Source organism: Clinocottus analis, unplaced genomic scaffold (genome assembly GCF_023055335.1).
Source record: "Clinocottus analis isolate CAN_PGR_092001 unplaced genomic scaffold, fCliAna1.0.p SCAF_25, whole genome shotgun sequence".
NCBI classification, from domain to species: Eukaryota; Metazoa; Chordata; class Actinopteri; order Perciformes; family Cottidae; genus Clinocottus; species Clinocottus analis.
The window spans coordinates 519,518-589,895 of NW_027175987.1; the positions used below are offsets into that span (position 1 = coordinate 519,518).

At 48.6% G+C, this 70,378-nt stretch overlaps 3 protein-coding genes across 7 annotated transcripts in view; 1 reads left to right on the top strand and 2 right to left on the bottom strand.

The window, feature by feature from the left end:
- Window positions 1-9,176: 9,176 nt before the first annotated feature.
- On the bottom strand, window positions 9,177-32,244 carry midn (midnolin). Its single transcript, XM_068591571.1, has 8 exons — window positions 31,852-32,244; window positions 29,629-29,857; window positions 28,122-28,209; window positions 27,932-27,994; window positions 18,531-19,085; window positions 17,103-17,316; window positions 16,557-16,880; window positions 9,177-9,496 (listed from the first exon to the last, which is right to left on the bottom strand). Exons 1-8 carry the CDS (start codon window positions 31,925-31,927, stop codon window positions 9,234-9,236), a joined length of 1,812 nt encoding a protein of 603 aa, XP_068447672.1. The 5' UTR covers window positions 31,928-32,244; the 3' UTR covers window positions 9,177-9,233.
- Window positions 32,245-53,428: 21,184 nt separating this feature from the next.
- On the bottom strand, window positions 53,429-58,454 carry atp5f1d (ATP synthase F1 subunit delta). Of its 3 annotated transcripts, none has more exons than XR_011078312.1 (5): window positions 58,216-58,454; window positions 57,368-57,521; window positions 56,662-56,750; window positions 53,717-53,893; window positions 53,429-53,562 (listed from the first exon to the last, which is right to left on the bottom strand). XR_011078312.1 is itself a non-coding variant. In XM_068591409.1 (5 exons), exons 1-4 carry the CDS (start codon window positions 58,330-58,332, stop codon window positions 53,771-53,773), a joined length of 483 nt encoding a protein of 160 aa, XP_068447510.1. In that variant the 5' UTR covers window positions 58,333-58,454; the 3' UTR covers window positions 53,429-53,562; window positions 53,763-53,770. The 3 variants fall into 3 exon arrangements, 2 of the variants coding, with proteins under 2 accessions (XP_068447510.1, XP_068447509.1); XM_068591409.1 differs by having other exon boundaries at window positions 53,763-53,893; XM_068591408.1 differs by having other exon boundaries at window positions 53,429-53,893.
- A 701-nt stretch (window positions 58,455-59,155) lies between these two features.
- Window positions 59,156-70,378, top strand: part of cbarpb (CACN subunit beta associated regulatory protein b) — a 17,685-nt gene continuing 6,462 nt past the window's right edge. Inside the window, exons 1-9 of one of the 3 annotated variants that reach the window (XM_068591451.1) lie at window positions 59,156-59,360; window positions 61,714-61,786; window positions 63,936-64,084; window positions 65,559-65,620; window positions 66,935-67,097; window positions 68,165-68,336; window positions 68,546-68,683; window positions 69,143-69,401; window positions 70,044-70,233. In XM_068591451.1, the coding sequence (XP_068447552.1) occupies window positions 61,739-61,786; window positions 63,936-64,084; window positions 65,559-65,620; window positions 66,935-67,097; window positions 68,165-68,336; window positions 68,546-68,683; window positions 69,143-69,401; window positions 70,044-70,233 (1,181 nt within the window). In that variant the 5' untranslated portion in view covers window positions 59,156-59,360; window positions 61,714-61,738. Of the gene's footprint in view, window positions 59,361-60,652; window positions 60,935-61,713; window positions 61,787-63,935; window positions 64,085-65,558; window positions 65,621-66,934; window positions 67,098-68,164; window positions 68,337-68,545; window positions 68,684-69,142; window positions 69,402-70,043; window positions 70,234-70,378 lie in introns of those variants that run through there. The other 2 variants (XM_068591453.1, XM_068591452.1) reach the window with 2 other exon arrangements.

Below are 70,378 nucleotides of genomic sequence, written 5' to 3' on the forward strand. Positions count from 1 at the left end.
GGATGGGTTGGAGGCTCGCCGAATGTGCGGGGTCCGGATGGAGGTAAAGAAATGTGCATCCTCTTGTCTCCGTCCTGCCCTCTCACGCCCTTCCTACCTGTTGGAGGGCGTCCAAACCGCCGCTGTGCGCGAGGAGCCCGGTCAGCGGCAACGCGCCACTTTCTCGCAATTAACTCCGGCCTAATGAGGCAACAAGCCCCGGGGGGGGGTCTCTCTCCTGTACAGGTGCGGCCTCTGGAGACCTCCGGCTGTGCCGTGTTAACATAGAGGAGGTCCGGTTTGCTGATGTCGGACCCTCCGGGCCGGTCGGGCCTTCAGCAGCCCTGCAGGGTCGCCGCGTGCCGCCACAGCAGGCTGCACGGTGTAATTATACATCGGACAGGTGGATGCTTGGCGTTGTCGAGGGCTCTTTTGTGCCTGAGAGGCCGTCAAGGGGAGATGAACGGAGAAAAAAAATAACACAGCATGTATGTTACTATATCGGCCACTTCTTCGTGTATTCAGTCACTTTGGCGCAAAAGCCGCGGGGGTTGTAAAACACACGAGCGGCGAACTCCCGAAGACGGTGAATTGTGCGATATGGCAGCTCTGTAAATCAGAGCGAGGCGGAGGGAGGGAGGAAGGGGAGGTATTCGTGCGTGAGACCGGGAGAGAGATGCAGAAAAGAGTGAGAGAAAAGAGAGAACCGCGATGAACGCGGTGGAGGAGGCTCAGCCAATTTCACCCCCACAGCTGCTAAAGGTCACAGGAGCAACTGTTGAAAGGTACCTGATCTTCTTCTCAGCGGAAAGAGAGAACGAGAGGGAGAGAGAGAGAGAGAGAGAGAGAGAGAGAGAGAGAGAGAGAGAGAGAGAGAGAGAGAGAGAGCACCAAGGAAAAAACAAAACAATTTGACAGATGACAGTTGCCAGAAACCTCCTGAGTGCTAAACCTGTGAGTAACACTCAAAGTGCAGAGGCCAGCACAAAGAGGCAGACGAGAGCTTGAGGGTAAAATCATCTTTATCATCACAGTAGTGGTCCCAAATTATTTCTGCATGTTGTTCTGGAGCTTTTGGTCATGTGGCGTGACCTTCCTCAGCAGATGGAGTTTGCGGAGGAAGATCTTTTTGACTGCTTTATCCTGAAATGCTTCAGTTGACAATACAGCTGGATCCTTTCCTCCATTTCCTGTTGGTCAGGATCATATGACACGATATCAAAAAGCTGCCAAAAGCTGCAGTTTCTTTGACCAGGAGTAACGGAAAGTAGCCGCTAGTTCTTAAAGGGCCACGTCAGTCCATGTGAGCCGAGTGGCTACATGAAGGTGGAGTTCAAAACACGGAAATCCTGCACAAGCGCCACCATTTTTAAACTTGTTGCATGAAGCGGCACCAGGAAGTGGCTTCAGGAAGTGGCTTCAGGAAGTGGCATCAGGAAGTGGCATCGACTGGTCTTCTGCTGTTTCCCAAAGTCAAGCCATGCGTGACATCGATGCAGCTTTATTGCTTTCTCCGTGTTGCCTTTCGCACTGTGAGAAAGGTCAACTGCTCCCAGAAACCACCGCCGCATGTCAACCGGCAGCTTCTCATTGGTTCACCCAAAAGCTTGAATAACGACAATCCAGTCTGACGAACCAACTCTTCATCACTTTACAAAGACACAAATAATTGCAACAAATACCAGTAATATTGGAAATACGCCAAACAAGCTGGTGATCCCGACTTGAACGAAGGCAGTGATACAAGGCACAACACACACTGTGCGCTTGTGCTTTGACATTTACAAATCCTCCTCAAAAGTGTGTGTCTTAAAATAAATGGCTGTACGTCTGACGAGCTCCAGGGGCTATTTTTTTTTGTTTGTTGCTAAGCAGCTTGATCCATTTATATATTACAGTACTAATCGCGTGAGCTCGTCGCTTGATGATGGATGAGCTGCGCTTGTTTTCTCTCCTCCCGGTGTTTGACGAGTGAATGCCACATGTCTGGCCGGGTTTACGCATCCTGTTTACCCGCTTTTCAGGATTTATCCTAACCATGACCTCCATCCCCGGGGGGGTCACGGTGGGAGGAGGGGGTCAAGCTCCGAGGTCAGCCCCACACTGACGGGCGCTTATCCTGCAGTGGCCCAGTGATTCAGGGTTTCACAGAGTGTGTGTGTGTGTGTGTGTGTGTGTGTGTGTGTGTGTGTGTGTGTGTGTGTGTGAAGCCTGAATAAGATATCAAAGGTCCTCTTCACAGCCTCGCAGCTGCATAAATATCCATCAGGTAATGTGTGGAACAGAGGGCCATTCTTCTCTTTCAACTGTGCGGGGAATAAACACAAATAGACAAAAGACAACAAGGTCCCCCGCTGGCCGTGCGAGCGGCCCCCGGGTCTTCGCAGAGGAAGAGACGGCGAGGCCGAGCTCTGACGCTCATGTGCTGACCCGAAGAAGACGACAAGAGCCGAGGAGTCGGCCCGTTGTCCTCGTGCGAAAGCGATGAACGCACGTACTTCAGCGAGAGACCTGATCGTGTTGCTTTTGGCTAGCCGTTTCCCACCGTTTCCAGTCTTTGCGCTAAGCTACGCTAGCCGCCTCCGGGGCGCGTCGCTTCCCACTCGGCACACGTGTGTGAGAGCGGCGGCCATCTTCTCCTCCAACGCTCGGCAGGAAGACGTGTCAAAGTATTTTTCCAAGACGTCAAACTATTTATTTAACACCCTGAAGTGTTTAGTTGATTAGCAAATAACACGACAATCACACATATCTGCACCCTGCGATCCCCTGACTTTGAGATGCTCTTTTCCATCTTTACAGTCGTTTCTACTACTTTGGGAAAATGCCTTTTTATTTGTCAGTGATGGTGAACCAATGTATGAAAGTACAAGCACACAACACAAACACACACACACACAAATAAGAACACATGTATGCTGTGAACTTTCATAATCACAAGAGGCTATGCGATACTCGCTTTCGTGTTGGTGCGACATTCTGGGATACCGTTATGCGTGTGTGTCTGTGTGTGTGTGTGTGTGTGTGTGTGTGTGTGTGTGCGTGTGTGAGTATTTTTAAGTGAAGGAAGGATACAGCTGAGCTTGACTTATCTTAGATCACACAACGACGTGTGAAACCCCAACTCTGCGTAACTCCTCTCGATCCCAGAGCCACAGGGTTTCAGTTTGCGGTGGCAGCTGAGCCTCTCTCGCTCTCTCTCTCTCCCTCTCTCTCTCCCTCCCTCTCTCTCCCTCCCTCTCTCTCTGTTCTCTTCTGTCTCTAAAGGCAGTTACATCCACAGACGGCAAGCTTGCAGAAAGCGGCAGATAAAGTGTGGAGGCTGAGGCTGCTGCAGTCAGAAATAGGCAGCGACTTCTCAGAAGAGGCTCTCTCGGTAGTCGCAGTATGACTGGAAAGCCATGACAATTCATCAGCTGCTCTTTTCTGGCTCATATTGTATCCAGTAACATGTGAAGCTGTTCCAGCAAACAGTCAAATACAAAAGGAGCAGAATTGGTACGAGAGCATGACTGTTGGGTGCACCTGCAACATGCACTGTCAATATATGTCAACTTTATCACTTGTGGTTTGTTTTGTTTGCGTCTCAACTAACTGACAAACGAGGGAGAAACCGTCCTCTTGGATCTTTTTTTTACATTTTTTATTTAAACATTCATACTCGTAAGATAAGGCTTTTGCAAGTCTATCATCTTCTTATCCACATATTCCATGAAAGTGTTTAATACTCACACTGATTCGATCCGATCAACACGTTGAAAACACTTCAAGAGGTCACAGAAAGGTCATCCTTCATTACCGCCAACGAAGGCAACATCAGGGATGAAGAGCACCCAACTCAAAGCTCTATTTAGGTTACAAATATAACCTTGGCGCAAAGCTTTGTGTCTGAGTCTCTCTGTTGTCCTTACCAGAGACGTTCCGATGCAATTTTTATCATGTGCGATACCTGAAACTGGTACAATCTGGGACTAGTGTGTTAAAAACAAAAAGTTAAACCCTTGTAAACATGAATAAACACATGATAGATGATGAATGCCATATGTAGCGCCCTGAAATATGTTCTTAATGATTTGTGTCCATTTCTAACACTTGATTACCTGCACACATACTGACCGCGAAAGAGTAGAAAGTATTGCATTGGCCCTTTGGAAGCGAGCGCTGTCTCTTTAAGAGGGAAGCGAGGAAGACGTGCAGACGTGCAGGCTGAAGATAAAACAAAGTATCTCACTGTTCTTTCTCGATCCCGCCTCTTTTCGATTATTAACACTTAACCTTCACATTTCCGTCCGTGTCTGTATTGAGATTCCACTCCTGCGGCGCTTAGCGGTTAAAAGTAATCGCGGCGACCGTGCGGTCCAGAAGCTGCCGTCCAACATCCCGCCGGGTTCAATAGAGAGTTTGGGGTTTGTATATTCAGCTCGTCCCTCTATCTACCCGCGTGGTTTCGGGGGAAAGCGCTCGAGCCGATCAATGGGCCCTCATCGATAAACCCGCCCTTTCATCTGGCTTCCCTTATCAAACTTGGCCGGGGCCCCCGAGTTCACCGCAGGCCGCCGCCACAGAGGAGGCGTGTTTTGCCTGTGTGCAGAAGGCCGCTGTGTGTAGGAGGCTTTCATTACCAGAACTGCAGAAAGAGGAAGGGAAGGCCGAGGCCCGAGGAAAAGTCCTTTTTGTCCGTTATCAGAGTCGAGGTGTAAAACAACACACGGCAATTACCGGCAATTTGAAGCAATAGACCGCGCGCACTGCGTCCAGCTAAGTGGACGGTGGAGTGCAGGCGCCGTGGTCTCGCACGGTCGCAGGCGCGCTCTTTCGCGCTCCACCCTCTCCCCGTTTCTCAAGAGCGGGGGAACCTACAAGTGCCGCAAAAAAAAAAAAAAAAAAAGGAAAGAAGAAACACCGTATTGCTGTAAGTACATGTGTCAGGAAGCGGGGGCTTCACATGAGGCACAGCTCTCGCTCTCTCCCTCGACAATCTGTCACTGCACTTCCATATTCTGTCTCATCTCGAGCTGCACTCACTGAACTGCCCTCCCCTCCTCCTTTCCTCCCTTCCTTTCAACCTCCTTCCACACACACCATCCGGCGGTCTTTTCAGTCACATTTTACAGGTTAAACAAATGTCTAAACTGCCATCTAGTTGGTTGACTAACTGCACCTGAACTTCTGCATTTTCTGTGCAGATGTATGCAGCAATAGCACAACAATATGTTTAATTGGACTCCATCTTTGGCTTTCCTTCGTCTTTTCTTCCTGTCTTTTAAGCCCTCCTAGACCCCGGGGCCGCTCGGCTCACCATGATCCACTTGCAGGCCCGGTCCACCCCTCGGCAAGCCCGAGATGGTTCAGTCCAATCGTCAATTACATTAGCTTTTGATATCGAGCAAGGCATATTTCACCAATTCAATTCCACGCGGCTTTTTTTCTCTCCGCGTGCCACTCGTATCGCGTTACCACACAAAATAGATTCTGGCGTGAACAATGAGCCGGGAGAGCGGCGTCCACCCGATGGCCTCGTAATGAACACTCACGGAGACAACCTGACGTACTCATTTTGTTTTTTTATTTATTTATTACCTAAAAAAAGAAAATGTTCTATCACAAGTCACACTGAAATGTATTGCTTAAGAAAAAAAAATATATTCATATATTTTTTCTTTTTTTTTTCCATTTTTTTTTTCTCCTTCCTCCTTTTTAAATCGGAAACATGTTTTGTTCCCGTTATATTCCACCGAAAAGAAAAGAAAAAAAAAAAGTTTTTTTTCCGGACACGAGCATCAATGCTGCCATGTCCTTCTCCCCCGCTTTAAAAAAAAAAAAAAAAAAAAAAAAAGAGAAATGCACAAAGAAATACATAATTCACAGTTACCATTTTGGTTTCATAAATTAATACAGTCACACATGTGCTACACCGGTCTAGAGCTAGAACATTGTAAATTGTATTCTTGAATCCTGTTATTTTCAATAGTTGGCTACAAGAAAGAACAGGCAACTTAAATGACGTGATCAGAATTCCACCAACATACTGTTTTTTTTCCATTTTTTTTTTATCCTCTCTGTAATGCTTTTGTCATCTTTTTTGTTTAGTTTCATCTTTTTGAGTTTCACACAAGTGAGGCACACACAGAGTATAGTTCATACATATACAAAACAAAATTAAATTAAACTTTTTGGGGGAGGGGCAGGGGGGATGAATTGTCCGTTCATAAATGTTGTATCCAAGGAAACAGGAAGTGCATGTAGTCTGGAGTCCTCAGAGGACGTTTCTTATTCCGGGGGTTGTTTTTCCTCGCCGTCTTAAGTACTGCGGTGTGAACTCCTGACGTGGCGCCGATGTGGAGCCTTCTGCAGCGTGTCGGTGGGAGGACTGAGATACGAGGGACGCGAGGTTTCAGACGACGGGAGACCCACAATGCATGGCGACGCGATGAAGCGATGGGACAAAAAGGCAGTATTTGAGGAACAACGCCAACTTTTTTTTCTTCTTCCAAAATCGCATTTGATTCACTCAAACTCTTTTTTTTTTTTTTTTTTTTTACGCCCTCATTGTAAAAACCTACGACTCCCCCGGTGGCTGCGAATACTGCAGTCCTGCGTATCGACCGATGGAGAAAAGAAAAAAAACAGAGCTTAAAATCTGACACCGACACAGCAAGGGCAACATTTTTAAGGCACAGAAGCCTTGACATAATAGAGACTCCACCAGCTAAAAGCACTAAACGACAGATGCCCAGTGTCCTCAGTGACAAAAAATGGCGCCTTGATGACAACAAGTCCGACAACGATGCACACAGAAAGTTTAAAAAACAAACAAAACAAAAAAACAACACATTCCCGCCCCCATTGTCCCCAAGTGTCTCTTTTTTTTTTTTTTTTTTTTAGTGAAAGGTAAGGCCACTTAAAAAAAAAAAGAAAAAAAAAAAAAAAAAAAAAGATGAGGTTCACCAAAAAAAAGGTAATCTCTCACTGCAAACTCTGGGAGTGCAATTGTGGTCGGGTGGTCGATGGATCAGACGGACAGACGGGAAGAAGAGACGGACCGAGAGGCTTCTCTCCAGTTTGACGGGCGAACAGGAAGTCCGGTGGTACGATGGGAACGTCCGCGAGCCTCGGGTTGGCGCTCGGGGGCCGGGAGGAGGAGGAGGAAAGGGGAGGAAGGGGGAGGCGGCTTAACAGTTCGAAGGGCTGTCTGGGTCCTTGAGTGGAGGAGAGAGAGAGTCTTTGCTCGTCATCGTCTTCCTTGACACACAACAGGAATGTTCAGTGCTGAGCAAGACGCGAGTCCACACTTAACTTCATCTGTTTTGGGGGAGGGGGCGTGGGGGGAAAGGGGGGGTTCTCCGTTGCGTCGTAATACTTTTTAGCAGGACACCGTTGTTCCAACATTGAGAAGAAAAGAAAAATGTACAAAAACCTAACCAACAAAAGCAGCATTGTTTATTTTCTTCACAAATTCATGCATGTTGTTGACCTTCATCCCCGCAGCACCAGTACTTTTTTTTTTCCTCCCCTCCCCTCCCCTCCCCCCCTATCCATCAATAGAAAAAAAGATCAGTGTAATCATCACTTCTGCATGCAAAGAAAAGTGTCACTTTGTCCCATTTTGCGTGTTTTTCTTCTTCTTCTTCTTCTTTTTCTCCCCATGTGTAGCAGCAAAACTGTGAAAGGCCTAACCTGATATGTCAACGGATGTACTGGTGGAGGCACTAGATAGATAAATGATGCTGGATCCCACTTCTTCTTCTTCTCCTCCTCCTCCTCTCCACCTCCTCCTTTTTGCCAATACAAAAATAGTCGTTACGATGAAAACTTGTGGTGAGGGAACTTGGAATTGGACGTTTTCCCCCGTTGGGGACGCCGCGTCGTGACCCGCGTGCGTTCACTGCAGCTGATCTGTGAGCAACGACGGGGGTCAATTGGGAGAAGACGACTGGAGACGTGAACACGGGGGTTTTTCCTAAATTAATTTACACTGAAGTCAAACAGACACACACCCTCATAAACCTGTTGCCAATCGTCACATGTATATGTACACAAAACTAACGCAAACCCTCCGAGTCCGTTCAGGTCCGTCGGACACGAAGGTGGGCTGGATGGAAATTTGGACTTTCCGCGATCGTTTTTTTTTTCTCCGACCGCGGTGTAATTGTTGAGCTCGTGAATGAGTGATTGAATGGATTTGTTGTTTTTTGAAAACAGCAGATAGGAAGAGAAATAAAAAATAGATTTTTTTTTTTTAACCATATACATTTTAAAGATTTTAAAATCCTCTAAAGCACTTTCTGTTAATATTAATTCATTTTGTTTGCTCATTAATCATCCCTATCGATACCCTATGTCACTGAGGTTGATATCAATACTTCCATATTCATTTTTCTTCTTCTTTTTTTTGTGATATTCGATCTCAGGCCCCACCTCCTTGTCCTTGCACACGTTGACCAGCTGTTACAAATCAAGAAAATGTGCAAATCAACAACTACTTTGAACTGTTATATGAAAACCTGAATGCTTTGTGAACAAATGCTACATATTTTTTGTTTGTTTATAAAATATAATATGTTTCAAAATGAAAAAGAAAAAAAAAAAAAAGGTTTAACCACCCCGTAACAGGTTCAAAACCAGACTTCTGGTCGGTTGGTGAGTTTTGAGATCGATAACAATGCCCATTGGAATAATCCATTGTTCGACAGTTCTGCCATTCTTGTGAATAGGAGACACTTTGAGGCCTCTGGGTGCTCCCGTCCTGCCAGTAAGTTCCAGTGTGGATCTCTTCATTGCTGTCCAGAGTGCGCTTTAAAAAAACAAAACAAAAAAAAAACACCACCACCTCCGCCACCCACCACCACAACCACCACCTCCACCCACTGAATCCTGCTCTGCTCAAGTTCAGGTATGGTCTCTGTAATCGCACCGTAGAAAGTCTTGCACGCCGGTGAGTCCGAATCCAAAGCGTCCAAAGAAAGTTTTGCTTTTTCACAAGGTCAACTGCGAAGGGGGGGGAGGGGTGAGGGGATGAAAGAGTCTGACAGGAGGGAGCCGCAAGCTTTGATTTCCTCTGATGCGCAGTTCGATGCCCCCCTCCCCCTCCCTCCTCTCACTCCGTGCCCGATTTCTCCAAATATATCTCTAAGCGAATCCCGAGCGGTGTTTTTTCTTCTTCGTCTTCTTCTTCTTCTCCCCCCTCCCTCCCCCGCACACAATCAAAATCCTCCCCTCCTCCCACCGACGATCTCCGTGGGATCAGACGCTTTTCAGGCCATGACGAACTCGGACTTCAGGTCGGCCTTGACGTCGGGCTTCCACACCGAGTCGTCGAAGTCCAGGTCCATGGAGCCCTCGCTGGACATGCTGCTGTTGCTGTTGCTGCGTCCGGCCTTCCGGTTGGGCAACCACTGGTACGGAGCGCGCTGGTCCCGCCGGGCCTTCCTGCGCAGCCGCTTCTGCTGCATCAGCACCTGCAGGCGCTCCACCTTGCAGCGGGTCGCGCGGTTCTCCGTCTGGCGAACGCGGTCACCTGGGCGGGGGAGAGAGGAAGAGGAGGAGGAGGAGGAGGAAGGTCAGTGCGCGTCGGCAGAATTAACTCCAAACAAAAAACAACACACCGGCATTGAGAAGGTTGTCGATATACGTCTGTGTTTCAGAGTGTGTTTGGCAGCAGATGAAGCAACTCAGCCTTGAGATTTACTCACACACACACACACACACACACACACACACACACACACACACACACTCTCTGCTTAACCCCCTCCCTCCTCCTCTCCCACTGAGCCTCATTAGCCCCCTCGGTGCCATTTCATCCCCTTACCGCCGAGCGGAGGAAAGACCTTTTGTCGACCTGGATCTCCTCGGGAACCAATAGCGAGGCCAGAAACGCACAAACGAGCCCGAGGCGGCGACCGCGCCGCTCGGATCGAGGGGCCCGACGGTTCCCGCGCGCGTAATTGCGGGCGACGTGCCGCGGTGGCTGGACGGGCCGCTAAGTGCGTCACGAGCTGTTGACGCGCCCGCAGGAGCATATTTTCCCCCCCGCAGCGGTCGAGTCGAGCCTAATTCCATTTCTGCGTATATTCGGGGGGACTTGGAAGGAAGGGAAAGGCAACCGCAATCTATTAGCCGGCTCCATTAGTATCCGGGAATTAAATAATTAAATAACGGGCTGGAATGTCAATAAACGGAAGAGCAGCGGCAGCAGCAGCGGCGGCGGCAGCAGCAGCGGCGGCGGCAGCAGCAGCGGCGGCGGCGGCAGCGGCGGCGGCAGCAGCAGCAGCGGCCATCTCTGCCTCTGCTGCACAACCAGAACACCCACAGACACACACACACACACAGTCTGATCCGCATTTGAGTGCATCACGTATTCACACACAAAAAACACGTACACAAATGTGTAGGCCCCGCGCACGTGCGTGCGTGTGTGTGTGAGTGTATGCACACACACACACACACACACACGCGGCAGCAACAGCCGCAGTAGCTTTTAACGTGGATCGATGGCAAATTAAAAAGACCTATTGATTAAACCTTAGCTCTAGTGCAGCCATCCATCTCGGGGCCCAGGACAACGCTATTGGCTTTCAATAGAAAATGCAAGCGAATGGAAATTGTAAGCGGAGAGAGAGAGAGAGAGAGAGAGAGAGAGGGAGAAAGAGGGAGAGAGAGAGAGAGAGAGGGAGAAAGAGGGAGAGAGAGAGATTGGGTTTTCTTCTGCTTTTTTTCTTCTTTATTCTGGCTGTAGCTTCCTCCTCTCAGCTCATTGACCCAACACCCCCCTGTCCTCCCTCTTCTCTCCCTTCTCTCCCTCTAATCCCCCCCTCTTCCCCTCTCCTCCCTCCCTCACTTCCACCCCTTTCACCCCGCAGCTCCACCCTCCTCTCTTGCCCCATCTCTCCCCAGAGACAGCGAGGTGGGGCAGTGTGAAGAAGCAGGAGGCGAGAGAGAGAGAGAGAAGGGTGGGGGGGGGTGGAGGAGGAAGGGTTGGCGTTATGGGTTAAGGAATTCCTCCCCCAGGGGCGAGGGGGATGGAAAGAAAAAAAGGATGGAGGAAGAGGGTGGAGGGTGAAGGATCAGCCGTAGGTGGCAGTTTTCCCGAATCGATTGCTGCCCTCCTCCGCTCCATCGGAATGACTCCCGGACTCTGTGTGGGCTCAATTCACCCTCTTCCCCTCATTTGCTTATCGGATCGAGCGGCGCAGGAGCCCTCTTTTTTTCCGGCTATAAATATTCGCCCGCTGCACCCGGCCGTGCACGCCAAAAGAACTAAACTGCCGACCGGCGGCGGCGGCGACGCTGCCCTTTCCAGAGCAGAAAGGAAGCGAGTCGTGTCACGAGAGAAGAAGAAAAAAAATACTTCTTCACATTCAGCCACACAGACAGAATGGGGTTTTTCCACTTCCTGCCAATGTGTTCTCATGTGTGTGTGTGTGTGTGTGTGTGTGTGTGTGTGTGTGTGTTCAGATGTCGTGTGTGTTGTGCATGAGGGCAGCGTATCATCTCTGGAGAACAGGGGGTATACCAAGAGGAGGAGGAGGACGAGGAAGAGGAAGAGGAGGGGGGTTCTCCTACATTAGAGCTGTTGTTCCGCTGCCTCAGCTCCGTGTGACATCCACATACGCTGCCGCAAGGCTTTGTTCCCTCTCCGGTCCTCCCTCTTCCCCTCGTTCCCCAGCTCTCGCTAGCTACAAGCTAAATACAAACACACAAAAAAAAGCCAACGCACGCCGACGTGCAGCAGCGGTTCGTCTGAGGCAGTTTGCCTCTCGTCTCGGTTTCAATTCTCTCTTCATTTCACCGGAGTCGCCCGCTCGAGCCTCAATTTCCTAACAGTTCCATCTCCTCGGACAACGTGTTTAAGAGCAGGAGCACACACACTCACACAAACACACACACACACACACACAAACAAACACACAGGGCCGTGTGGCGAGGCTGTAGGTCTTGGCAAGATCTCAGAGAATGCGGTGAAACTTGGTGTGTGTGTGTGTGTGTGTGTGTGTGTGTGTGTGTGTGTGGCCATTCATCAGCGTCACTACCGGAGCCCTGGGCGGCTGGGCCGGACACAGCTGGCCGCAAGGATCTCCAGACTATGTTTATGACAGAAGGGCTATTATTAGGGTTGGCTAAGAAGGACAGACTATACACACACACACACACACACAAACACACACACACAAACACACACAGTTACATACAGGCTGGCCCAAAGCCTGGATTTAGAGACTAAGGTTTGATGTGAGCACAATAACCTTGGAGGACCCGGAGAGAGATGGCTAAGAGACATAGGGAATATACAAGAGAGAGAGAGAGCGAGAGAGTGAGAGAGTGAGCGAGAGAGCCTCAAAAACAACCCTGCGTGACACAGAAAAGACATCAGATCTTTTTCCTGGAACCGCGCAGTGGAAGATATCAAACAGAAGACTGGTCAAGGACACAAGTGAGGCAGGAAGGAAGGAAGGAAACGCCAGTCTCCTTTACTCCCCTCCACCTTCATCTTTTTATTCTTCCACTTCCATTCCCAGCAAAACTACCTTTTCCATCCCCAAACTCTCCTCGCTGAAGACGTTAACAGTGAAACTGTACATAGACAGAGCGCTGCAGAGGAAAACAGAGAGAGAGAGAGAGAGAGAGAGAGAGAGAGAGAGAGAGAGAGGAAGAAGGGGCGATCTATGAATAATCGATGCGTCAGTCAGTTTTCCTTGCCTTTGAGCCCAGCAACACAGCAAGGACTGAGATAGGGTGGAGGGGGGGAGTGGAGGGGGAGGAGGAGACGGATAGATGGAGGTAGAGAAGAAGAGAGAGAAAAGGGGGAGGAGGGCTGCAGTGTGCAGGACGCATGAGGAGATTAAAGGAGCTTCTCCTTTTATTGATTGTACAAAGATTGGCCTTCATTTGCAGTTGTCTCAGTGCCGTTGTTTGTTTGTTTGCCTTGATAAGTCTTGTGATCTTGCAGAGGGAACATTGTGTTTGCTCAGCATCAAGGCAACCGGGGCAACAAGGGGGTGGAAGGGGGGGGGGGGGAGGGGGGAGAGTGATAGGAAATAACATTGCAGCAAAGTCGCCCCTTAATCTCCCCCCTCCAAGTCTTACTCTCTCCCCATCTCACGGGTTCACGAGGCGTAAGAGGTCAGGAAAGAATCCGGCGGCGTCTCGATATCGCGATACAAAAAAACAAAAAACAAATCATCGGATCGAATCCCGGTGAAGACAGGAAAGCTGATCGTTTGTTTATGGAAAGAGGGGGAAAAAAATGTCCGTTAAAAAAAAATAAATTATAATAATTAAACCAACTAATCAGACACAAACGGCCAATCAAATCAGAGGTAATATGAGCACTGTGACAGTCAGTGAAAGGGCACCGGCGGCCCTGCAGGGACACGAGCTCTTCAATGACTTTTAGACTTCATTTGCATTCTCTCTCTTTTTCCCTCTCTCTCTACATCTCTCTCTCTCTCTCTCTCTCTCTCTCTCTTTCTCTCTCTCTCTCCTTGTCGACAATGAAAGGGCACCTGATGTGCTCGGCTGGCTTCGCTAGATAGCTCTGCGCTGCGTTCGCTTAGTTCCCCGGGTCCAACGTGTGTCACGCCGAACCCCCCCCCTCCTCCTCTCACACACATGTGTGTGTCTGTCTTTATGTGTGTGTGTGTGTGACGAGTAAAGCCGACCAGTGGCTAATGCGCCGCGCCTCCAACCGAGCAGGTCGAGGCTTAAACACAGGACTCAATGAGGTTTTAAGGCCGTAGGAGCTTCCCCCTCCACCACCTCCACCCCCGTGTGTCTCATTCTCCCGTCACCCGCCCTCCGCCCAGTCCCTAACGTGATCTGACAAACCGAAAGGGGACGTGGGGAGGGCACAAAAAAAAAAAAAAAGGACGTGGAAGGGACACAAGAGACGCTTGGGGTGAGTTTCCAGAGCTAACTTTGCCCCCGCTTCGCCCCCTCTGTGTTGAACTACGGCAGCTGCAGTGGGAGTGGGTCTAAAAGGCAGCCCGATAATCCCGTAGCGCCCCACAAAGGCTCCGCCCGGTTGCCCTGTATGCAGCCCCCTGTCTCTGGCCCCCGCACAATGGGTTGGGCTGGGCAGGGGTCTGAAGGGGGTCCACCCTGCTCAGTGAAGGAATTTAGCTAACAATCAGCCTTCCAGGCCAACGCTAACACCTCCTCCTCCTCTTCCTCCTCCTCCTCCTCTCCTGTTCAAACCCTTAAAGGAGTCACGGGCGGACAAATCCCCAGACTCAGCAAAAAAACGGTGCAACGAAAGCCATGAAACCCAGCAAGTCGAAGACTTAAAGTAGGCGTTTTGGGGGCCGAGTGTGTGTCTGTGTGTGTGTGTGTGTGTGTGTCTGTGCACGCGAGTATTTCCAAACTCTTTATTTGCGCTTGCCTTCTCCCCCTCGCACATGAACTGGTAAAGGGTAAAGGCTCTCAGGAGACGGCCCAGCTATGTGACATTTCCAAGAGTCTGTTTTAACCCGAGTTTCACTGCACACACACACACACACACACACACACACACGCACACGCACACGAGAAGCGTGGGCTGTTCCTGCAGCTGAATGAAGGAAGGTTTCTGTGAGGCGGAGTTAAGCCGCGGTGTTAAGTCCAGTAAGTCTTCCATCAGGTGTCGGCGCTGATAAGGCCGCCTGAGAGCGCTTAGTCACCGGCTTCCTGAGGGACACCGTGTGGAACGAGGGGCCGGGGGGGGGGAAAGTCGGCACGCAGCCGCCGCGTCCCGAGCTGCTGGACATGCGCCGCGAACAGGAAGTCGGACTGGAGGCGGCGAAGTCGAGGATGGTGGGGGGGGGAGGACATGAGACGGGCTTGTTCCACGACCCATTCTTTCATTCATACTTCTCTGGCCGTTGGTCGATCAGTGGGCAGTTGGTGGACTGATGGACAGGATATGAACACCCATCAGATGAATGGAGGCATAGTGTTGTGGTTTTACCATCCCCCCCCCCCCCTCTCTCTCTCTCTCTCCCTCTGTCTCCTTCTCTTCCTCGTCATCCTCTATTTTCACAAAGCAAATTCTTTTCAGAGCAGCATTTCGGAATAAATCTATTAAAAGGCCAAACGGACACAGACGACGTATTGATGCACAACACAGACGTGGAAAGAGAGAGAGGAGGAGGAGGAGAAGAAGAAGAAGAAGAGGGGGGAGATGGATTTTACAGACGAGGCTGTTTTTGGACAGCAAATGGCTGAAGCCCCCTCCTCCTCGGCCGAGTGTAGACGAAGAGAGAGATGACACGAGTGGGAGGCGAAGAGGGGAGGGGGAGGAGGGTGGTTTTAGGTCTTCCCTGAGTTAAGAAAATAAGCCCGTGTTATTCCAACTGTTCACCGGACACTTGTAAAGGCACCCGGGGTGACGCAGAGGAACACTGGACATTCCCCGTTCAGTCAAACTAAAAACGCTGGGCTCTGTTTGGCCCCGAAGGTCATAAAACAAGGGACGACGAAGCCGGGAGGAGGACAACAGAAGCGCATATATATATATATTTATATATTTGCCCCCTTCAAGACAAAAGGACGACGTTAAACACAGATCGGCGGACCCTCCCTTGCCGGACCATTCATTCAACAAACGCTCACCAGCGAGCTCGATTTCCCCCGGCGGGAGATAAGGAGGCTGCAGAGGACAATGCTGTTTCTCTCAGCACAGCCGGTCTAACCTTACAACGCCGGCTGAATGTTATCGCTTCTGGACATCTGTCTGACACTCAACGTCCTGTGTCTCTGCGAGGGGGGGAAGGAGGGTTTTTTTTTTTTTTTAAATAAACGCCCAAAACTCCACCAGACTCCAAATCGGTATCATTCGACCTCGAGCACCTGGATGGAGGGAGACGGGGGTGTGTGTGTGTGTGTGTGTGTGTGTGTGTGTGCCCATACATGCCCCAGCTGCAGCCCTTCTTTAAGGAGGCAGGTTAAATCACCCAAAGCCTAATCTAATCTAAACATAGCGCGGCCCGGCCCAGGCTTGAAGGGGTAAACCTATCTCCCTGGCACACAAAAACAAAGCCATCTCCGCCGCCTGACAGGTGAAGCCTGACTGAACAGGTTTGGAGAAGCTTGTGTTGCGTTAATAAAGAGCCCCCCCCCCCTCCTCCCCATCTCTTCCTCTCCTGCTCTGCCTCAAAACCCAGGAGAGATACAGACATACGACTGTTTTTGTTCTTTAATCCGACTCTTACGTTCCCGCTTTGACAGCATTTAAATAAAAAATAAAAAATAAAAAAAGGAGATGAAAATAGCTGCTCCAACGAGGCAACGGAGCGAAAAAAAATAATCCCAACAGAACCGATAGCTCATCGTGACGCGCAGTGAGAACAAGAGGCAGTCGACACAAAGATGACAATTAATTCTTTGGTAAGTTACAACGCGAGAGCCGATCCCAGTGAAATGACAGGTTCTAGATTGCAGTCATTTCTCACACACACACACACACACACCCTCAACTGTGGAAACATCTGCCTTGAGGGATGCACCATGCCTGGCTGTGTGTGTGTGTGTGTGTGTGTGTGTGCGCTTCTGTGTATGTGTGTTCCTCGCATGAGCGCAGGGTGTGGTGGGGAGTCGCTCACCGGGAGGTTTGCACATGCGGATCTGACTCTGGCACTGCACCAGCGGATGGAGAGTCGGCGGAGGGGCGCTCGGGATGCTGGCGGGCGCCGAGGTAGCTTTGGCGGAGAGGCCCGTCGCGCCGGCGACTTGGGGCGAGGGAGGCGGCGACGGGGACGGGGAGGCCGGCGAGCCGCACTGGGTCTGGTAGCGGAGCTGGGTGAGGGACGGGGGCATGCCCTGGTAGTGGCGCGTGGCGCTCAGGAGGTCGTTGAGGATCTGCAGGATGGTGCCGATGTCGCGTCTGGGACGCCCGGTGCTGTCCTGGCAGTTAGGGTGCAAAGTGCCTGCGAGAGGGAGCAAAAAGCGTCACACAAGATGTCTACCAGTTTCTCCCTGCATGCACATGCCCACGACAGACAATGAGACCAGACAGAGGAGAATGTGTTGAATGTTCAAGGTCTTTTTTTTTTTCCCGCTTTAGAAAAAAAGGAGGCATCCGGGCGGCTGGATATCGCGGCTCGGAAAGCAGCGAAGCATCTTAAAAATGCAGCTCGGTGTCCTCTCACCTGAAAAGGTCCCTGAGAAGACTCCGGGAGCGTGGTTGACGAAGCTCTCAATGATGGCACCGGGTTTGCGGGAGCGTGTTGAGGGACTGCTAGCGCCGCTGGGGCTGCTGGGGCCGCTGGGGCTAGTAGGGCTAGTGGGGCTAGTAGGGCTGGTGGGGCTAGTGGCTCCACTGGGGCTGGTGGCGCCGCTGGGGCTGGTGGTGCTGCAGTTAGCCTGGAGGAAAAACAATAGATAGCATAATGAGTCTTTGGGGCCATGGTGAACGCAGTGTAAAAAACACCTACCACATCCCATACAGCCTTAACGTCGAGATTTATATTCTAAAGTTGTGCAGCCCTACCCTGTAGACACACACACACACACACACACACACACACACACACACACACACACACACACACACACACACACACACACACACACACACACAGAGTATATGATGTAAGCTCTGCCTTGAGGACACGTCTCAGAGTTCTGGAAGAAGTGACCTTTACGTCAGGGTGTGGTAAATACTTTGAGAGACGGCGCAGGAAAGCTGAGCTTTCTGCTGCCACCCTATAGCTGCAGATCAGCCCGGGACATCCCGTTACCTCTGGACTTAGCGGCCCTATTTCTTGACCTCAGCTTAACTCGGCTCACTCAGCTGACACCTGAAAGTGAAATGGAAACCCCGGGCGAAGGCCTCTGGTGTTTGTGTGCGTTACGCATGCGAAAGCCTAAATGAGGAAAAGCCTCTTTCTGTTGTTCCTCGCTCCCAAACCGGCCTGTCGTTCCTGTTATTCTTGTTACGAACCATCCCCCCCCCCCTTTCCACATACGTATGCGCTGACATCTGGTTCCCATAGGTAAGCGGCTCGGGGAGGCGGAGAAAGTATAAACAGCAAAAATCGCTTGGCGAAAAAACAAAAGCCAGCGGGTTGGCGGCCGCCGGCCGTTCTTTGTAGTTATCTCAAGTTAAGTAAACGGCTGTAAAAGGTTAGTGATGAATGGCTGACAACCCGGAGGTTAATGATCAGTCTTCACATGGAATAAAAAAACCCAACCGTGATTCATAAAAACCTCTCTCTGCAGCCCCTCCCCCTCCTGTGCGAGCACAGACGTGGTCATAGGGATGCCCGCCCTGGCTCATGTGTGTGTTGGCTTGTTTGCATGTATTTGGGAAGCACGCTGCGCTCCCGTGATGACTAAGTGCTCTGCGGTTCGGAAGCACACAAAACCTCCTCCAGGACCCGAGTAAACCACGGGATCGCCCTCACGCTGCCGGGATGTCCCACTAATCGATTTAAAAAAGAGGAGGATGACTCAGTTGCGTTCGAGGCTGCGAGGGTCAAACTGACGAAAACCCCTTCGCCGCCGTTGTTCATTCATGAGCACGACCGTGCGCCACATTATCCGGGGCAGAGCGACAACGTATCTTGCAGACTTACTTCAGGGCAGAGGACCGGGGCTACGGGGCTGGCCTGGCCCGCGTCGTGGCTGGGTTGGCTTGTGGAAGGCTGGTGGTAGTGATGGTGGTGATGGTGCTGACTGGCCGGAGAGCGGAAGAGACCTCCGGGGACGTTGGGCGGGTGAGGGGAGTGGGGCGGGGGAGTCGGGGGGCTACAGTGAGCGGAGGGGGAGGAGGGCGTCTGGTGGTACATTGGGGGAAGCGGCTGGTGGTGCGTGGAGGGCAGCGGGAAGGAAGGGGAGCCCGGCGGGGACGGGGAGGAAGGGACCAGGTGAGGCTGGGGCAGGTGGGTGCCGGGGTGGCTGTGTGCATGTTGGTGGTGGGAGTGGGGGTGGGGGACGCGGGCGGGTTGCCCCGCGGGCGGCCCCGCCGCCGCCGCCGCGGTCTCCGCGCTGCCCCGGGTGATGAGGTGTCTGTGCTGGAGCTGGGGACCGCCGGACTGCTGCGCCGCCAACTGGAGCTGGACGAACATCATGTGGTCCCCGACGCGCAGCGCCAGGGTGAGGGGGGAGCGGCCGGACAGGAAGTCACTGACCTGCAGGCGGAGAGAAAGGAAGGGGGGGGATTTAAGAAACCAGGTTAAAAAAAACACACACATACATGACGTACGCAGAGGTATCTCTGCATCCACGTTCTGTACAGAGCCTTTCAAAGAGAGGGGAAAACTCCCCCCGTGCACGTTCACTTCCTCCTTTCGTAAATGAACGGTCTGCGCTGTGGACGGCAGTTGAAATGCACACATGCACACACAAACACACACAAACACACACACACACAACAGAGCTTTGAGCTTCCCCCGTCTCATGGAGACACAGACGCACCACATTAGCCCATCATGTCATCAATCACTCTTCTGTAACACTGGCCTATTTACATCTGCTGGGGGATGAGGAGGACCTATCGGGGGGAAAAACGCACACAAATAAGCGCCCACTCTCTCTCTCTCTCTCACTCTGCTCGCCCCCCTCGCCCCCCTGCTCTGAGTCAGCACTGTCATTCAGCTCGGAGACAAGGGGCCACCCTTCTGTCTGGCCCGGGGCCTGAAAAATCAGTCCCACGTCCAGGAAACACACCCCGCCTGCCTCTCTCCCAGCGCAGAATGGACGATTGTCCGCGGCGGATCTGGAAGGGCTGCCCTTTTTTGGAGCCCTGGCAACGACTGATAGGAGCCGAGTGTGGAGGCCTTTCGCTGCACCACCCCCTCCCCTGCGGCCCGGATGGACACACACACACACACACACACACACACACACACACACACACGATAGCGGAGTTGTCACGACTTGGCTGGAGGAGTCACGCCAAACAACAAAAGTCCTCTTGTCCCCCTCCACCCCTCCGGCATGCCTGCGTCTCCACCGCTGCGCGATTCCTCCACTCTGCTGCTGAAGTCCCGGCATGTGTCGCCGTAGGTTGTGCACGTGAGCGGAGTGGAGCGGGTCTTTCCGCGGAGAGTCACTCGCAGGTCAGATTTAAAAAAAAAAAAAAAGCCTCGTTCGGGTCTTGAAGACTCTGCGATGACGACATCTCAGGTTTTACCCCAAATAGACGCAAATAGAAACAACAAAGTGACGCCTCCGTCCGAGAAGAAACCCCGGACTGCCTGTGTGCTGCCGGTCCCTAGAGAGGCACGGAGGGAGAGGGGAGTGTGTGTGTGTGTGTGTGTGTGTGTGTATGTATATATGTGTGTTTGTGTGCGGACACGAAGACAGAAGCGGCACCGAAGGGGAGGAGCGTGCACAAAGCGGACGGCAGTGAAAGAGTAATGACAAAGCAGAGAAAACAAGTAATAGAGGCTTACAAACAAAGATGGTGAAAGAGAGCAGAGGCCTCACTCCCCCCCTCAAAGACCCTGCAGCCTTTTGGAGTGTGCTCATGAGACATGGAGGGGGACGTAGTTAACCCTGCGAGTCACCGGGCTCGGCCCTCCATCACTTTTTCCTTCTCTTCTGCTTATTTATTTCTCTATCGACCGCCGCCTCTCTGTTGCCAGGGTGACCTTTGCACATCGGTATTGACGCGGAGTGGAAAAAGAGAGGAGGAGCGGCGAGGCAGGTGAAAGGACGAGGAGGAGGAGGGGGGTGGGGATAAGGGGGGGAGGGTTTGGGACGATCTGATGGCTGCATTTCATCGTGTAAATAATCCACAGCTCAAAGCGGTGGAAATAAGCGGAACGTTGATGCCGGATAAAAACAGAAACTTTCCGGAGCGCTCGCTCAGGCTGCCGGCGGCCCGTTGATAGTCTCGTCCACACCCATGATTACGCTGTCGCGCTGAGACAATAAACTCAGCAGGGCGCGGTGTGAAGTGAGGAGGAGGAGGAGGAGGAGGAAGACGGGGCAGGGTGCTACCTGAGATGACTTGAGGAAACTCCCGTGAATAAAAAGGTCACCTGCTCGACGAGATGTGCGTGTGTGTTCGAGACCTCAGGGTGTTTTTTTATGAGGCGGAATCCTAAAAATGGGTGGAGGAGAGAAAGGAGAAGAAAAGGAGGCGGAGGAGACGCCGACTGTGTGTGTCTGTGTGTGTGTGTGTGTGTGTGACTGACAGCTGTCAAGAGAGGGAGTCGACAGTTTGCCAACCCACAACACACACACACAATTACAAGTGTGTAGAGAAAGTCAGAGGCCCCGGAGGGAGACGATGAACCGAGTGTTTAGTTAAAGGGAGGAAGACGTGGAGCGAAGAACAACCCTCGGGAAGCGAGCGCATGTTTGATTATGGTGCCGTTCACACCTCCGATCCTGAATCCACATTTGACTTGTCCCAACCCCTGGGCCGGGGTTTGGACAAATATTTACCAAAATGATATTTCCCGGTCGGGGCCGACATGACCCGGTGCTTCAGGTTCAACGGAAATAAAAAAGAAAAGACCTGCTGTCTGTTTTGGGCTACTAGATGACGCTCGTACCCTTAAAGTGAGAGAGTCAATCATTCGATACCCGTCTTGTGAATGCAAGACGTAGGCGCGCGTCCCGCTAGCTAGCTAACTAACCGCCGCTGCGCCGCTTTTTTTGTGCAATGCGAGAGAAAGCGAGAGGAAAAAGGCCGCCAGTGAGTGACAGCAGGAGAAACAGAGAGGAGGCTTGGTTGCCCTCCTAATGACTACTGTGGATTATTCAAAACCAGCGAGATGAAATTCATGTCCTCCTACGGAGGCCCCCAAACGCCACATGGCAGGCTACAAATTAGCCAGCGAGAGGAGCAAGCTGTCCCACGGCCGTCTGTGGTGGTTTGTTATGGGAAGAGGTGGGGGTTCTCGCTTTTGTTGTGTTTAAGGCTGACTGAGGGAAACCAGCCGTCCATTGTTCCCTTTCTGACGCGGCAGCAGTGGTATGCAAAGAGCAGCGCCGCTCATGCCTGAAGAACAACGCGCGCGCCGCGATTATACTCCTCAGAAAAACGTGACGGGTCCCCGCGGTGACACGCAGGTGATGCTAAAGAGCCGCTCCGCCTAATTGCTCTTCTTTAACCACCGAGCCCCCCCCCCCCCTTTTGCAGCCGGCGCCGTCGACCATTTTGTTTAGGTGGTATGTTGTTCATCGGGGTGGGGCGGCTTTGGTCGCTATGCGGTGATGATGGGGGAGAATATGATAAGGGGGCAGGATGGGTGGAGGAAAAAGAGGGGGGAAGGGTGGCATGAGAGAGGAGAAAGGATGGCGATGGGGGATGCGGGCGATGGGGGTAGGGTGTCAGAGTGGTGGTGGGTGATGAAATATTCAGTGAGAGCGTGCCTCTGGCTCCTTCCCTCTTTTTTTTTTTTTCCTCTTTCGACATCTCTGGCTGACAGTTTTATTTATTGGGGTCCCCGTGGTTCAAGGAACTCATTTGCAGTCGCTCTTCCTTTGCACACTAAGCGAACTAAGGGAGGGAGATAAGGAGTGAGGCAGGAAGAGAGGCTGAGCGGGGAGGGGGGGGGGAGAAGATGGAGAGCGCTGGCAGCACTGAGATGACATTCATGAACAACTGAGCAGCTTTGTGCCAGCGTAAAGAGGATTGGAGGGCGGGACGGGAGGGCGGAGAGAGAGAGAGAGAGAGAGAGAGAGAGAGAGAGAGAGAGAGAGAGAGAGAGAGAGAGAGAGAGAGAGAGAGAGAGAGAGAGAGAGAGAGAGAGAGAGAGAGAGAGAGAGAGAGAGAGAGAGGAGGAAGCCGTTCTGCAGCTCCTCACCTGGGGAACCGCCGGGTCGGGAGTGCGGCTCACGGACCCGTTCATTAACTCGACTATCGGGCTCGATGGTCTGATCGCAGCGGGACGCTATTGACGGACCCGGTGCAGACAAACACCGGCTAAAGATGCAATAAGAGCACCTCAAAAGAGAGAAAGGAGAAAAAAAGAAATCAATGGACTTGCATCATGCCCCAAATCCTAAATGTAACCAAGGAGGGGGGGGGGGGCTCTTGAAAAAGGCCCCATTAAAAGACACAAGGCGTCTGTAATATTGCCTGGTAAGAAACAAGAAGGGGGGCAAGAGAGGACCAGCTGGCCATCACAGAGTTTGATCGGCTGAGTGAGAAGAGAGGAATCAGCCAACGACTGACCGGGCGACGCCGACTCTCGCGCCCCGGCGCCAAGGTCAAGACTAGCGTCAGCCAAAAGGAATGCAACCTCTCTCGCGAGCTCGCCTGCTGCTCGCTGTCGCTCTCGCGCCGCCTTCACTGCCCCGCCGTCGCTGGACGCGAGGTCCCGGGTTCCTGCGTTTGGTGGCGAGGAGCATCCCTTAAGTCTAATTGACTTCATTGGGGGCTCGGTGGCGGCCCATCAGACGTGACATTCCCGGCCTCCCACGCGGCGGCGGCGGCCACCACTGCTCGTCGCGACTCCACGCTGCTTAAAAATCATCACAAGAGTTCAGCATCACTGGGGAGGGGGGGGGGCGGGTGGAAGGAAACGACGATCACGACTTGAATGTGGAGAAATAAGACTCTCCGGGCCGCGGAGCGAGGGAGCACACACAGATATGAAATAGGACAATAAAATGCTAAATCCACAGCACACCTTGATCTCACCCCGCCCCCCCTTCCTGGTGTGCTTTTAAGCATCACAATGGGGATTACACAGGTGCAAAAGTACTGCGTGATCAGCGTATTAATGCGATTTTCAAGGCCGGCTTGTTTGTTTTTTAACACCGGCGTGCACTAAATGGGCCTTTAGATCAGCATTGTCTTTGTGTGCACGATCTGATTTACACGTCCAGCGACAAAATTAATTTGCGTCGCGTTCATTTAGGTGGCAACAAAGCAAATTAGCATTCGAAAAGAGCAAAGACTCGCTCGCTTACACCGCACGCGCATTAAGAGCCTTCCTTTTTAAAAATGGCAGTGGGAAGGACAGAGGAAGCTATAAAAACAAAGAAAAAAAAAAGAGGAGGATCCTCTCATATTGACCAACAAACGGACTCGAGTCATTTTTCAATTCCTTGCACTCCCAAATCCTCAATACAATTACTCGCCAATGATTTCCAGTCGTGTCGATCCTGCTGATTAACTAGCATCGAGATGAGGTGTTCCACAGGACTGGGGGGAGAAAAGAAACTTATTGACCATCGGCATTGAGCTGTTTTACACACACGTTCAGTCACGGACATGCACGGTTGATCCACACACACACACACACACACACACGCACACGCACACGCACACGCACGCACTCAACATAATCCCTAGTTTCTAGTACTATGAAGCCAAACGTCTTCTGTCCTTTTTCACTTGATTTCCTTCCTTCCATGTGAGTCTCGGCCATGTTTCTTCATCTCCAGCGAGTTGCCCGAGCGCACATTGTGCTCGTACCGGCCACCCCCGCGGAGCTTGCACATCAACTTGACAACTCTTTGCGACGTGAAAAGACGCGAGTTGAGGGTGACCGACGGGGTTAGCGTCTGAGCAACACTGTGCCGTATCGCAGAAGAAGAAGAGGAGGATGATGAGAAAGAGGAGGCGTGGACGAGGACTGGAAGTGCCTGTCGGTGGGAGCGAGAAAGGTAGAGCAGATACGTAAACCCCCACAATGCCACTGGGGACAGGTTGGAATGGCAACACCCAGCTTCCTCCCAGAAGAAAAGACGAAGAAGAAAGAAAAAAAAAAAATCAAGGCAGAATTTGTCAATCTGCAGTCCTGCTGAGCCTCGCTCCAGCCGGAGATTGATTTTGAAAAACCGGCGTGCCCTGGACTGAGGTATAGCTGACGCCTATGGATGTGTGGAGGGTGAAAAAGGGGATGGAGGAACTTAAAGAGTGACCCTCAATCACTGCCGTGGGTTTGAGGGCTTGTCAGCTGGGCAGGTTTGCTGCTCGTGCTTTAAGACAGGAACAAAGAGGTGGCTGCTTGGGGGAAGGGCAACGTGAGGGAGGAGGGGGGGGGGGGATGGTAAGGGTGATGCCTGGTTGGCTTTTATTCTAACATCAATGTGCATCAATGAGCAAATAGTCCCTGTGTGCTGAGAGGGACACATAATCCTTCTCTTTCTGTCAAATACCAAGATCAATAGATGGAGCGCTGATGTCACCGTCTGCACATGCCCAGGGAGAAAGAAAAAAGAAATCAGGAATATTGCTTTCATTTCCTTTTCCACCGCTTGTCTTGCGAGCGTACGTTCATTTTACTACTGGGATCAGACATTTTCTCATTCTCTGAACTCAATCCTCTTAAATATATCCTTTCAATTCTGGTGTGTGTCTATGTGTGTGTGTCCGCGCATGACCGCACACGTGAGCTGAACACACACAACCTCTATTTAGCAGACAGAAGGAGAAGAGAGTAGCACAGGCAACTGTATATTTTGATGGGCCGTCGCGAGGCAGTGGCTTAATGCAGCTTAGATGTCATGCAAAAAAAAAAAAAAAAAGTCTAAGAGATGCCAGAGGAGGAATTAAAGCAGCCCAAGGATTGTCCTTGCTCATGAAGCCAGCCCATCACGGTCAAACCGAGGCAGCCAGCCGGACGTGCAGACCGCAGCACATTTAAATTGCCGGGCCCTGAGAGAGCTGTTAGGCAGGAACAAGAGAGGGAGAAGGAGGAAAAGAGGGAGGTGGAGTTGGAGCGAAGGAAAAATGGAAGGAAAAAAAAATACCATTCCGATAATTGCCGGGGCTCCATTTCCATAAAACACTCTTTTTTTTTTTTACATCTAACTCGCTCCACAAAAGTCTGAAACAACCCTGGAAGCTGTCATGTTCTGCTAGCTTGTGGCTAGCTCGCTGCTAGCTCACTGCAAAAAACACTCCCACCCCCCACACTACCGATGAAGGTTGAAGGTGATCCACTCAGGGTCTTCCATGAACACACACACTAAAAAAAAAACCCACCCGATCTGGAAAACGAGACCTCACATGACCAAAACACACAGGTGGGTGGAGTTATTGGAGATCCAGAGGCCGACACCCGCTTCTCCTACAGCCAGCAGAGCGAGCAACCGGCCCACATCTCCCCGAGGCTATTTTTGGGTGTATGGGCATATCAGTTATCATGTCAGACACTTTTAAGAGCTAAGTGCATTGATTGATTTTTGATAGCCCCAGAGTTAGGAGAGGTGGAGGGGGGGGATGAGAGAGAGGAAATGAGGAAAAGCTTTTGTGTTCGTATTTTTCTAATCTTACTCGGATCCTTAATCTCTCCGCAATCTATATCATTCCATTCCGCTTCATGAATTATAAAGAGGAATCAATTTCTCGGGATGAAAACACACTAAAGCAGCTTTATGCCTTTTTTTAAATTTATTTTTTAACCTTTATACCCCTTTTATCCGCCTCACGTTGACCTTCTGTCTACGGCCGCTGCAGGATTACAATTAATAATCACATGAATATGAACGCAACAGTAATGTACGATAAGGAATTATTAAGGAAAAAAGCAAAGCGTCTGGTTTGGGCCCAATAGTTCAAGGCTTTATTTATAATGCTCTGACATTCGATTGATTGCAATGACTTACAGAAACATCACGTGCAATATAGTAGCCTACAACATCTTTGGGACAGTTTCCAACGTGAAATATTACACTTTGGTCCCAACGTTATGACGTTCATCCTTTCTCAAACACTTTCAGTGGACCAAAGAGTGAGAAATCTTTGAACCACACTTTGGACAAGGTTGCGCAAATACACACACACACACACACAAGCACGCACACACGCACACACACACACACACAAGCACGCACACAGACATGCACGCACAAAACCAAAGCCAGGATCTCCACCAGAAAGTTATGATCCAGTATGAAGCCAGCCAGACCCCGTCCTCCGATGGAATAAAGAAACAATTCAAATTCAGATATAAACGCACGTCGCCGTTCTTCGGACAAGCGCATCACTCGCCGCGCCATCTTTTCCTGTTTTGACATCAGTCGGCGGCGCATCAACGATGCTCTTACGCACAACTCAGTGTTGCCCATCGCCACAAAAGGAAGTAGGTCTGAGTCAGTCAGTCAGCTGCAGTGTTTCATACGTCACGCCGCTGCCTGTGTGCGTGTGAGTGTGTGTGTGTGTGTGTGTAGCCTTATCGCCTCTCCTCTCTCACTCTCAGCGATGAGAACTCTTCGCCTCTCTCAGCTCTACTCTCACTATCGATAATGTTTTGGGTTGAGTCACACACACACACACACACACACACACACTGACTCAAACGCGTCCTGCATCTGAAGCGGGCCGGCCCACGGAGCCGTTTCACTGGAAGGAAGTAAGAGCCGGGGCGCCGCTCGGGCTCCTGCGCGCTCGCTCATTCTTCCAGGAAGCCTATGCTAATGCCGAGCGACGCGGCTGTCATCTGATGATCCAGCACTATGTGTATGAGTGAGTGAGACGACACTGCAGTCACAGCACACTTCCTGGAAACTTGCCTGTGTCTGTGTGTGAGAGCGTGTGTGTGTGCGCGCGCGCGCGTGCGTGTGTGTGTGTGTGCATGAAACAAAAGAAACAGGAGGAGGAGTGGAGAGCGATAACAGATAAAAGGTATAAACAGAAAGGTGGTAGTGAGTGTTATATGTGCTGCTGGTCCTCTCTCGGCTCGCAAATAAGCCTTTCTTGTTAGGTGTTCGCTCCTGGTTTCCTGCAGCGGCTTGCTCTCTCACACACACACACACACACACACACACACACACACACACACACACACGCGTGCACACACACACACACACACGCGCTATCACAGATGTTACTAGGATACAAGGGGTGTTGCTGCTTATTATATCCCAACAGCTCGAGCTGGATGTCGAGCTCGGCTCGGCTTGTTTAAGAGGCTGAGATTAGACGAGCAAAGAGGCTTGTGCAGCCTGCTCATCTCATCTCCTTCTACAACCTCCCATATCCCCCCCGACACACACACACAAGCCAAAAGCTCATGTATTTGTATTGCAACCGTGTTGCATTGTTGCATCAACAGTCTCCTACCTGAGTTTCTGTGAGACTCTCCAGGGCTTGCATTACTGACTGCTCGGGTCTTGATGCTTGAGACTGCAGAGAGAGAGGGAGAGAGGGAGAGAGAGGGAAAAGGAACAGATTTTAAACAATCTAAAAATGGTAAAAAAGCAAACTCATGTGTTGTTATCGGGGCCGCGAGCTGACTGGAATCGCAGCTCACCATTAATCCTGCTTCGACTGTCGGTACAAGTGTTAACTTGCTCCCATCGGAGATGCCGAGGTCCTGGAGTTTTCCTGAACTTAGTCGCCTGAAGGGTTAAAAGAGAAGGAGATAATTAGACCGTGCTGACAATATCTTCTCTCTTCAGACACACAAACAGCCTTCAGCCAGGGGGGAGGAGGAGGAGGACGGGGGGGGGGGGGTTTAGACAGAATTCAAAACTAGTTTGGAAAAGAGCCGTGGGTGAAAAAGCTCCATGAAAGAGAAGTATTGATTGAGCTGTCATATTTCAATTTTGTGTACGGTGGAGCTTGACAAGCGCTCGCAGTGGATATCTGGCGCCGTCGCCGCGCGCCCTAAGTGGAGGTGAGTGCTTTCTTTTTTTTATTATTTTATTATTTTTCTTTTAGAGATGCTCAAACGAGAGAGCTGAAACTCCAGAAACCAGAAGCAACACTTTTTTTTTTTTTAAATCACCATCGCAAGCCTCTTGAGAGCGGCCTCCTCTGTGACTCTGGAGGCCGGTTAACACACATGAAGTACATCTTTAGTGGCGCAGGAGTGTCTCTCCCAACCGCCGCCTCTATGAGGAAGTGGTCTGTTCCTTGCCGGGTCACGATGCACTGAAGCCACTCGCGGCGTCTTGACACTCTCTCCCTCTCTCACCCTCCCTCTCTCTCTCTTTCTGTGCGTGAAGGATGTTTCAGGACAGCCTGACCCAAATCTCACCCCATGCAGCCGAACAAAGGCCCCTCGGCGCAGACTTGCTGCAGGTCTCCATGTTTGAGGAGCAGGAGGGGATTTAAATAAAAAATAAAAAAAGGGTGGAGGGGGGGATTCAGGTTTTAAAGGATGATGTGATTTATTGGGTGATTATAATGGGTGGGAGGGGATGGTGGGCAGAGAAACAATGCTGATTGTTTGCATGCGCTGAACCCCCCCCCCCCCCCCCATTCTCTATGTATTTATTTATTTTGCATAACACCACCTGCCCTTACACTCGAGTGAGAAGGAGTTATTCTGGTTATTACCATGCAACTCTTCCATTTACACGCAGGACACCTGCACCGTTCACCACACAGGGACGCGTTAAAGATACACTATAATATATGTGGGTCGGTGCAGCTGCAGCACGGTAAATGAAAACCAAGACTTTACTCATTAACGTTTCACAGGTTTGATTCCTGCCCCGTTAACACGGTGCCGGGGCGCCCTGAATGGTCGCCGGTTGCCTCGGATGCATTGACGACCGACGGTTGCCTTCCTGAGGCTAAAACCCGAGAGCTCGGCCTCTCAGAAATCCGGACGCAAAGATTCAAGAATATCGCTGCAGGCCGCCGGAGCGTGAACGCACCACAACTGTTTCATAGCGTATTGCACAGATGCATGCTGCCCTTTAATGCTGGAGGGAGGTTGTTTTTTTCCCCTCATGTTTATGAGATTCTTTGCCGTGTATAGAAACGGCTGCATCACTTCTACTAAACAAATGTCAGTTGGGTTCACTCACGTTTCTTTGTGCAGCAGAGCGAGTCTCTCTCTCGGCACTTTGAGCCGCTGCGACAGCCTCCTCTTCAGTCCGTCCACGGTCTCCTCCTGGGGCAGGGAGAGCTCGAAGCGTGTGCCGGTGGTGGAGTGGATGTACAGATTCATGGAGGGCTCCGTCGGGACGGCCTCACAGGACGAAGCCCCGCGACTGGTGCAGCTCCGGGCGCTGGGGTGCTGGTCCATCCGATAACCTGTGGTTTAAGGGGGGGAAGTGTTTGGGGACGGGGGAGACCAAGCAAAGCCGGAGGTGAAGCGGGGTGTGTGTGTTTTTGGGGGGGGGGGACAGGGGGTGAGGATGGCGAAGCGGAATCCGTCTCCTCGGCTGCCCCGGCCCTCGTTCAGAAAGGCAGCATTCAGAGAGCAGGTCTCTCCTTTCGTCCGAGAGTCCGGAATAAAAAGCCGGGTCCGTCTCCTCTCCGGGTCGATATCACGAGAATATTCCCACAAGGAGAGTCAACTAGCTACATAAAAGCTCGAGCTTTCTTTTTCCGTTCCTTTCCTTTGTTTCCTTCTCCGACGCGTTACGCGAGAGTCTTCCTAAATGCTACATAGATGGTCGAAAGCCAGGCAGAAACGACACAAAGTGTGTTGTCAGCGACACAAGAAGAAGAAGAAAAATGCCACGGACGCTCATGGACGCAGGCGTAACCGCAAAAAAACATGAAGGTACAATAATACAAAAAAAAAAGGATTTTAAAAAAAAGAATATAAATTCCTCTCGGTGTTTTGTGAGCTTTAGATGAGAAAACACTCGGTCCGCGAGCTGCAGAGCCTCATACGGTTAGTGGAGAGAGAGATAGAGAGATATATAGAGAGAGAGGCTCTCCGCTGCGCACTCGTACCCACGGCAGCTCCTGTGAAATATCGACAATGAACATTGTCCACAAAGTATCCCACTTCCACCGTCGACAAAAGAAAAATACGCCCACAGCCCGGCTCGACCAATCACAGGAGAGCTCCCTTCAGAACGCTCGTTGACTTTAAGCCAATGGCGAGAAGGGATCCACACCCACGTGGAGGGCAGGCGGTGTTTAGGCCATTCATAATAAATTACAGCACAGGACAAAAAACAAAAATGAGGCCCGTAGCTCGGTAGCGGTGCTGAAACTGAGGTTCGTGGACCTTTAAAACAAAAAGGGCTGGGAAAAAAGCTCACTAGAGTTAGTTGTTTACTCAGATTGTTTTCACGAAGTAAATGAATAAGAATAAACTGCTTAGCCGGCTTATTTATTTCACATTATCCCCCCAAAAAAGCTTGTTTATTTGAACAAATAGCATTAATCGTGAAAACAACTGCAACCCAGTGATCTCTCCACTGGTTAATCTAACGATTAGCTGGTTCGGTTGTTGCATTGCAACCTTATTATCTCCAGCTGACCTCAGCGTCATGCAGAAACTATCATAAGTGATGGTGTATGAGTATGCACATTATACATCGGTCAGGGTGTTCTCTTCAGGAAGAAGAACTCGTTATTATGCTGCACATTATGGGCCTGAAGCACACAAAAGCCTGTGTTTACAAGCAGATAGCATATGAAACATGTAGAAGTGCTGCACACGTTCATGTTTTCCAACAACATATTTAGCTATTTTAACATGAATAAATAAGGTATCTAAAGAAGAGTGAGTCGGGGCTTTTGACGCGACAAAGAAGATGCTCGATCGCCACCCAGTGGCCAAATGCGGAACTCAGACAATCAGTTTGTGCACAATTCAATTCGGGCTTCACAGAAAACATACTAGATAGAAATATGACTTCAATTATGTTGTGTTGCTCTGAACTCGATCACAGAGTGAGCTTATTAAACTCGCAGCGTGGTTGTCACCACTGCGGTGTGGTTTATTAAACAAAAGGTCGTCATTATAGGCTTCTACAACCGGCGACAGCGGCAACGACTTACTGCCAGATACTAATTATAATTTACAGTAACAGCGACATTCTCCCGTCGTCGATACTGGGCCTTATTAACTTAATCATGTCCGCGGCATTTACATGGGAAGGTGGCTCATCCAATCACTTGACAGCACCGCTTCCATCGATCCTGCGATCGACAGCTTGTCTCCGGATCGATTTATTAACCCACCCGACACAATACGCACAAGACGGACAACATGTTCACATGACGGAAGAAAAAAAAAGTTTGGACTTCATGTGTGAAGAAAAAATAAATAAAAATGCACTTACCAATTATTGTGGCGAGAACTTTAAAGCTTCGCGGGAACGTGCGTCGTGTTCCAGTGTGTTCCCCCAGCTTTGGCATGTAAAATAAACCCAAGTGGTGATACAAAATACAAAAAAAAAATTATAAAAAAACTGAGATATATCCAAACACCTGAATATCCACTCCAGACCTCCCGGCCAATGAAGGAGCTGCGGTTACGTCCTGTGCGTCGTGAGCGCGCGCCGGCGTCTGTCTCGGTAGTGAGAGCTCAGCACGGGAAGGTGAGACACCTCTTTAACCGACTCTTCTCGGATATGGGCGGAGTCTAGTGTTCTTGTTTTGTCAGCATGTGATTTAAGGTGGCCTCGCTTTCTCTTACACGAACCGCCTCCGGTGTCCAACCGTCGGGCTCGGGGGGAAGAATGTGCACCAAAAAGATACCCCAAAACTGGGCCAATGCGCGCGCGCGGTTCTCAGTGACGCTGGGTGTCTAAGTTAAGTAGCAGGGAAGCACCCAGCGGCCTTGCTTTCCGCCACCTTAACGAGCAGCTAATGGAGCGGGCGCGAGGGGGCGTTGCCTTTGTCTTTGACGACACAGAAGCGCGTCACCGGGCAACAGAGCAGGTAAACAGGCTCCATGGAGACGGGGGCACGTCCGACTGATAAACAACAACTTCTCTGGCACGGTTTGTGACCGTGTTCGGGGAAGTGGGCCTCTGTTGAGGACGTGATGGGAAGTCTCTGTGGACATTTGTCAAAAACATTAGTAAAAGCACCTTTTAACTTCATTTTAACGCAACATAAATCAGTATTTTACTGCATTGCTGTACTTAGTCAAAGTAGAGATGGACCTTATTGAATATACTCAATGACATATGACAGTATGCATTCAATAATATAACACTAATTATTGACAGTTCAATGTACTTTATTAAGTATTACAAGTAAAATAACTCATTAGGATCATTGGTTATTATAACTACTCTGATACTATTATAATCATATTTTGCACTATAATATAATTGAAAAGCATTCATAGGGATGTATTACAATAATACATTATATTTTACTTTATATTGACATATAAAGTCAAGAATCATACTTCACAATTACAGGTAAATCACTGATATTTTAGATTTTGTGATTTGATTGTTGTGTTTACTTGAAGCAGTGCACTCTGTATAATCACATTATAATGTATTATAACAGGGTTTTATAATGCATAGTATGTGTTTTAATTATGGGAAGTGTGATCCTTGCAACAACAACTAAAAATATCAGTGTCAAACAATAAGTGTTGAGATACTTGACCTTACAAGTCATTGTACAATGCGTTATGATTATCGGCGTGCTCATTATGATGTATTGTGGCTGTGCACGACAATAATTATACAGCGCTGTTGGCGCATTAATCGCATGTTTTGAATGCATCGTGCACGCAAGGCGTCACAGAAAGTGTTACCGTCGCCTCCTTGTCACTCAGATATGTGATAATCATCGCCATACGGTTCACCTCAAGGACAGAGGAGAGATGTTGTGCAACGCACGCCGCGTGCGCCACGCCAACAACCGCCCTTTCCTCCAAGCCTGGGGACCAGCACAGACTTTCTGTCTTGACACACACACACAGACACAATGTACAGTGGACGCTATGCACTGGCAGCGATTTATCACACTGTCTGAGAACTGAATCATCCTCGTGCATGTGTGCGTGTGCACGTGAGCTGTAGAGAAAGCAGAGTGTGTTCAAAAGACACATCTCCCAGAGACTCCACGTGTGAGCAGACAAAGGTCCCTGTCTTTGCCCAACACCAAAGTCTCTCTCTCTCTCTCTCTCTCTCTCTCTCTCTCTCTCTCTCTCTCTCTCTCTCTGTCTCTCTATCTCCCTCTCTCTCTCTCTGGGGGAGATGCTGACTCAGATGAACAAAGTGAAAGGAGTTGGTTAAACTCCCTCCTGTGCTTGCAACACGACCCTTTGTTAGGAGTCAAAACTCTCTGCTTTTGAAGGATCTTGCTTCGTGTCACTCGTTTTTATTTGTGTGTGTGTTGGAGGTTTCAGTGCAGAGCGGAAGATAATGCGCCTTGATGTTTGTCACTCCGGCCCCGCCGAGAAAGAGCGAGAGAGCAAGAAAGAGTGAGTCAAGTACTTCTTGCCGCCGCCATGAGACGGCTGTGTGCCTGTCAGCAGGCCTGGCTGTCAACACGACTCGGGGTCGAGCAGAACACTCTGACCTTGTTTGACGGAGTTGAGGCCTTGAAGCTGAGCAGACAAGCCGGGTTTCATCACGAAGGCGCCAACTCTCCCCGCGCGCAACTTTTGTCGTGAGATTGTCGGTTGCTCGTTCTTTAAATGAGCGCTCTGGGAGAGAAATTACAGAAAAAATATCTCTTCTTGTCCTGGGAAATTATTTCAACATTTTCCCTTTACACGAGGCCGCTTGTGCCAAAAAATAGGATAGCGTCACCATCGGAAAAGTCTGGTTAAGGATCATATTTGTTTGCTAGCTTCGTGGTTTACTAGCTTTGTGGTTTGCTAGCTTTGTGGTTTGCTAACTTCGTGGTTTCTAGCTTCATGGTTCGCTAACTTTGTGGTTTGCTAGCTTCATGGTTTGCTAACTTTGTGGTTCGCTAGCTTCGTGGTTTACTAGCTTTGTGGTTTGCTAGCTTCGTGGTTTGCTAACTTCGTGGTTTGCTAGCTTCGTGGTTTGCTAGCTTCATGGTTCGCTAACTTTGTGGTTTGCTAGCTTCATGGTTTGCTAACTTTGTGGTTCGCTAGCTTCGTGGTTTACTAGCTTCGTGGTTTGCTAGCTTTGTGGTTTGCGAGCTTCATGGTTTGCTAACTTTGTGGTTCGCTAGATTCATGGTTTGCTAACTTTGTGGTTCGCTAGCTTCGTGGTTTACTTGCTTGGTGGTTTGCTAGCTACATGGTTTGCTAGCTTCGTGGTTTGCTAGCTTCGTGTCTTCAAGCACTGTGCTGCATTGTTACTGTTAAACGGACATTTTGTATCACCACGATAACTGCGACACACGTCACCAGGTACCAGTGACAAACATATTTATCTACTATTGACTATAAGCTACCGTTTATTTAATCAAGTGACCCCGCATTTTATATCACAAAAGAATGTTGTGGGACGCAACCTGCAGCAGCGAACACTTCAAAGCGAGCGAGAATATGACCTTGAATACTTTAGATCTGGATTCATAACAGCAGGCAGCGATGGATGAGGGCGAGCAGGATGTTTGTTGAGGTCGTTACAGCTGACAGAGACTTCCATCTGTCAGCTAGGCTTTTATCTCATATGTCTCTTTCTTTTTTTTTTTTGGTAAGCTTGTCCCCAGAAATTTCTTAACAATCAGTGGGGCCTTAAATTACAAAGAAAGTTTGAGAACCTCTGGGCTAAGGTGTGGTGTGATCAAATAATAGGAGTCAGGTATTAAACCCAGCCAACTCTATAGAGGTGTGTTAATTAGACTTCCTCAAAAAGGAACATGTTTGGCGTGATCGTCAATACAAATGTCCTAAAAAAAGTCCCGGAGAAAGAGAGCGGGGGCCCCCTCTGTGAGTGTTCTCGTGTGAAATTTGGGTGGGGCCCTCATTTCGACATGTCATTATTTTTCATCCCGAGCAGCTAGTACAGTATGTCCCCTTCGTCTATCTGCGCTAATGTGACGAATCGCAATCTGATTGAGAAAAAACAGTGGCACTAATGCACAAATTCATCATCAGCAAACCAAATGCCCCCCGCCGCCTGCTCCACAACGTGTACTGTGCATTGTGCAGCAAGATGCACATGAGTAAGCCTGTGATGGAGGATGTGAGAGCCAACCCCATGTGCAGCTACATGATAATGTATCATACATACTTCTGGGAAGAGTTTATTGACAAGGGAGGAAGGCCGTGTGGGCGGGTCGTAAACATTTCTCATTGGATATCAGATCTGGTGGGACAGAACAGTGTGTGCGTGTGTGTGCACCCGAAGTTGTGTACGTGTGAGTCCGTTGCTGTGTGTGGGACATGCGTGGGCGTGTGTGTGTGTGTGTGTGTGTCTGTGTGTGTGTGGGTGAGCAGCATTCCGATCCATCAAAGTCACCAGTGGGCCGCCCTCTGCCTCGGGAGAAAAATGAACCATGCCCGACGCGCTCAGCCTGCCGCTGTTGTTCTGCTGCCACCATTTCCTCCCTGATTCACGCTGTGAGCGTCTGCGAGTGGGACGGACACACCTCGACAGGGCCCATCGGCCGCGTTCACAACGGAAAGCTGACACATACGGAGGCCTGCATACCTTGCGTGCCGATACAGCCGGAGGAGAAACGGGCGCAAGTTCAGTCGGTTCAGTTCAGCCCGCCTCACGGGCGACGCATCATCACTTCAACTCTCGATTAGACCCGCCCGCTCCACATCCCGGCCTTTCGCTCTCGGTTTTGACTAAATAAGGCTCCAGATCTTTATGTGTGTCTGATTTGATTCACGCGTTATCTTTGGGAGGAGGGTATTGACTGCAGCCTAAGTGCCCGTTACTGTAAGTGGATAAAGTTTCTGAATGATCTGTTCGGGCGAATGAGATTGAATTGTGATTGCGGAGTCCATTTCAAACTAAAAGACATTAAACCAGATTCAGAAACATGGGGAACGTATTACTGGTATACTGGTATAGTGAGCTGTACGGGGACACAAGGTCACGGAGGACATAGAGGTCAATACAGAAATAACACAGACATAGAAACAATATTCCTCAGTACAGGAGGGTTTTTCACTTCTGTAGCAAAACCTCTGCACGTGTCAGACAATCTTTTGCCATAAAATACGTAATATTTTTCCATTTTTGAATAGAATAGATTATCAAAATATCTTTTAAAAGTGTTTTTTTGAAGATATACAATTTTTTTTCCCAAGACTTTGCTGAACAAATACATACAATAAACACAAGTATTGGAATTAAATTTAGGGTTCCAACAACGACTCAAACAGGGAAAAACACTCAAACAGGGAAATAGAAAGTCTCGAGACAAAATAGGTTCCACAGTTTCCAACGGGTTAAATAGATCAGTAAGGTTTTCTTTATCACAAATGCATTGTGTTGTCAGCTTTGTAAACTCATTACTTACCTTGTGCTTCTACAGAACTTTTAAAAAGTGTTTTTAAGTCCAACATTCACTCAGAAATGTAATGATTCAGCAGTAAGTATTATTGCATAATTTATTGCTTGATTCCAATCATTTGCATTTCAAAATGTCCTTTCCCCCAAATCCAAACGACAGTTTTATTTCACAATGCCACGAAGTCTTTGCAATCAGTCGGCAACTGGGACGGTTATGTGGCAGTTGGTCTGAATGATGCAGCAGCTCCTATGCTACACATGACATTTATGATGAAACCCTACATATGATGGCACACGTGATGACACACCACATCATCGTGTTGCATCACGAGCAGTGCAAGGTGCTGTCAGTGACATCCACATTTGCACATGCTTGGCGTGAGCTGCAGCGATGGATTGAAATGGAATCGCATAACAAAGACGTAATGTCGCAGGCCAGATGCGCGCAATGTTATGAATGAATAGTGACTAATATCACAGACTTAAAGTTACTGCAAGGAACTTTCATTTCGTGGAGGTTTTGGCGGCCCCTGTGGACAGAAGTAGAAGTGTTTCGTCCGATCATCAATGTCCATTTTAGAAAATGTCTGATTTTACCGCAGTGGGGTCTCAGTCCTGGTTCTGGTTCTCCCGTTGCCTTCCTTCCCTCCAGCGGGCCCGGGAATACGGCCCAGGGTCTCCAGAGGTTTCTGCCCAACCTGCACGAGTTCATCTGAGTTGCGTGGAATCCGACTCGGCGGCACCGATGACCAGCATTAAGGATAACTATATAAAAAAAATAGCCCCTCTTCTCGCTTATCTCCTTGTTTACTAATGTGGGAGTTATAGAGGCTGTTTCATAACCAGTGAAAAGTTCCTCACAGTAACTTTAATTTAAAACATTCAAGCACATATACAGAGATAGAAATGATGCAATCTGGAAACTGGTGCTCTAAAATGGCAATAAATAAATAAATAATCCAGTATTTCTTTTGCCTACGTGGTCCAACAGATACAAATTCTGGCTGTCGGGATTTTACAAACATATCTCCGTAGCTCATATAAACCAGGCCTCAGTAGTGGCTACTGTGTGGAGTGGGATCAACATTACATTTTGGGATGGAGTTTAAAATGAGGTATCAGAGGGCGGAGGAGTCGAGCGGGAGAGGGAGGGGCTTCCGTGCGGACGGGTGTGGGCCTCTGATCCCACACCTGCAGGAGGATCCACCCCGTCCCCCATTTGAAGTGCTGCTCGCTCACAGCACAGATGATTGATGACACAGCTCGATGCGCTACGGCTTTACACACCAAAGCGGACAGCGTGCCAGAGAGAGAGTGTCAGAGTCCCGGCATGAGAGAGAAAAATGTGCAAAACGTGCCATGACAAGAGGACAAGAAAAGAAAAAGTGTCACATCAGACTCTGATATCACAGTCACAGTTTACAGTAACTTCTGGACATCCCAGACAGGGACATTTCAGCCAGACCCTCCCCCACCGCCCTGGTTCTAGTAATGCGAGTCACGACATCACCCTGACTTGTTTTTCAGTTTGCCAGAAAAGTTTGTATTGAAACTCTCGGGAAGCGTGTGCTTAATTTGACAAATTCCACATGTGTGGTGGGCCATGACTGATAAATGAATCACAACATCAGCTCGGGTACATGCTGTATAGTTTATGTTTTTTCAGTCGCTGCTGAGTGAGCGATGACTAAACGCAACAACCGCTGTAGATTGAACAGCGCCCAGAGGCTCGCTGGATGCTGTCCAAACATTTCACAATAGGGCCCGCTGTATTCTTTCTCTACAGATGGCACATTCATCATATGGCTGAGTTTTTAATATGTGTGTGCGTGCATAGTTATGAGTAACATTATGCACTGTTTGTGCTCTGTTTCTATACAACGTAGAACACGTTAGTCACTGCGTTCTTCGCCAACACATTCCACAGAGACAAACCTTGTGTACCAAGTGTGTAATCGCGAGATAATTCTTTTCACACCCTGGCATGTGGATGTTTTGATACTAGTAGTGTGTCGATCAACAACTTCACCACTGGTTATAGAAAGTGACTAACTTGTGTAATAGTGATAGGTATTTCCAGTTGCACTCTGAGTTTACACGCCGACTTGTTTTGTTTGGTTAAAGGGAAAGTTCGGACGTTTTTGGGGGAATTATGCTTATTTGCTTTGTTTCAGGAGAGATAGACGAGAAGATAGAGACCGCTCTCATGTCAATATCAAACAAGAAGCTGGAGCTAGTTAGCTTAGCATAAAGAGTGGAGGCCGAGGGAAACAGCAAGCTATGTCCACATTTCAAGAGCTGGGTAAGTGTATTTATTAGTGTATGTCTCTTTAACTTCTGGACAGAGCCGGGCTAGCGGTTCCCCCAGTCCCTATGCTAAGCTAACTGCTGTAGCTGCTACTTCACATTTAGCGTGCAGACGAGAAAGCGATTTCAATCCGCCGCTCTAACTTTTCCACCAAGGGAATGAGTGTCGTCGGCAAAATGTCAAACAGTTCATTAAAGGTTCCACATACGGGAATCAGAGGATTAATATATCTAAGGATACAGCTCTCCCTCCACGTGTGTTATCATCCAAGCTTCTCTGAGGGCTTTGTTTACGTAGCTAAGTCGACTAATGGCCGCCGCTCCGCTCTGCGCTCGTATAACGTTGATAAAGCCGTCCCGCCCCGTGGAGAAGAGCCCATCCCCTCAGGTTTGAACACTGTTAGCTCTGACTGCTCTGTTTGTGCCGTTGCCACCGCGGGCGGCGAGCCGGCCGGCCGGCTCAGCATTCGCCAACGCCGAAAAGCCCGGGAGAAGAGCCAACAGGTGCGCTCTGAATTCCGCGCCGAGCACCTTTTTAATGCGATATTTGTAATAGCAACTGTTGGCTCGTAGCAGCGTAGTAATGTGAATCAGCGCGGCGCTGTGAGTTGAGCCTCCACATGGATCCCGTGAGAATACGATGTACCGTTGCAGCTTAGCCTATCACGTTTGTAACACGATCCTTCACACTCCGTTCCATATTCTGTCCGTGTGCGGCGGGACCGTTTGTCTCGTTCACAGGCTCTCTTGTGTGTCGTGACGCCGCGCGACTCATAGCGGCGGCGCAGAACCCCAGATCCAGGCCTGTCAACCACTTACTGCACAGACCTACTCCAAAATGGTGTAAATTTTTCCACACCCCCACACAAGTGGACCTGATAATTGCTGCTTTTTACAGAGCCGGTCTGCTCGCGCTTAAAAAAAAAAAAAAAAAAAAGGCCCACAATAGGACTCGGCCTGGAACCGGGCTGAATGTGCTAAATAAGCTAATGAAATCCACCCACAAGACACAAGCCGGGCACGATAAGAACCTTTATAGCTGTGAAACTCGGCCAAGCTGGGAGGGTGTTAGCTCTGTCGGTTTGTTTATTTGTCTGTTTGACAGCCCGCGGCGTAGTGCCAGAGGGACTGGTGGTCCGACAAAGGTTAGGTGTCAGCGCCAAGTGCATAAAATAGAACAGAGCAGAACAAGTGAGAAGAGGGAGAGAGGCGGGAGAAAATAGGAGTGTGAGAGAGAGAGAGAGAGAGAGAGAGAGAGAGAGAGAGAGACTGAGGGCAGGAAGTGTGGGTGGCTGGGTAGGTGGTTTTGGCAATGCAGAATGGACTTCTTGCGAATTACTTCTGGTAAAACAAAGATATGTTTTTTTTTGCAGCGGCACCACCCATTCACTGAGCAGCATCAGTAGTAAAATACATATATTTCTTCTGTTCTTTAAGGTCAGCGATTGTAGAGGGGACCACCGAATCAATTTTCAGAGCAACGTGTTTTGCGATGTGCGCCCTGTACTCCTAGAACTTCTACGCCGAAGCGAGAGAGAGATACGGGGGGGATAACAGCAGTGAACGTGCGCGTACAGTACACACTGATGAATACCAGATGCAGGCATTTCCTTTGTTGGTGCAAGCAAGTTTTTTTTTTTCAAACTTGCCAAATCGCCCTGCTCTCCTCCCACACGGTTGAATACTTCCACACACACACACACACACCCACACACACACCAGAATCCCTGCCCACTAATCCTCCTCCATCCCAGGCTTAGGGGTAGCCGAGGCTGCAGGCTAATTCAATCTTGGCTGGTGCTCCTCTGTTTTATATCTCTCTCCTGTTGTCTTCCTGTTCTCCACCCTTGGTCCTTGTACTCACACTCTCGCTTAATTAGGTTTTTTTCCTCCCTCTATCTCTCCATCTGCTTTTACCCCCCTCCACTTCTTTTTCTCAGGAGATCCGTCTACGCTCTCTCGATTCTTTTCTCTCTTCCTATTTTTTTTTTGTGCGCGCGTTGTTTAGTTTCGCTGTTTGTTTTATTTAACTTTCTCCCGGTGTGTTTCTTTGCAGCGGTGTGTGTACCATCCGCCCGCCGCAGCAGCTATTTGCTCCTCCGTCGACATGCAGCTGATAGCGAAGGTCATCCCGGGTCACGTGATCGGGCTTGGCAGGTCGACCACGGAGGGTTGATCTCCTCTGTGACGTCGGGCCCAGAGGAGTGCGCAGCGGCCCTTTCTCCTTATCGCGCTCCAAAAATAGCCGCCCGTCCCCACTGACGACGTCATCCATTCCCGTCTCCCTCCGGCTCTGACTCCCCCCTTCCCTCTCTTGCTATCTCACCCTTCCTCTGCGTCTCCTTCCCCCACTCTCTACCCTTTTTCCACCACCACCCGCCCCCCTCCCCCTCCTAACTTTCCAGGCTTTAGCCCCGGCCTCCCCTTTCTTCCTCTTTGCCATCTCACTGTTTGTGTTTCTCGATAACAGCAGCAATTCCATATAAAAGAGAGTTCATTGCACTTCCTGCCGATTGCCGCGTAGCAGGCGGCTCTTTTTACAACCGTGAGCCAGAAGTTAAAAACCTGTTCCCTACCAGGGAAAAGAGGAAACCTCCACTCAGGATTTCTTCTAAAAAATGACAACAATGACATGCAGATGACTGCGGCCCTACGCAACCCGGCACTCAGGGAAAAAAAAGAAACACGCGAGCACTGAAATGCCACAGTCATTTCCAGAGAAGAGGTGCATTTAGATACGGACAAATGCCACCAATTGCGAGTAGTTAAATATTTACCGTGCATGGGCGGAATAGCGTGACGCAAAATGTGAGTCACACATGGGAAGGCCATGCTGACCCTCTGTATCTATATAACTAATGATCAAAGGAGAGGCTTCAGCTTTAACCCTGCCTGCGAGCAAGGTATCATTTATTCTGCCGTGACAGCGCCGCCGCCCGCGCCGCCGGCATCCTGTTGCTCTTTCAGACACGGACAGAAGCTGTCGCAATGATGAATTTATAAAACCAGGAAGCGATCCCAAAAAAAGAAACACGACAACCCACGGAGTTTCATTCAGACGTCTAAATTCACGTTTCAGCACTTGGAACGGTGCCTTTCAACCACATGACTCTTATTTAGGATGCTAATACAAGCCAGTGCAAAAACAGCAGGGGCATTTATAACCCTTTATTCCACATGCCATTAACACGAAGACAAGCAGGGAAAGCTTTGGTTCTCTGAAGGCCTTTTCACACATATTTCAGATGAAAACTATTCATTTAATTTGAATACATGAATGCAGGCAGAGGACCAAAGATCCTATCCTGTGATCGAAGAGAAAGTGTTCAACAGTCTGAGCTACTGTTAGCTATTTTTATTGAATTTCCTTCCAGCGAAAGTACGATTTGAGTTCCCTCTAATAAACAGTTGTGCTTATAATATGTCGAGGGCTTTTATTGTGAAAGGTGAAGACAGAAGGAGCAGATCTTCTGTGGGCTTTTTGTCGCTGTCAAATTTCCCGCTCAGTGCGAAAGTACTCGTGGAAAAATAACGACAGTATAAACAATTGCATGGTGTATTGACGCACATATTTCCAATTTTTATTTTAATTTCTTGGATTTCTCTTGACATGCATGTTCCCCAGAGGATGTATCCTGATGACTCTGGCGATCCTCCGTCTTTTCCTGTCGCGCCACCAGTTCACATTTGTAGTTTGAAGTGGATTGGCAAAGACACGTTCCCTTCAGGGTGAATTGTAATACGTTTGTTCATCCCTTAAATTTCACTGTCAAGTCAGCAGGTTTGTGTACAAATTCCTGTAAAACTAATCTCCATCGCTCCTTTATTTGCTTTAACGGTGCTTCTTCCTGCACTAGTTGTCTGACCCTGGGGCATGTCAGGAGGCGGAGTTGTTTCAAAATAGCCGCGTAGAACCAGAATAATCACCACAACAGACAGAAGCCCTCAGCTCATATTCAACTGACTCCGGTTATTTGTCTTCGCCTTTCCTGTCCGTCATCGGCAAGCTGCTCTTAACCTTCACCAACATGCCTGCAGCTCTGAAGCGTAAACCAGATGTTAACTAACGTCGCTGCGCCGGGGCTTCGGCCTTGTCTATGTTTAGTCATGTCTATTCTCTCTGTTTGATGTTACTTGATACAGCCCGTCCGCCAACTATGAGTTCAAGCTCAATTGAGTCAGAATCGCGTCTATTTATACTGTAACCAGCTGACGTGTTGACTGCTTGTTAAGGACGTGTTTGTCGACAACTCGCCAGCGTTTGTCGCACAAAAGCAAGAGTGTGGATGTGGATTTTTCGTACATAATTGGGACACATTTCCTCGGTGGGTTGGCTGTGATGATCGGCGGCAGTTTGAAGGGTTATTTGCGACTACAAACGGGGGCGGAGGCAGCGATTTCGCTGCTGCCTAGTGTGTCATCATAAAACAGAGTCTTCTGCCAGGCAGCGTCACCAGCAGATCAAGTTAATTCACTCTCTGACCTTTGTTGATGCGAAACGTCTGTCACGTATTACAGCTTATGTCCAGTATTTTCCACTTCATCTGTTCGGCATGCAATCAAAGTTGGGAGTCATTTTCATTCGAGTGCGTCTCAATCCAGAGGATGAAGCTAATCGTTCTCATAATGGGCTCTTTGAAAGGGACCTTTATGACCCTTTGTTTGATTAGATCATGATTATGATCATTCACATTTCCCAACATCTGACTACACAAACACATTTAGTGGCCCGCTCCCCTTCAACTCCCTAACTTTTATTGTTAATGTTCACCGCCGTGTTAACGGCAATCAGTGTGATTCTTGACCCCTGAATTGTTGGCATACTAATATTTAACTGGATGGTTAGTCGCATGCTGAAAGGCATGCATCCAGCCATTGTTGCCTTGGTATTTACATTTCTGGGCATTTGGTGAAGCAATTCTGCAAGAATTTGATCCGTTAGTGGTCGCAACACTTTACTTTAAACAATGCAGATTAGTGTGCGTCTGTGTGTGCATGTAGCATTGTGTTGTTTAGGATTTAATGGATAGTGAATCGTCATTTCTTTAACGTTATATCTACTGTGTCCAGTCGATATGACGCTGCCGCCAGAACCCAGTTAGCTTAGCTTAGCATAAAGACTGGTCACAGTGGGAAACAGTTAGCCTGGCTCGGTCTGAAGGCAATCAGCCCGTCAAGCGCATCTCAATGCCATATCTGATTTTGTTTATTAAAAAACGGAAGTGTAAAAGCAACATGCTGTGGTTTAACAAGATTGTGTTATTTAATGTAACCAACATAGTAGCCCAGCACATAAACCACAAGGTCCCATGTCGCACCTTGGTACAGATTAAATAAATAACAGTGGGTGGATTTATCTGTCTTATCTTCTGATAAACCTCGCTGTTTGCTGTCTTTATGCTCTACTAAGCTGACGTACAGTATATCAACATCTACTCTCTTATCTTTCAGGAGGAAAGTAAAATGTGCGGATAACCTTTAACATATTCCCAAAATGCGTGCTGTCAGATTGAATCCACTCGTGCAACGGCAGTATTCCCACATGCAGTCTCGGTTTCCTCATTTGCTGGATCTTCTAAAAAGCAGATTTTTACATCACAACCTACATAGTTTTACTTCGGGTTGCTTCTATACTGGAATCCATCCATCTGACCTTTTCCTGAGCCGTTCAAATAGTACCTTCGCTCTTCTATTTGGAGTCATGGAACAACTCCACGTGTGGAACGAGTCGGGAGCTGCATTCTGGGGATGTGTGACCTGGGGTGAACTCGCTGGAAACACACGCTCGTGCAACAGGAGCTATTTGTTACATGGGCCGCATGTTACGACGCGGCCCGGTCGAAAGCAAGGTGAAGCGGGTTGTGAGGTGAGCTTTTGGACGTCTGCAGTTCAAGTGACACTGCGTGTAACGCCACACTGTGGACATTTGATTCGGGGTCAGTGTAATAGCTGTGCAATCCCAGATGCTGCAAGACTGGAAACTCCAAAGTGGAAGATATAGAGGGATTAACGGGGGAGGGCCCTCATATTGCAGATGAGGGAGGAGGAAGGATGGAGCTGGGGGTTCAATGGGAATCCACATCGGGCGTTTCCTCCTTTGATAGAAATGACAAAAACACAATACAACGCAATATTTGGGGAAAAATGACAGAAAATGAAAATATACTGGTTTTTATAGAGATTATGGTTCAATACCACATATAACCGACCACATCGTCCATGTTTTGAACAAGAGCCACCCAAGATTATCTCCTATATATGGGTTGCTCTCCAAAGTGACCCCGTTGACGACCATTGGAAGCTCTTTTGTTGAACGCCTACCCCACCCATGGGTGCGGGAATCCAGGGCTTGTCTGTAAAAGAGTCATTTCCGCCTGCGTCGGGTGTCCTGGGTGGAAACTAGCGGGCATATTTTCCTACAGTGCCTCAGCGAAGGAGCGCGTGACTGCGAACGCCGCGATGAGTCGACCCAGTCACTCCGGGGACAGGAGCGAGCGCGGAGGGCTTAAAGGGGAGCACTTTGACACCAGCCACGCTATTTCACTTCCCACGTTTTTGGTTTGTAGTCGCGCAAAGATTGCTGTGTCAAACTTTGGCGCGATCTGTTCGCGGCGAATAGAAACGGGACAGCCGGCGATGGAGCGTGACACGACAACTTGATTTCAAAAGGGTCGACCCAAATGACTTCCTCCGAGCGACAGTAAATATCAAGGACAAGTACAAAACTCTGCGGTTAACCCGCTCCGCGTGTCCTGTTCCGTCTAATGTGTGTGTCTGACTCATCAGATCTCTACTTAATGCCACGAGCTGGTCACCATTTGGCGGCGGGCGGCGCATTACGCGAATGAAGTCCGTTATCTTCTATGCTAAAGGCACACCCTTATTAAAGGACTCTTTCAATTACATGACATCTGCTTTCAGGGAATGTGGCATCGACGTTGCACTTTCAAGAACGTCCGCGTCAGTTGGAAAGTTTGAAAAACAGCACAGGTGGCAGAACAGATACAACGACACGAAGGGTTTCGACATGGCTCAAGAGGAAGGAGAGGAAACCCGGAGGTGCTCCTCTGGTGTTATTTACACTCTGTCTCAATTCCTCTTTCGACATGTTGTGGTTGAGCATGTCACACGCGCTCACACACACACACACACACAGGCATATATCAGGGCTTTGACCTGTGCTTTTCGTGCAATAAGAAGGTCAATAATTAACCGACTGCACTTTCATGACCAGGGTGTATGTGCGATGTGCTCTCATGCGTCCTCACGTGCCCGGGCAGATCCAGGAGATGTTTTGGAAACAGGAGCAGAGCAGCTCAACCCAGCTAAAGACAGTCCACAGGGAGATGTGTGTGTGTGTGTGTGTGTGTGTGTGTGTGTGTGTGTGTGTGGGAGGGGGGTGAGAGTGTCATCAAGAGATGACTCAACAACCGCAAAAGGACGGTGGAGAAATCAGACATCATCATAAACTGAGGGATCCGCTTTTTGGTCCCCTGTTTGGCGAGAGTCGAGCGTCTGCGCCGGGATTAGCGTCGTTCGGCTGGTGCTAGCGTTAGCTTTGGCTCACAGCTGCCAGGCCAGGTGCCCCTCCTCCCCACCTTCACATGTGCAAGGGCTGTGGGGTGTAGCATGACTCTGAACATGAACCGTTGCACAAGTGGACCACCTGTCCGCCATGGCGATCATTCTCCATGTGACGATTAGGTGGGCAGATTATGTAAAGATGTGTTTCACAACCTTTTATGTCAGATGTATAACCCCCGCAGCCCGGCAGCTCAAATGCCTATTTATTGACACCATAATCGACCTCTTTCGCCATTTGTTCATGACCATTTTGACTGTTTGTGCATCGTCACTTTACGCTTTTAACCATTAGCTTAAAGTAACTGTCCGCTGTACTGTCCGTTATGTTAGGATACCAATTTTAAATATTTAACTGTTACTTTGAACTCACGATTGTAACTGTTATGTGTTACTTTAAGATAACAATGTACTGTTTATCTGTTAACATTACTTTAAGATTACTATTTCAATTGTTCGTTTGTTAATGTTCCTTCAAGCTAACAATTTTAACAATTTATCTATTTCTTCAAAATAAGATCTGTGACTTCAAGCTAACAAAGTTAATTTAAGCTAACAATTTATCTATTTCTTTAACCTAAGAATAGATGCATCTGTGACTAAGCTAACAAAGTTTCTTTAAGCTAACAATTTTAACGTATCTGTGACTTTAAGCTAACCATTTAATGTCTGTTTATCCATTGTTTTTAGCTCACTGGTACTTCACTCTTTCACCTTCTCTGACGGCTTGCTAACTTAGCTTCCATGCCCACTTTCAAGTCGCAATCAGCTGTTATCGGACTCCACAAAGGAACATAATTATAATTTTGGATTCTACTCCACAATTTTATTTCCACCCTGAGGCAACTGCAGGGGTAACGTTACCGTCTCGCTTTCCAAGAACCAAGATAAACCACGTGCTGTGAATCAGTGCTGAAGAGCAACGGGCTTCAGAGTGTGTGCTATTTTCAGTTATGTGGTTAATTTAAGGAGAGAACTCCTGCTGAGGGACCCAGGAGAAACGTAAATCCAGACTGAAGAGAGCCTCTTCGTGACCGCCTCATGACTAAACATGGATCTGTGCACACTGTCAGCAGGGGCATGAAAGGCCAAGCTGCTCTCATCACACTTCCTTGAAGCGCCAGCGTGAGCGTGAGTGTGTGTGGCCTGACCTTGTTTTACCTTATACCGTGACACTCCTTTGGAAATCTCCCAATCTCCCGTTTTTATCGGCTCCATCACAGCTTCCACCCTCACACGAGCACAACTCAGGGTGAACTGTGCGCACAGGTTCCTCCCTGTTGATGCACTCTCTGAACCCGCCAGCATCTGACACCGCTTGTTGGAATGCCAAACAGTCACATTGTTGTCCATCGTCAGCAACTTCTTGGAAAGACGCATATTTTACTCGCGCGTCCCCGGGCCTCAAGTCAGCCTCTATTTCCTCGCACGATCTTCTTCCTCTCCTTTTATTCAAGTTATTCAATCAATGGAGGCGGGGGGAGATTACACTCTGCTCGCAGAGCCCTTCTGTTGACAGCTATTGCTTTATATGCATGATGTTACAAAAAAAAATGTGCATGAAACCTCGCAAATCTGCTAATTAGAGCCTTTAATTTGCAATTTAAAAAAGAAATGGAAGCGAGGATGTTTTTCTTTGGGAATGTGTAATTGAGTGAAGATCATCAAAGCGTTGAGAAACTGGAAACAGACCGGGGATATGGAACAACTCCAAGCATGATTCAAGCAAATCTGCAGCTTTTCTTTTTTCTCTCTCTCTCTCTCTCTCTCTCTCTCTCTCTCTCTCTCTCTCTCTCTCTCTCTCTCTCTCTCTCTCTCTCTCTCATCCCGCTTATGTAAATCTAGGAAGTTGAAGAGCAGCTTTGAACACAACAGAGACCTTTTTTGTGTCTCTTTGGAGTTGTACCGGTACGGCTCAGGCTCCCGAGACAATACGACACAAACAGGAACAGCTTTGTGTTTTTATGGCTGCATGAATGTATATTTATTTATTTATTTTGTACTGTTATTTGGGACAGAGCCGGTGTAGGTGTTAGGTATGCGGTAACCACACCATCCATATGTATGCACATGGTAATTAAGCTCGTGCAGATGAGAACGCTGGCAGTTTTTTTTTACACCAGCAGGTCCTTTAAATTGGATGTGTGAATATGCATAGACACACGCAGAAGGACGGAAAAGCACTCTTCCGCTCTCCCACAAAAAAACACTCGGTGCAATGATTACCTGCCTTGCCACTCAGGGGCCATTTGCTGTTACCACAAAGCTGATTATCTCACCCCTACAGCAGGCTGTGTTTGCGGCTTTGCGATTTTCTCCCAAATGCCCACACTGCTATTTGTAGAAATGTTACCTAGCTGGCACAGGCTGAAATATGTTTGTGTTTGTGTGGATATTTTTGCGTCTGGGTGAGTGTGTGTGTGTGTGTTTGGCGGGTGGGTGGGTGTTTGTGTGGAATGGAAGGCTGTAAGAATGGAGGGATGGATGACACAAGCAGGGTAGAAGTGGTGGGAGGCTGGTGTCAGGGCCCTACTCCTACTACCAGGCTGGATGCAGTATCTGACAGCTGACTGAGAGTCTGCAGCCCCCCCCGCTACCCCCTCTTTACACAGTCCCACCAAAAAGGTCAGCACTTAAATCAGCTCCGCTCTCTGGATGCCTCTCTTCCTCCCGCACCGCCTCAATTTGCCCCCCCCACACTTAGCCGCGCTTGACCGTATCTCGCAAGGGGTGGAAATGTAGTTTTTTGGAGAAAAAAAAAGAGCCTCGAAAAGAGTCCGTCTGTACCATGTGACGTCCACGGTGCGTTAAAGGTTCCAAAGGCAGGGGATTATGCGCGCCGGAGGACATGTGTAATTTCAGTACACTTTACTGTGTGTGGAAAATTGCCATTCCCAAAGTCATAGCTGCTGGTCTCGCCGCTCTACGCATTCATAATTTCCAGATCTTTCATTCCCCCTCTTGGTTCCGTCTCATGTCTATAATTTGCCCTCACACACCGGGGCCCTCTTCGGCGGCCCCGTGGCCCTTCCGCCTGCACGCCACCGGGAGTCACGTCCTCTGCAAATGATCCAAAAAAAATGGCAGATTTAAATACTATTTAACGCGCAACGAGGAATCACGCAGGCGTGGAAACGGCGCAGCTAATAGAAAAAAAAACAGGACGGACCAGACTCCACTTACCGGACGTGAGTAATCCGACGTGTGATCTCATACCTTTTGTTTTCAATACACGACACCTGTGTGCTTTTGACGACTCACGGCACCTGTTCAACAAACACATCACTATCATAATGCATCATCTGTCACGCCCCCATTTCACTGCATAACACTCCTATTATTCACCTATTACACTGTTTTTTTTTCCTCTTTTCTTTTACATAATCAGGGCCCTGATAAATTAACAGGTCTGCCGGCGCTGTCAGCTGCATGAATTATCATTAAACACGAGGAGTGAAATGTCAACGGGGGTGCGTGTGGAGTGTGTCCCGCGATTTTTACGAGGCTAACAAGAGAACTGATGTAAAATAGATGAAGAGGATTTGGGGTCAAGTGTCCGCTGAGAGACCCTCGTCATGTTTTTCAAGTCTGATGAGGTTTAAAGTCGCTCCGCAACCCCTTGATCCATACAGCCGGTGACTCAGCCTGAATCAAGACGCTCATGCAGGAAAATATCCCGCTGTCTCACAGCCTGTGTGTGTGTGTGTGTGTGTGTGTGTGTGTGTGTGTGTGTGTGTCACGTGGGTGCCTCTGTCTGTACATGAAGAAATATTTGTGAGTCCATTCTTCCCGTTTCTTTATGATGAATTTGTATTGCCCGCAACTTGACTGTGAGCTCCTAACTATACAGCGATAGGCAAACTGTCCCCCGAAAGGGGAAGCTACATTTTTAAACTCCTTTTTTTCGTTACTTTCAGTCTTATAAAAATAAAAATTTAGCCTATAAAATGTCAGAAAATAGTGAAGTTCAAACATCCTAGAGCCCAAAAGGGGGACGCCTTCTGATCCCACGATTTGAAATAATCAACAAATCGTTCATCAAGGAGCTGAAACAGTCGATAGCTACGCTAGCAGCTCTCCGAGGCTGCTGACATCAGCATGCTAACACGCTCACAGTGGCCACAAAGGACCACAAGTAACGTTGTACCTCATTCACCAGCTAAGCTTAGCTTAGCTTGCATTGCTAACATTAGCTAACTAGCCCTAAACACAACGCACAGCACGGGAATGTCATGGCTTGAGATTATGTTTTCCATCATAAACCACATAATATCACATCAAATAGTTGAGAGATTAACCCATAAGCACTAATTTTCTATGACAACCAATCACAGAGCAGAGTAAATATCACAGAGTATATATTTACATGTGTATATCTATATAGACATATACTTATATACACTCTTCCACGCCTCGCCCACGACATTTCTTCACCCTCAGATGGTTCAGCGGCCGGCGACACCACAGACGCTCACGGTCCGTGTCCTCTTCTAAAGACGGATGAACGCGCGGCTCAACCGTCATTTAACAACTGACAACATCATCCTGAATGGCGATGATTCACTCGGGCCGGTCATGGATTCCTGCTCCGGCTGACTCAGTAAACATAGCCCAGTGAGGCGCTCACAAAAAGCTGCGAGTCGCTTGGCGGTTAGAGCACCATTTAAAGATGACACCGTGGATTGTCATGGCGCACATCGTGTTATTCAGACGGTGCGGTCCTTTTAATTACGGTGTACTCGGCCTTGCACGCTGGATAGAGAGTGACTCATTACAAGCCGGGCCTCAGGCGGCCTGAAACACCAACGAGTGGCCCTCGAGCGAGGGCCCTCGTAGAACCCTCATCCTCCTATATATATATATATATATATATATATATATATATATATATATATATATATATAGATGCACTACATTTTATCGCTTCCATATCAGCGAGCAGCACTTCAGCGCCACCGGAGTTCATGAGACACTCGCTTCATTAGGATGTGAGGCTGAGGCAGCTCCACACTTCTTGGGTGGAAGCAGCTGAGAGGAAAAGATGAATCCAGTGATTCACTTCCTTGTCACAAGAAATACAACCTAAATAAAGCCCTCTGTGACAGCACACGTCCACCGAAGTACTACACACCTAGATGTTCCACACACTCAGCAGCAGACTTCTTCCTCCTCCTCCTCCTCCTCCTCCTCCTCTTTGGAAGTCACTGCACTCTCTCGTTTCAGCCGCCCGACTGAGCTCTCAAGCGGAGCGAACGGAGCGCACCCCCGGTCACTTTTCCGCCCCGTCCTTTTCAGCGGGAGCGGCGTCGCGTAGCAGAGGGAGAGAATGGAGCGGCGCTCGGTTTCCACATCCCGTATCATAAATCTGGATTAAAGAAGTGGTGGTTTTGACAGGGCCGTTTCATCTCGTCCGTCTGAAGTGTTACTCACATCTCCAGGCCCCTCGAGGGCTGACTGATGAGGGAGTGTGTGTGTGTGTGTGTGTGTATGGGTGGGTGTGTGTGTGTGCAGCTGGGGCGAGAAGGGTTTGATGAAAGAGACAGACAGGCTGGAAAGGAGAACAGAGAGCAGGATGTGTGAAAGGTGTTGAGAAGCAGTTCTTTTTTCTTTCTTTTTATTTTTTTCCATGGATGCTGAGCCAAGTCGCGGCCTGCAAGTCTACACAGCACGTGCCGTCAATGGAAAGGGATATTTCAACGGTCGTGAGACAGATAACGCCGCTCGGAGGAAAAACCACAAGTAGCAGTCACGAGAGCCTACTTCTGTGTAAACACCGATACCTCCACTGTAGTCTGCACTTGTTGAAGGCCCCTCGAGGAGTGTTGACATTCAGAATCAACCGGTCGGCGCTCTGAGCTCCGAGAGCCTGGAGGCGGCACGTGAATGAGGTCAGCGGCTCCCGGAGCCTGGGCTGAAAACCTGTGGTTAAGAAACAAGAGAAAGAAAAAAAAGGCCCGGCTTTCCACAGGGCGGCCGGCGGAGGAGTTTTCCTGGCTTTGTGGCCGAGGCCTGAGGTCATCACTCATAACAAAACGAGTGCAGCCAGCTCATTTAAATCAAGGCAGGGACCGAGAGTTCCACATAACTCCTGCCCACAAGTGGGCCCTGCAACATCAAAAGTGAGTAAGCAGAGCAGAGCATTAATAAAAAAAAACACACACACACACAAAAAAAGAGGATCCTTCTTTTATAAAGGAGTTGCCCCCGAAGGAAATCTGTGGTTTTTAATGACAAATAGGCAAGAGTTCCTTCCCCGAAACTGTGGTTTCGACGAGAGAAGCAGAATAGAAATGGGATTGATCTGAAACGCTCCGGCGCAGAAAACAGCAGATATCTGCTGCCCCCAAGAGGCAGAAACATGCACTACACGACAAACAAACTGGCAAACAAGTCGCTTACATGTTTGTGTTTACTTCCAGTGGCCAAGTCTGCTGAATGAGAAGAGCCAGTGTGTGTGTGCGTAATAAGCCCTGCTGATTGGTTTTACTTCTAAATATTATAATTCATCACAAGTCAATTAGACGCAGTTGTCTTTGTGCATCGATACTACAACACATGATCTCCATTAAATAGCAGGAGAGGAACCGGTTGAAAGAAAAGCACCAGCAGGTATTTCCAAATAAATTTATTTTTGTTAATTCATCCACTGTACAACGCAAGCATGGAATCTTCTGGACACTGATGTGACTGAGCTGGAAACACAGACGGACCATTACTTTCCATCAAAGAAACAGAAAAGATTACCTAGAGAGGGGGAGGTAAGGAAAGAAACACAGAGACTCAGTTTGAGCTACTCATAACAGTGAAAACAAAACTGTAATTTCTTGTCAATATTTCCATTTAACAACTGCGAGCACATGCGTCATTACGCTGTCGGGTTAAACTAAACAACACGAACATGTCTCTGATGATCGGATCGCGTGCGGCGAGCTGAGATGTCGTACCGCGGGTTCTACTCCAGAGCCTTGACGAGGGCCTCGTTGGCCTCTATGCTGATCTGAACTGCCGCCCTCGCCGCCTCGTCGGACGCGCCTGCCATTTCGGACTGGGCCTTCTCCAGGTTGGCCCTGGCAGCCTAAAAGAAAAAAAAAAAAAAAGAGAGAAAATGTGTCAATGAGAAAAGGAAAGCAAACGATAAGGCCCACAGTTTAGATTCAGATTTGTGTTGCCCTGTTCTGACTGCGTCCGTCGCTTTTTTTGGGCACATTCAGATTGATTTCACACTTTTTTTGCATATTAAATCTCAGCGTTTGAATAGCGATTCCGAGCAGCCGCACCGGAGGAAAACAACTAATAAATGGTCTGCTGGTACTTTTCTGCTATGTGGACAACAGACTCGGGTTCTGCACCCGCAACGAGACGGCGGACGCTGCCCTCGTTGGAAAGCAGCGTCACCTGGGCCACCACGTAGTTCCTGACACACACCTACATCGAGACTAGAGCAACCACATGCAAAGACATCGCCGACGACTGGACACACAAAGACAATCACTTGCAAATGAAAATGAGTACAGTCTGCCTTAAAGATCTGATTTGAGAAACAAAATCGGATTTGCCTGGAGTCTAGACGTAGCCACAAACGCCTCATGCAGGCTGATTATCCTGGTAATTCAGTAAATTTTAAAAACAGCCCGATAAGCTGAACCTAACCGGTACCAACTGTGATGCGAAAGTCAGAAAAGCGAGGCTGAGCAACGACGTCGAGTCAAAAGTGGGGACTAGGACGAGCAGAGAAAAGCCCCACTGCCTCTTTGCTATGAAAGCTCCATTTGTCACGGCAGTGATTAGAAACGAGAAATGCCAAACATAGCTGGGAGTTAAAGGTCTCCCAGTGGGGATTTGACACATCTGCTATAACTCAACAGTGACTGACCTTTCCCTCCTTATTAACAGCGTGGGCCCCATGTGCATTTTCACCGCAGAGCAGAGGACAATGAGGGAAAAAAATAACTAATTTACTGCCACAGAGTCAACTTGACAGTGACACTGGCACTGCCCAAGGTCAAAAGAGAGACAGCTCGGCGGCGAGTGCATAATAGCGCAGCCTGGCATTAACAAGACTGACATTTAAACAAGGGGCTCGACATCGAAGGTCCGACCGGAGCGCTGATCAGATGGCTAATCATCGGCTGGGAGGTGATCATCAGCGCAGAGGATCAGAAATGAGAGCAATTACCGCGGGCCTCCACAAATTGGCTATGGACACCAATCACACAAATGTCATTCGGCTAAAAGATCCATAAAGAATTGACCGACCCCACATGAGACTTTAACCCCGCGAGATGCGAGTGAAAGTGCAAGACCGCTTCAATTATTTCACATGTGACAAAGATATCTCTCTTTTACAAAACATGCAACAATCTAAGCGGTGTTGACAAAACCTCTCTTTCCTGATACTGACCAAACCCTGCAGGTATAAACTTGACACACACACCATCATAATAATACAAATAATATCAAAAAAGAGGGATTCATCTTTTTGTTTGGCCACGTCCGCAGCGAAATCAAAGTTTAGAGCCGACGGCAGAGCAGAGCTGCTCAGGATTCGAGAACGCAGCGGTCACAGAGAGCAGAGGTTTTGTGAAGTGAAAGTTAGGTGCAATTCAAAGTCTTTTAGTTTTTTATGATAGAAAATCCATGAATAAATCATAAAAAGGTCTGTGTTTCGAATGCAATAGAACAAAAAGGAAATCCGAAGTTCAATTGGGTTTCCACAAAACATGCATTTATGGCGACTTCCTCATTCAAAATATGTAGTGTTGGATCATCAAAACCCTTTAAACAGGAATCAATACCACTACAATTAGTTTAAATCATATAAAAAAGGTAAATGCAGTGTTGCACAAAGCAAACATCACCTGTACAATATAATCCAGTCACTTAACTTTGCTTTAACTACACTTCTGTGAAACTCGTGCTGAGACTTTAAGAAGTCAGGATTCTTTTTCTTTTGAAATTGGATTCATTTTATTGGGTTCACTCCTCCTTTTCTCGATTGATTTTTTCCATTGTGATGTTCTCGTACGTGATGCAGCATGTAACTATATTTAGCCGCTCCACTTCGATGGCTACTCAAGGCTCAGCGCTAATGCTTAAAAGCGGTTGCCGGGCCAACAACCAGGCGTCAGCTCGCATCCGCCGAAACTGAAAACACGAGAGCCATTTTCAAACCATTTATATTTTGAGTAGTTGAGATACCATGCAGTTATACGTCAGCTTCAGAATAAAATGTGACATAAAGAGTCCAAGTATTATTACGGTTATCAAGCATTGTTAGATTTATCTGATATGTTGAAGTATTTTAATCTTTAGTGTTTTCAGTTAATGTGTCCTGGTATAGGAAATATGAGTAGTGGCAGTGGCAACCATTACTGTTGAGCCCTGTGAATACTTCCCTGACACAGAGGAGACTTATAGAATAACCCAAGCTCTCATGTTTAAACAATGCAAAACACCATGTTTAATATAATCATGAGGCTGCATGGGAATTAAAATAGACTGCACAGTAAGATATCACACAATGTCTAGAATAGTATGCAGAATCCTATATTATCATTTCATTGTAAATGAATTGAATTTTGATAGAGCAAACATGTAGCTAAATCAAAAAAGAGACATCGAGGACCCAAATGTCGTTCAGCTAAAAGATCTATAAAGAATTGACTGACCCCTCACGAGACTTTAACCCCACTAGATGAGGGTGAAAGCGCAAGACAGCTTCAATGTTTTCCCTAATTAATTTTTTTTAATTATCCGGTGGTATTTATGGTCTTTTTGTCCAACATTAGCGCAGATGCCGCTCCAGTTTGTATGCAAGTGGCGTGATGTTGACATTATACTCACAGCAATGTCCAGCTGGTCCAAAGATGCAGCCTCCTCAACGAGCAGTTGCACCGAAGAATCAGCGTTGACTGTTACTGACCCACTGCTCACTGCGTGTACACACACACACACACACACACCAGAGTAACTACACATGCCAACATACAGTCATAACCAATGATGCAATGTGCATTATAGAGCCAGGACCTCCTTCCTCACTCTCAGGCTAGCTTCTGGCCAACAGTGCACTCTCTCGAGGGTTTTTGTTAGCATTACATAAACCCAGCTTCTTGGTCAAATCGATGGGGATGTTGGAGCTAATTAATAGCAAAATCAGCTTTGCATACGGAATAAAAAAGTGCATGCATCAGCTTTTCACAAAGATCAATAATAAAACAATAACATCAAAATGGGGGGGCAAGCCAGAAAAGTTGGGCCAAATATTCGGTGATCTCTATTTGATGACTAGTCAGAGCAGATGTTAGAAATGTAAGTATTGAAAAGAAGAAAAAACATTAACATAGTAACTTGTGTAAGAATATGTGGTGCTCTGACATTTTGGTTTCTTTTTTTTTTATTATGAGCTATTATCTACCTACACCTGTTTGAAGGCATCAAATGATTTTTTTTCTTTCTTTTCATTTTAGCACCAGGAAAATTAGGTAGAGGCCCAGCAGGTAAACTGACTTCAGACAGTCACATTTGTTTTAGGAGAGTAAAACCTCACCAAAGAATTTGGCAGCGGTGCCGTCGTCGCTGAAGACCGTCACAACACCGGGCCGGAGGACCTGCAGGGTGGGCACGTGGGCAGGAAGGATACCGAACGCACCGGTGAGCGTGGGAACGTCTACCTGTTTCACGCTGGCCCCGTTGAAGAACACCTGGACAGTGGAGACAGGAGATGGAGAAATGCATTCACTGACATGAAGGAATGGTGAATGACAGCTGCCAAAATGTAGAGTTTACAACAGTGATACAACCACTCACTGTCACTTGACTTTATATGCAAAATAATGCAACACAAAACTGTGTATATCATGTTTGTAATTTTAAAAAAAATTATGTTTTACTGGATCAAATAGATCAGGTCTGCAGCAGCATGTGAAGTAAACCTGCAGCTATGTGTGGAAGTGGAGCTCCAGAGGAACAGTGGACTGAATTTAGTCAAGACATGAACCTCAAGGTTAGAGAGCATTAAAGGCACTGCTGCTAAGTGACCTCTTCATAATCAAGTTAATATTAAACTAACAACATACATTTTAAAACATATTCATACAATTATTTAACAGGGAACGAGTAATATCGTTTCGCAAATTAAACCCCGGCCAAAGACATTGAATGACAGCTAGCTTAAAACAAGCTAAGCTACATCTTACACCTTCGGGACACGAACCGTCTGCGTGCACGAAAAGTACTTGTCCGCGTGGCAGTGAGTTCAACCCCACGTATTAGTACAACACCTCAAAAACGAGACGTTTGCTGCACATTTCGAGGGTGCATTTCAACAAGATAACGCAGTTAGCAGCCTAAGCTAGCTAGGGCCCGAGAAGCCTCGGGTTGACGTGAGCGAGCTACCTGCGTCGGGGAGGCGAAAGTGAAGGACATCTGCGGACCTCCGGAGACGGCTTCGGCGTAGCAGCGAGCCTGCCTCAGCACGGGGAGGGAGCGGCGGAGAAACCTGGCTGCCATCATGTCCGAAAATCTGACTGCTTTTGATTTAAAGTTGAAGTGAATGACAGAGATCCTCAAGCCCCTAATGCGTGAAGGCAGTCAGTGTGCGCTCGGAAGGACAAGGACGTTGGTAACCTACCCATAAAGCTTTACGGTCACGCAAAGCATGCTGGGTACTGTGGTCTTATTTTGAAAACACGTTTAGAAAGATGAATACGGTTTTTTTTTATTGTGAATTATTTGAGAATGTAGGGGGTCGTCGCAGGTCTTTCGCAGCATATTAAACCAACGCAAGTATTATATTGTTTTTGAAAAAAAAAAAGTTTCACTCACAAACCAAACACTCTCTTTCAGCTACTGAGTCCGACATACATTTAAGTTTTTGTCGCTGGGTTTCATATAACACGTGAAAAGGATTTAGGGAGCAACATTTGGGTAAGAGTAGCCCATTTTACAACGAATGATGAACTGTACACGAATTTATCGTGTATGAAACTCACGTCACCACTAGATGGCGCCAAAGGTTACAGTAACATGTTAAGTGCTGCATGGGCAACAGATAGGGGCCCACTCCGTTTGATTTCAGAGTTTTTGCTCTTTTGTATGCCACTTTTGTAGGACACACACACGCGCGCACACACGCACGCACACGCACAGACTTCTGAACTCAATGCTACCCCATTTTAGTCCAAACGGATGACTTTACACACCTAATTAATACAACACAACAACACCAAAAGAGATGCGTTTTAAGTAAATAGAGAGACATAGTTTACATTCACCGTGACACTCCCCCCTCCCTTGCACCCGAAACAGCGACTGAGCGTCGCGCTCATTTGGAGAAACCCTTCAATCACTCAGCTTTACCTCGCTCCCCGCGTCACGTGGTGCGCGCCTCTGACTGGGTGGTGGGCGTGTCTTAAACAGTGGGGTTTCATTCATAAATAGTTTTAGCTTTAAAAATCCACATTAAAGTGATCCACAGAGGAGTTTCGTGTTTATTGGCTTTGCCCCGCTCCGATCCTGCATGGACCCGGCCAGTTGAGTAGGTGAGTGCTCCCTTTTTCTTGTTTCTTTTCTTTTCTTTTTTGCCGCATGCCCGCTGCTCCTCGCGCAACCTATTCAAGTCGTGAGCTCGATACCTTCCCCGTCGGTTGTCACCGGACTGATGGAAATCATGAGCGCCTGTGTGAAATATCAAGATGGCATATTGTATTAACCTCGCCGCGCTGCTCGCAGTGTCGCTGCGTTTTCATCCATTTCTTTTTTTTTTGGCTGTTATTTTTATAATATATATGCTAAAGTTCACCGTCGGCTTCATTTCACCGCGTGGATATGATGTGATTTGTGTCTTCTTGCAAACGATCTTATCAGCCAAACCTCCATGAGGAAACAGCTGCCAGAGACGAAGCTCATTATTTTTGTTCCGGGAAGGGAGAGGAGGGGGGGACATATTGCTGTGCCAAGCAATAAAAAAATGGGATGTTTTCTTTTGTGCAACAGTTGTTTTTCTACTAGGTTATTACAATGTCCAACATGAACCATTGCATCCACATGTTGTTCCTCTGAGGTGTTTTGAACGTGGGGCGAAATACCCCCCCCCCCTCCCAAAAAAAAGCTCCTCGAAGCGAAACCGATGCACAGTACATGTACACCAGTAATGCAGCTGGCATGGAGAGACGGAAATGTTGTGAAGCATGACGGGATGTGCCTCTGCTGGGACCCCCGCGTCTCACCATCTGCTCAGGCGAGCCGGCAAGAGAGCAATCCTCCGGGTTTGAACCCCCCCAAAACCCCGATGGAAGTGTTCTCAACAAGTACCAGGCTGCATTCATTTCCACTGCTCACTTCTTCTTTATTATTCTGAAAATATGCGCAGCAACTAGGTGTCAAACTGTGTTATTGCAATTAATGAATGTATATTGAGGCAGAAGAGAATCCTTCAAAGAACACGCTCTGGTGTTTGATGTCATCCCTTGTGATGGACTACAGTATTTTTTTCCCCTCCCCAGTCTCATCACCTTTGACACAAACTGTACAGGGATACCTGTCAAGTGATCTTTTTTTTAAAGGTGCACTTATGTAACGACAAACTTATTTACCCAGGTTGAATAATCAATCAATATCAGTCAACCGGCCCGAGGCCCGGTGGGCCAGCCCTGAGGTGAGGGGCTCAGTCGGCTTGTTTGGGCTGAGGATGCTGCAAGGGAGCTGAGGAGGAGACTCCTGAGCCACAGCCTGACACACACACACACACACACACACACACACACACACACACTCACACACACATATCCAGCGCTGGTGCTGCTGCTGCTGCTTCTGCTGCGCACTGCCCTGCATCAGGGTAAGACGCTGGGCTGGTAGAAAGCAGGATGTGGTGCAGCGAGGCAAAGGGAAGCGCGCTGGTCACAGCCTGATGTGTTTCCCGTAAATGTATTTGGGTTTTTTTTCTTCCGTTCTCTTCATGCTTGGACGGTAGATCAGGGAGGTAGACGGGCTGGAAGCAAAACAGCTTGGCAGCAGCTTACAGGTTGTGGTGCTGAAGTTGAGAGTGCTGCAGCGACTGGCAGGAGAGCAAGGAGCGCTGAGTGCTGCTGGCATGTTGCTCCTACCCTGCTGGGTGAGTAGCTCTACCCAGGCTGTGTGTGCCTGTGTGTGTGTGTGTGTGTCTGTGTGTGTGTGGGGGATGTGTGTGTGTGTGTGTTTGGCGCAGCAGTAGCTGTATTAATGGCTATGATGTGTAGGAGCAAACGCATAGCAGCAGCGGTAGTGGAACTGAGCTGCTGGAGCCAGCGTTTAGTGAGAGCTGGTGTTTCTCTCTCTCTGTATGTGTGTGTGTGTTGTGTGTGTGTGTGTGTGTGTGTGTGTGTGTGTGTGTGTGTGTGTGTGTGTGTGTGTGTGTGGGAGGTAGGTAGGTAAAGAGCCTTCAGGCTGATATGGAATTACGGGTGATGATTTACAGTCGAGATGTTGGCATTTGCATCTTCCGTGGGATTCAACACATGCGCAGAAGCACACGCCGTACGCACACACACACACACACACACACACACACACACACACACACACACACACTCACACACATCAATATTTGTTTTCTGCTCCAGTCTTTTCACGGCCGTGAGATGATTTTTTTCTTCTATTGCATCAAACAGCGCGTTACGAGACATCAGACGTCAATAACTGGACAGCAGAGCCGTGCGTTATTCTTGTGTTACGCGTTACAACGCAATGTAATGTTTGCTTCACATTTGTTATTAACACAGTCACAAAAACAGTATCTCTGCTGGCTGACTTTGTGTTTTGATGACCAGTTCTGGTAACAGTCATTTCCTCTGCGTGTGTGTGTGTGTGTGTGTGTATGTGTGTGTGTGGGTGTGTGTATGTGTTATCTCTCAGGGGGACTCTCTAGTTGGCCTGGACCATGAGCAATGAGTCTACCGTCTGGAACATCCTACCAGAAAACTCCACAGTAAGTCTGCCTTTCGTCACCAGCTTATTCTCAAACTTCCTGTGTGCATGTGTGTGTGCGTGTGTGTGTGTGTGTGTGTGTGTGTGTGTTGTGTCCAGTTCCCCACCAGAACCATGCGTTCCCCTCATATGCCCTTCTGGCCCATTGACGGGCTAATAGGAGAACATCCTGACCTGGACCTGACATAATTTAATCTCTGATCTAATCAGCTTTAATTTCCCCTCTCAGAGAAATTAAGATGTGACGTCGGAGTCCAGCGCTCATCAACACTTGCCGTGCGTTCTCCCTCGGAGAGTTGTTAAGATCCGGAGGCGCTGTTTTCTTTACACAACGTCGGTCGTCACGCCTCGCTGGTTCTCCACGAGAGAACAAGGCGTGCTGTTGTTCTCTGCTCTCCCACTCGTGCTGCCGTCCATCATTTTGTTTGAACCGTTTATATTTCTGCTCAGAGGATGAAGGGAGACACTTTCTTTGCTTGTAACATTGGATATATATTACAAAAAAGAAGCAAAAATGTAACTAATTAAAGGAAATAAATAAATCAAGACGACGGGGGATTTAATAAGAAACTCAAGTTAGTGCATTTTGTCAAGAAAAACGTACATTTTCCTCAACAAAATCAAAAAAAAAGAATTACTGACATGACTAAGAAGTTGTTCATGTATTATGTATGTGTTATTTCCAGTAATCATGTATTTGTTTACTCATTCACTGATTCATATCTTAATAAATCAAGTTAGGCTTTTCTGCAGTAAAAAGTGCTAGCTAGCTAACTGCTAGCTGCTAGCTGCGAGCGCTGAACACCAGTTTGCTTTAAGGAATAATTAATAATGGACTCGAGCTAACGCAACTACACCGATGAACGCTTCCTGCCACTCACAAAAATAATATGGACAAAACGCATCTTCTCGGTCGAGGCGGCAGATGAGCGAAGGACGCGTCGTCACCGTCGTCTACTTACGCGGGAGCTCAAGCGGTGGATCGAATCAAGTATTTGTCAATAAATAAAGGAGGAGAGATTTTAGCACGTCCTCCTCCTCCTCCGTCAAAACATGCTCATCCAAAACCAAACTGAGTTATCTTTGGGACCGCGGAGCCTCCGCCGGTGCTCCTTGTGAACTTAATCCACTCAGCTGCATTCCTCCCTGTGAGAGCTCCCCCAGAGCTTAAGGTGCACCGTCGACAGGTTAACAGCTCCGGCATTTATTGATTCATTTCACTGTTGCATTTATAGATTCACTTTATGCAGGTCGGCCAGCCGGTGGGTCTGAATCAATCTGTTAAGCCGCTCGCTGTTGCTGGGAAGGCGAAACAGCTGCACAGTGTTCAAATCAGGCGTTTCTCTGATTACATGACGAGCACGCTTTTTTTTTTTTTGCATGACCGATACATTTAAGATAAAAACACATTTATTTCAACAATTGAGAACAATGTGCAAAAGGTATGAATAAGAGTCACATTCTATGAATGAGTAGAACAAATACATTAAAAGGAGGAAATTATTTGGTGACAGAGAAACATTTTTTCTTCCTATTTGTTACTCAGTTAAGGGACTCAGAATAAAAAACACATTAAAAGATAATAAAAGTTAACAAATCGAAAAACTTAATAGCATTTCCTGTACAAACACCTTAGCATCATAGTACTGTATGTATGACGGATTTAACATGACACAAAGTAATTATGTGCTCATAAATAATAATTCTGCTGACGCGCCGAGCGGCCATGTTGGATTCTGTGGCCCGACTCTCCGTCCTAATGGAAAGCAGCATATTAACGCAGCATTATGTCCTAATTCTAATGTGAGGCTTTTAGAAAATGTTGTCTCTGTGAGTCGAGAGTACAGACGTGTTTCCACCGCTCGGGGAGGATATCAGTTGACGCTCATGTGGGAAGCTTTTTGCTTTACTTATGCTTCATCCCTTTTTAAAGGCCCAGGACGACAGCGACCTCTCTTCCTGTTGCATCTACTTCACTTCCCCTCACTGCCTACTCAGGAATCAGAGTTGTCCTCCTCATCGGTCAACAGATCCGTCGTTCCAGCGATACAAAGCTGCATATATGCAGACATGTGGCTGGTAGAGGACCGGAACAGGCGTCTCTAATGATCTACTGATATCCACCTTTTGCCCTCCCGTTTGTCTCCCAGGAGATCCCGTTAGTGGCCGAGGAGCAGCAGGATGGCTACAGGCTCCTCCTGGTGATCCTCTCCTTCTTCCTGGTAGGAACCGTGGTCTTCATCGCCGTCTTCCTCATCGCCTTCCGTCGCTGCTGTCGAGGAGGGCCATGCTGTGCCAGGTGCGGAAAAAACTTCTTAGGTGACGCTTATTTGTGCTGTACGACAAAAGCGATCGGAATCCACGCCGAAATACATTTCCCTGTAAAGGTTATTCCCCCGATGCAGGTCTGTTGTGCATGTCCACAGCGCTGTAAACGTGCATAATAGACAAGGCTCGTTCAGTTGGAAAAACAAAGCAAACAACTTCCTGTGGATTCTGCCGGTTCGCTCCTCCCAAACCATCTTCAGTACGAGTCCGATAACAGACAACGACCCGTTAAACAAACAAAAGCGTCTAAAGCTGTGTTGCGGTAGGACGGTAGAAAACATTATGTAACCCTAAAAGAGAGACATGTTACTTCAGGACAACGTACTGCATTCACTCATGAGGCAGGTCAGCTGTTTGACTGTCACTCCCCGCGAGGGCTGTCGTGAAAAAAGGCCTTTGCTGATGAAAAACACTTTGGGTAGTCACGCTTCGTCTCTCGCCGCGCTTATTCAGCGGCAACGTGGCCGCCCCTCCGGACGCTTTGTCCCTCTCCACAACAGCACGCATCATCAAGTACACTTGAATTTACGAGGGCGCACCAGCAAGATGCAGATAAACGGAAGAGCACAGAGGAAAGGCGAGGCTCGCAGGAGGCAGAGCCGAGGAGAGCCGGGCAGACTGGTACAAATGATGAGTGTAATGAGATTTCATAGCAGCCATCGGCGGTGATTAATCTCGCATCGGTGCCCAGCCCTGTGTGTGCGTGTGTGTGTGTGTGTGTGTGTGTGTGTGTGTGTGTGTGTGTGTGTGTGCACGGTGAATACGCACACACACTCACACACACAAACACACACAGTGTGAGGGAGCGGGAGCCACAGAGGAAATGAAAGACAAGAAGAAGCACAGATCTGGGTAGACGGAGAAATCCCTCAAGTCAATTCACACACACACACACACACACTCACTCACACACACACACACACACACACACACAGGCAACCCGTATCCCTGCACAAAGAAAGAGAACTGTGTGGCAGGAGCTTTCAGTTGCTGGTTTCCGCCTCATAATAAAACTATAATAATAAACTCTGGGCATGTAGAAGCTTGTGTGAAGCTAAAGGGGTTCACAGGAGGCCCTGAAAGAAGTCCGCATGCCTCGTCCCCTAAACAACGGCACCCTTTTTGTGTCTTCTCTGAGGTCTGTTCCCTTAAGGACGAGTTGAAGCGTGCAATTCAATAAAGCAACCAAGCTATAACAATCCAAGAGCTCCTCCGGCCCCCCGAGGGTGATCAAGTTTCCGGCAATGATTGAGGCCCTCATTGATAACGCAGCCGGGCCAAGCAGACATCCAGTACCGCGGCCGTGTCTTTATAGGTTCCTTGTGGGTTTTTTAACAGTAACGCAGCTGATGGGAAAGCCTTGTGCTGTCGGGGTCCGTGGGGTTGGACCTCGGGGGGGAATACCTTCACGGCATTGATCTGAGTGTTTCTGTGTGTGCCTTCAGGGCCAGCGATGACCCCGAGAAAACCAACACCACCTACGTGGAGGAGCCTCAGCCCACCCATGGTAAGAGAGAAATGGACAAAAGGGGAGCGCGGGGCGGATAGGGAATATATAAAAGAGGCGAGTAGAGGGAGGCGTAATGGAGACGGCCGGGCTGGGAGATGGAGGGATTGGATTGATGGAAGAGGGGGTATTTTTAGCGCGTCAGCACAAAATGTGTAATGTCTTTTCCATTAAAATATTGTGATCTCGACCCAATTAGTTTAAGTAGCTGCGCCACTCCTTGGAGTTTGACATTTTGGGGCCCGACGAACGTCTCGGGTGCGAAATGATTTATTAAAAGCGAAGCATCAGTTTGGCACCAAACTTGCTTTTGTGAGGCTTTTTTGTTTCGTCTTTTTTTTTTTTTTCCGTCAGCAGTTTGCCGCATTACCAAACTCGCCCTCCACAGAGGTGTCTGAACATCTGATGCTTCACTTCAGACTTTTTAAAATATTTATTTCGGAGGGTGTGTTATGACTTCAGCACACAGTTGAAAGAGATCTCATCAACTAGCGCATATACAACAGGCGAGCTATGGTAATCCCATGATATATCAGATGAATCACCACCTATTATGTGCACATAAAATGTGGAAAAGCAATAGTAGAGCTTGGTAGGTTATTTTGTAACCTGATCATGGTTCAATTTTAAATCATGTTGCACCAAACTCTAAAACTAATAATCCAGTTTGTCAAAGAAAGTCGAGGGACAACCTAATTGAGTTTTATAATGTTGCTGTTGAATTAATCTCAAGATACCAGTTCAGCAAGTAAGCTGTCATGGAGCCGAACAGAAATACTGGACAATACTGTGGAAACAGTTCTGTATATTTTTTATTTGGTATTACTCCATTAATTTGGCTAACCAGTTTTTCTCAAACGAGTAACGTTATGCTAACCGACGGACTCTTTAGCTAGCGAGTTACCAACAATGTAATGATTTTTTCAGGAATACACAGCAGCTGAAATTAATCCAATTAGAACTGATCTTAAAATCTATAAATCCCTTTTTGATGCAACCCCGCCTAAGAGTCTGAAGGCCCTGCTGGCAGCCGAGGCAGTACTGCTACCATGCTAACTGCTAGCATGCCGAAGCTCGGCATGAACAACGCTTGCCGTGGTCGCCATCTTAGTTTTAGTGTTTTGCGGGTGTTTGGTCGCTTGTTTGTGTGTCGCTGAAAGAGTGAAAAGTCACAGGGCTTCATCCTCCTGAGGACCATGAATGTTGTTGAGATGTTTCCAGGGAGCGCTAGCATGTCTGTAGCTCCTGCGTAACCGTAACACTAACCTGTCGCTCTTCCTCCTCCGTCTCTTTCCTCTCGGGTCTCCGGTATAGAAATCACCATCAGGGTGGACGAGTCCGACTGCCTGTCGATGGCCAGCTCTCACAACCAGGAGACCGAGCGCTTCCTCTCCACGGGCACCATGGGCCGCCGCGTCTCCTTCAACGAGGCCGCGCTCTTCGACCATGGCAAGAAGGCGCAGGAGAAGGGCCGCAGGTTAGAGAGCCGGCGGACACCGAGGCGCACATTCGCGAAGATTCACATTGACGTCCTTGCGCTCCATATTTTACTGCTCTCCGTGATCAAAGGATGCCCACATTTAACTCTTTATCTCTTTATGCATTAAGCAGGCAGACGACGCCAAGAGGTCTCACCCCTTCTCATTATTTCACTCCCCTGCTTTTCTCTTAAAGCCGGGAGACTGATGTGCAAATACTTCAAAAGGAATTATTCTGTGTGGCTAAATGTAGGAACCAGTGCAACTGTGATGGGTCTGCATCAGACAGTTCCCCATGGCTGTTTGTGCAAGGACAAGCGTCATCCAGAGTGACTCACCTGTTTTGTTGCTTTGTATTTAAAGGGGACAAATTGTAGAAAGTGAGATTTGCATGTGTTTTTTTATACATATACCTACGCTGTATAGATGTTATGGAGGTATAAAACGCAGTAAGAAGCCGTCAAGACTTTGTTAATGAACCTGAAAGCTGTGATCAATCAGAGCAGACTCCATAGACAGTATATTATAGGTCGCCAGGGTGTCATCTGTACCTTTGTCACCTGCAGTTTTGAATGCTCAAATATGGCATTTTGGCCACCGCCATCTTTGTTAAATCACAGAACGGACGTTACCATATTTGGAGTGCGGATAAGAGACAAAGAGACTGTATACAGCTGTGGTAGCAGCCTGTCAATCACAAGGTAGCCCCGCCCTCAAGCATACAATGCTTTAATATACCCTAAATGGGACGAGGATTTTCTAAATGAACATCATGCTGAATTGAGGAAGACTTGAAACTAGCAATTGAGACCAAAAAAGATATGTTTACTGAGGTAATAAATAAATTATTGTGGGTCGCCGCCTGGTGGCCATTAGAAAGAATGCAGGTTGGAGGCACTGCAGCGTTGGCTTCACTTCACAACCACTTTGTTTATTCAGATGGACAAAAGGGGAACAATAAAGTGTTTTATGAACATCAAAGTATGTAAACATGGAGTAGAAATACCCGCATGGCCCTGAAAAGGAGCGCGATACGTCGTCTCTGACTCGACGTCGTCCTCTCCAGGTACACGCTGACCGAGGGCGACTTCCACCACCTGAAGAACGCCCGGCTCACACACCTGCACATCCCCCCCCCGGGCCTCAAGATAGTCACCATCCACGAGTGCGACTCGGCCGAGAACAGCGTCGCCATGACGACGCGCCCCGTCGCCAAGTCGTCCCTCTCCATCTTCCAGGTGACGACGGCCCTTTAGCCCGCTTTCAGTCCCCCGGTGCATCGTTTTTTATTGCATTCGTAGCTTTCACGCAAACATGAAATACACACTTACTCTGAGTAACTGGATTAATCAGCAGAGCTTTGGCAGAACTCACACACTTTCAACAACCGATTTCAAAAGGGGTAACAGTTATTTGTGTGTGTGTGTGTGTGTCTGCTTCCCTTCAGCCGATGCTGTGCCCTCTGCCGCAAACGGCGTTGACCAGCCTGAGTGTCAACCCCAGCTGCGCCCTCCCTGGAGACGCTCTGAACTCGGTGGTGGACACCACTCTTGCCCGCTGCGCCAAAGAGCCCACCTCCAGCTCCGTAAGTCGCCCCCACACCCCAATAAAAACTGCCGTCAAATATTATGCGTGCAAGTGACGGCGAATATATATTTAAGTTCGGCACGCCGCACAGCGATTCTCTCCCGGGAAAAAGCGTTTTAAATGGTGCAAATATCCCACAGCGCACCGTGTGAGCGTGCATACAAGTTACCTGTAAGAGCTCGTAAGAAGTGTGTTGAGTCAATCATTTGTAGGGCGGTCGATTTATAGTCACTCAGTGCGGCAAGCGGCCGTGCAAGCAGCCAGCAGACCAGTGAGTCATACATGAGGACTTGAGAAGAGGGTCACGGAGCCCGAGGGTGGGCCGACAAGAGCGATGGTTGATGGGTAAACAAGGGAGCCTGTGTGGAACATCACTGTCAGAAGGGATTAAACACACGGCACCAGGCTTGGCGACGTTTTCTTGTCTGACCGCCGTCTGCCTGTCTGTCTGCCTCAGATCGAGATGATGATGGCCGCGGGGCCCCGGGGCAGAGGCAGCAGCGTCGGTGTCGGGGAAGGTGCCGCGGTGAGGAGCGGCGGCGGGGCCCCTCTCGGTGGCGCTGGCGCTGGCGGCGGCGGGAGCCAGGGGGGGCCCGTCCTGCAGTTCTTCACCAAACTGCGGCGCCACGCGAGCCTGGAGGGGGCCAGTCCCTACTTCAAGATCAAGAAGTGGAAGCTGGACAGCAGCCAGAGAGCCTCCAGTCTGGACACCAGAGGTAATGGACCCCTGATATAGAGGAGATGGAGCTTCACATTTTTAGAAACAGTCGGTGCCAATGTAGCAGCAGGGGGGCGCGACTGAGAAACATGAAGTGGAGTGATGTGTTTTCTTCTATTTATTTAGTATTTTTCTGGCAATATTCCCTCGTTTCCGAACAGACAACAGTTAAGCAGGGGGCTCCAGCAGCCAACTGCCTTTTGTGCTGCTAAATACACACACACACACACACACACACACACACACACACACACACACACACACACGCACACACACAGACCTACAGGACAGATGGCTTAGTGACGTAAAGTTTGGTCTTCCAAGTCAATTTCAGCCCCTGTCTAAACCGTCCCTGTCAATCTTGCACACACACACACACAGACCCCCCCCACACACACACACACACAGACCCCCCCCACACACACACAGACCCCCCCCCACACACACACAGACCCCCACACACACACTTCTCCCTGCGCTTCCCAAAGGCTCAGTCCTCCAATCCCCCCAGAAACCTTCGCCGCCTGATGGAGGCTTTCTCCTGAAACAAGTGTCCCTCCCGCTCCGTCCCCCCACGCCGTGAACGTGGCGTGCGCTGCAACTCACGGCTCCCTCCTCCCTCGTGTCTGTTGCGCGCCAGGCTCTCCGAAGAGGAGGCAGTTCCAGCGGCAGCGAGCCGCCAGCGAGAGCATGGACCAGGACGACAACGACGCGCACCACATCGACCTCATCCAGTACTTCGCCCGCACCCGGGACGCCGCCTACGGCGCCGGCCACCCGGCGACGCGCCTCCTCTCGCCTCCCTCCACACCGCCCCCCTCCCTCGGCAGGTATCTTTAATTCCCTTGCCATTCATCTCGTTCACTGCTTTGCTGCCTTGCACTCATTTTTTTTTTTTCCTTTCCTGGGGCTAGAAATGGCGCGGTAACGTCGTACAGCGAGAGACGGCTCCGACGTCCCGACTCTTCACCACTT

Excerpts from the sequence above, each read along its gene's own strand:
- midn (XM_068591571.1), bottom strand. The coding sequence starts at position 31,927 with ATGCCAAAGCTGGGGGAACACACTGGAACACGACGCACGTTCCCGCGA. Across the intron at positions 19,086-27,931 it reads AGAGTCTCACAGAAACTCAG|GTCAGTGACTTCCTGTCCGG; the intron begins GTAGGAGACTGT and ends CTCCGCCTGCAG. Across the intron at positions 16,881-17,102 it reads CTTCTCAGGGACCTTTTCAG|GCACTTTGCACCCTAACTGC; the intron begins GTGAGAGGACAC and ends TCCCTCTCGCAG.
- atp5f1d (XM_068591409.1), bottom strand. The coding sequence starts at position 58,332 with ATGATGGCAGCCAGGTTTCTCCGCCGCTCCCTCCCCGTGCTGAGGCAG. Across the intron at positions 57,522-58,215 it reads CTTTCGCCTCCCCGACGCAG|GTGTTCTTCAACGGGGCCAG; the intron begins GTAGCTCGCTCA and ends TCCACTGTCCAG. Across the intron at positions 53,894-56,661 it reads TGGACCAGCTGGACATTGCT|GCTGCCAGGGCCAACCTGGA; the intron begins GTGAGTATAATG and ends TTTTTCTTTTAG.